The sequence below is a fragment of the Phoca vitulina genome, unplaced genomic scaffold, assembly GCF_004348235.1.
Source record: "Phoca vitulina isolate PV1807 unplaced genomic scaffold, GSC_HSeal_1.0 scaffold4, whole genome shotgun sequence".
NCBI lineage: Eukaryota > Metazoa > Chordata > Mammalia > Carnivora > Phocidae > Phoca > Phoca vitulina.
In genome coordinates, this window is record NW_022589707.1 from 82098264 (window position 1) to 82170352 (window position 72089).

General features: G+C 42.0%; 1 protein-coding gene across 5 annotated transcripts; it reads left to right on the top strand.

Moving 5' to 3' along the window:
* The first annotated feature begins 3474 nt into the window (after window positions 1-3474).
* Window positions 3475-52286, top strand: SLC26A4 (solute carrier family 26 member 4). 5 transcript variants are annotated; one of them, XM_032402384.1, is made up of 21 exons: window positions 3475-5663; window positions 5778-5944; window positions 7411-7550; window positions 14433-14543; window positions 16175-16359; window positions 16926-17090; window positions 23628-23780; window positions 24352-24434; window positions 27837-27984; window positions 28617-28730; window positions 32558-32635; window positions 32777-32872; window positions 34065-34171; window positions 36202-36271; window positions 37818-37910; window positions 38844-38939; window positions 39549-39779; window positions 43167-43221; window positions 44281-44426; window positions 46849-46932; window positions 49855-52286. In XM_032402384.1, exons 2-21 carry the CDS (start codon window positions 5781-5783, stop codon window positions 49876-49878), a joined length of 2343 nt encoding a protein of 780 aa, XP_032258275.1. In that variant the 5' UTR covers window positions 3475-5663; window positions 5778-5780; the 3' UTR covers window positions 49879-52286. The 5 variants fall into 5 exon arrangements, with proteins under 5 accessions (XP_032258275.1, XP_032258274.1, XP_032258276.1 ...); XM_032402383.1 differs by having other exon boundaries at window positions 3475-4987; XM_032402385.1 differs by lacking the exons at window positions 46849-46932; window positions 49855-52286 and having other exon boundaries at window positions 3475-4987; window positions 44256-44369.
* Window positions 52287-72089: the final 19803 nt, after the last annotated feature.

The window sequence follows — 72089 nt, forward strand, 5'->3', positions numbered from 1 at the left end:
TAATCTTACAGATAGGAAAAAAAAAAAAAAAAGACAAGCAGGAAATAATCAAAAAGCTTAACAGTGGTTATCTGGGTAATGAGATAGGAAGTGAATACTGTTTTATATTTTAATATATTTTTTAACTCATCTGCTTATAGGCATGTCTTATTTTTAAATACCATAAAAGACATATACAATATTATGTTATTTCTGTCTTCAAGCAGCATATCTTGTATCTAAGAGGGAAAAAAGTAACATACAGGAAGCAGAGAACTATTGAATACGAAATTGTATGGTTACTGAAAAGAAGCCCAATCAGTTGTTCAGATGAGATGGGAAAAGGTGAGAGAAAGTTAAGGTTCTTTTTGTGTATACTTATGGCAGAAATTTAGCATCTATTGTCTTGAGAAAGTCAACAAGCAAAATGAAAATAAATGCTCAGGATTAGAGTTGATTTTCCCAGTGAAAATGACCACTTCCCCAGGCAGCTGATTTTTCAGAATTTCTACTGATCACCCACACCAGCTTGAGATGTGAACAGTGTTTCTGTTTGAAATGTGGACAATAGTGAGTTCCAAACACTGCCTCCAAACAGAAGCGACTCAATTCAGTTCTAGAGAAAAAAATAATAAATGAGCTACACACATGACAATTCAAATGTAGAAGATGATAAACATCAAAGTCTAGGTTGCTTTTGAAAACAGATTTTGGGGCATTACTTGCACATTTCCATTAGTTTGTAGTTCTTCTGATTGGAGAACTTTTAAGTTGTTTGAAAAGAAGAAAGTAAAAATTTACACCATAAATTTGCCCCCTAGACCAAAAAAGAATAAAAAACTGCAAAAAAAAAAAAAAAGGTTAAAAAATGCCTCTAATTAAACTCTAGGATACCATCAATTGTAGGATGAGTCCTGATAAAAGGTGAAAAATACGCATTTTAGAATCAGTGAAATAGTGTATGTATTTTGCGACCACTTGATGAATGTCTGCTGCCCCCACAGATAAGAAACCAGTGTCCATGCCGATTTTGTTCATCATTATACCATAGCCGGCACTAATCAATTCTTAATAAATCCTTGAATGAACGAATGAGTGTGTAGATCGAATAGTGGAGTTTGTCTTACACTCCAAATACGTAAATGATAAATACAAAATGCATTTTAAATCAGCATTAATGGCTAAAGCAGTGCTGGAAAGTAACAACAACATTGTCTGACATTTATTTTGAAGTGACACATTATCTCTTTGGAAAGAAGTCCTTTTAGAAAGGATTAAATTCTGATAAATAAGAACCACCCATCTCTACGTGAACCAGGTGAAGCTTGATTTGTAAAGCCTAAGTGAGTAATTTGAGGTGTTTAATATAATAAGTAAATTGGACAGGGAGAGCAACCTGTTATCACATCCTACTCTTCTCTGTTTTTAAAAGACAGCCAGATTCAGACCTATGAGAAAAGCAAGTCTCTACTTTTATAGAAACCTGTAAGGGAGATGTCATTCTGTCCGTGCACCATTTCTTTCTTTCTTAGAAAAGGCTTTTAAAGGGTGCCTGGGTGGCTCAGTTGGTTGGGCCACAGGCTCTTGATTTCGGCTCAGGTCAAGATCTTGAGGTCCTGGGATCAAGCCTCCCCTCCCCCTACCTCCACACTCAGTGGGGAGTCTCCTTGAGAATTCTCCCTCTGCCTCTTCCCTCCCCCCTCAAATAAATAAATACATCCCTTTGTAGACAACCTGCTTCTGTTTCAGGGTCAAAAGCCCTCAACACAAGGGTTTGTTAAAAAAAAAAAAGGCAAAGAGAAGGAAAGAAAGAAAAGAAAAAGGTAAGAAAGAAAATGAAAAAAAAATCGTAAAGAAAGAAAAGGCATTTAACAGAAGAAAACAGTATCTTTAACCGGGTACATACAGCACTGTAATATTACAGTGTGATAATTATTAAACCAAATTCTTCTATAGAAATATGCAGTTCAAAGAATAATTCTATTCTCCAAAGGAAGTTACCCCCTTGCCTTCTAGTGTAAGTTGATAGTCTATTCTCCTCTGTCCTTCTGACACCTCTAACCCACTCCTTATTCTATTGATCTCTACCACCACCACCAAACCACCATTAAGTTCTGACACAAGTGGTCCACAGAGCTGACTGGCCCAGGTTACAAGTGTTCAAAATCGCAAGTAACAGGGAGCAGAAGTTCTAGAATGGGATGTGGGTTATATATGTATTTGCGTAGAGCCTCCACATTAACTCAACTAAGAATTGTGAATCATCTAGTTCTCATAAGTACAGTACAATACTGTAAATGTGTTTTCTCTTCCTTATGATTTTCTTAATAACATTTTCTTTTCTCTACCTTACTGTATTGTAAGAATACGGTGTATAATACATAAGTCATACAAAATATGTGTCAATTGACTGATCATGTTACAGGTAAGGTTTCGAATCAAGAATTCAACCAGTTGAATGACTATGGAACCAATTATATGAATTGACATGAAATCTTAGGCAGCCATTGGCAAAAGTTAGGAAAAATCCATGTGTACTCACCTGGAAGATATCAGTGACATAGACTTAATTAAAAAAAAAAAAGTTGTAGACCAATATGTAATTTAAGTTTTAGTTTTTAAAAGAAATATGTTGGGCTCTAAGTATATCTGTTTAGAAAACATGATAGAAGGTAAAGGTGGTTGAGGGAGGCATAGTACTGTCCTTCAAAAAGTTCTGGTCTAGTGAGAGAGAGAAGATTTGTATGAAAACAGAATTAGGATATTAAGGTAGATAGTGAAAGGCATCTTGAGAGAATCAGATAAGGGGCCAAGAGAATTCAGAAAAGGAACTGGATTAATTCTGACTGAGAGCATCAAGGAATGTTCCTGGAGAAGATAGTGTTTTAACTGGAGCTTGAAGTTATGTGTGAGGGTGTATAGAATGGAAACATTCAGAATCTACTTTAAGACAAATATTTGCCTCTATTTCAGTGTAGTTGAGTTACACATCCAATAATGTGTTACTTACAGAAAATGCCTATACACTATATACACACATATGTATGTATATATATGGAGAGAGATTCGTATGTTTAGTACATGTAGCAATTTAGAAATAGATGTACACTTTAAGTAACATACAGAACCTTAGAGGACTTTGAACCCCATCATAGGATGTTTAATAGCATCCCTGGCCTCCATCCACTAGATCTCAATAGCATACCTTCAGGCGTGACAACAAAAATGTCTCTAGACATTGCCAAATGCCCCCCCCCCCCAAGGGGCAAAATAGGCCTTAGTTAAGAACCACTGGTTTATACAGTTGACCCTTGAACAATGTGAGTGTTAGGGGTTCCAAACCCTGTGGAGTTGAAAGTCCTCCAATAACTTTTAACTTCCCACAAACTTAACTACTAATAGCCTACTCTTGATTGGAAACCTTACCTGTAACATGATCAGTCAATTGACACATATTTTGTATGACTTATGTATTATACACCGTATTCTTACAATACAGTAAGGTAGAGAAAAGAAAATCTTATTAAGAAAATCATAAGGAAGAGAAAACACATTTACAGTATTGTACTGTACTTATGAGAAAAATTCCACCTACAGGACGTCCTGTGCAGTTCCAAGCTGTGTTGTTCAAGGGTCAATTGTACAAGCTAAACCTCCCCTGTGAGTGGATAAGAATTCTCAGGTTCATGACCTGGATTTTTATTTTTGGGTCCCTTCTTCAATGGTTCTTAACTTTATTTAAAGTTTATTTATTTTATTTAAGTTATCTCTACACCCAACATGGGGCTTGAACTCAGCACCCCAAGATTAAGTAAGAGTTGCATGCTCTTTCCACTGAGTCAGCCAGGCACTCCTTAACCTTAAGAATCAAGTAAGTTTTTGAACATCTGTTGAGAGCTGTTGACTCATTCATTTATCGGGAAAATGCACATGCTCACACCATGTGGAATACAATTACAGGGAATTTACACTAGGGTTCTCCGCAGAGGAGTTTTGTTTCCTGGAGCTTAGAGAATTTTCATGGTCTGTATTTTCCAGCTAAACAACTGAAGGCTGGTGTCCAGAAGGTCCATAGTCTCTTTTGGAGTCTCTTCTGTATTTACTTCAGAACACTGATAATCGGGCGAGAATCTTCCTGTTTACCAAACTCTCCCCTCCTTCATCTTCACCTACATTAGTCAGTGAGATTCATCCCAGCAGGAGACGAACCCTGCTGAGGTAGGATAGATCCGACTGCCCCTCACTTCTTTCTAGTCTCCCTTCCTGTGGAGTCCAGCTGATTCCTTCCTTAATTGCCCAGCTGACCGAGAAGAAAGATAGAAAGAACCAAAGAGTCAGCAGGGTAAGAAAGCCAGCCCCCTGGACACTTGGTTTTGATTGTGAAATATAACACACACAGGCACACACAGAGAGAAAAGTGAATTCACAATGTATCTAAAATTTATGAATAAATTATGAACTCTCTATAACCACCACCCACTGAGTACTTCCGAAGAAACACTTTCTAGAAATACAGAGCGTTATTAAATACAAAACTGGCCACTGCTCCCTTCCTCCTCCCCCACCCGGAGCAGTATGAGAGCTGTGTCCTGACTGTGGAGCTTCTTCATTCACACAACCTGGGAGCCAAGGTCAGCGCTCCAAGCAGTCGTGTTTTTCACGCAGGGCGGGGCTCTGCTCTCCTGTAACAAGTTTCCCTCTCCCAGCCCCTGACCTCGCAGCCTGCGTTAGCAATCGCGAGGTGAGCGACGATCCCACTGGCCCTTACGTGACAACCAGTAAGAATCTCGGCCTTCCGGGTTCGGGAAAGGGAAAGAATGCGGGAGGAGTAGCATTTCTTTCCCAGTAGGATAGGTGGAGAAAGACCGCTGCCTCTGTATCCCTCTTTTCAACTAAGGTGTCTCTGTTGTTCCATAAATAAAACGTCTCACTGCCTTCTGCGAGCGCTATAAAGGCAGCGGAACGGCTGTCCCCGGGGGCATTCCGGGCGGGCCACCAGCCGAAACAGGTGAGCTGGCCGCTGAGGATGCAGCTTACTCCCCCCAGCTCGGGCTGAACTCCCGGGAGGCATCGCTAGCCGCAGATGGGACTAGTGTGGGGACACGGAGCGGGTGGGCAGGGGGCAGTACAGCCTTCTTTTTGAGAAGCTGAGAGCGAGAAGGAGGCTAGCAAAACAGGCCCGGGCAAGAGGTCTGCTCCACCTGCCCAAAGTTCTGCCCCCGGGAGAACTGGGACCCGCTGCTGGAATTTGCCTGCAGTGCACGTAGCCTCGGGCCCCGGGTAACGTGGCCTGAGGTTTCCACGCCCGGCCCGGGGGCCAGTGCTTCTCTCCTGGTGCGCGCCTGGGGCTGTGCCCTGGGTCGGGTGCGAAGCGAGAGGAGCGCTCCCAGGGTCCCCTTCCGTCCCCGCACGCGCTCGGGCTCCAGCCGGGATTTGGGGAGATTTCAGGACGCGGACAGCGCCCTGGCTGCCCGCGGGTGGGGACTGGGTCGAGCTGCGGAAGACCCCAAGGCGGGCCTCACCCTCTTCAGAGTCCGGGAGCCCCGGGCAGCAGGTGCAGGCTACGGGACCCGAAGGTCCTCACGTGCCCCGGTGCAGCCGGGTGGTGCGCGCCCGGGGGCGGCGGCCTGGAGCGCCCGGGACGGCGGCGCGCGGACCAGGCGCTCCGGGATCGGCTGCAACAGGTGGGGCCAGGCGACAGCTAACGGGCGGTCGCCTCTTCCTGTCCCTTCCTCTTCGCCTCCTCTCCCTCCTTCCCCGCTCCATCTCCTCCCTCCTCGTCGTCCTCCGCCTCGCAGGTCATGGAAGCGCCCGGCGGCAGGTTGGAGCCGCCACCGCTCCCGGAGTACAGCTGCAGCTACGTGGTGTCGCGGCCGGTCTACAGCGAGCTCGCCTTCCAGCAGCAGTACGAGCTGCGCCTGCAGGAGCGCAAGACGCTGCGGGACAGCCTGGCCAAGGGCTGCAGGTAGCGGCCGCGGCGGGCTGGGCGCGGGCAGCAGTGGGGCCGGGCGTGTGGGCGCGCGGACCCGGCGTGGGATGGCGCGCCCCCCTGCCGGGTCGCCTGGGCTTCAACCATCCGCATTGCTGTCCTTCCTGGTCGCAGGGTGGCTCCATCATTCTCGGCCCGAATTGAGTTTAGCCCCGGAAACTCATCTTTGGGCAGAGTGTGTCCCGGGTGCCCCATCTCTCTTTTCTTCCTCTCTTCGGGACATCTGGAGTGCGCTTTGGGGTACAGCACATCCCTAGGGTCTCCTCGTGAAGGTCAGGCTGAGGAGAGTGGAGAAGAAAGGGGCTCGATTAAAAAGACAGGATGGGTAAACCCATCACCTGGCCAGTCCTTGAAAGCCCCAAGTTCATCTAGGCAGGATGCCACTCGGAGACACGGAATGAAGACTAGAACCCAGGAGAGTGTACTCCAAGGTCTTCCCTCTCTGGCAGTGGGACCCCCAGGGAGACCTGCATCACTCTCTAAACCCAAACGGGCCGCCTGTAATTAGATACCACAAAAAAGAACTAGAGAATTGTCAAGTGCTGCCAGATTTTCTTTCTTAAGAATCTTTTATTACAGAACGTAAGTATATACAAAAGTAAACGTAGTAGAATAATGAAGCCCCCTCCATGTTTTTACCCACCACCCAGCTTCAACAACCAAGCTCTATCTATCTCCACCCACTTGCCCCCATTCCACTATGGAAGCAAATCCTACATAGTGTATCTTTTTGTCTGTATATATTTCAGTATATTTCTCTAGGGACTCTTAAAAAAATAACCACAGTCCCCTTATCACACCTAAAAAAATAATTCCTTAATATGAAAAACATCAAAATTTCCAAGTGTCTCATAAATATAATTTAAATAGTTCAGTTGAATGAGAAGTCAGATAATGTCCATCCACTCTTAACATTTTTTTCTTTTATCTATAGGATGCTGAATTAAAAAAATACTAAGTAGCAACGTACAACAAAGTGTACATTTATCATATTAAGATTTTTGCATAAACTGGCTCCAAGCTTGTTGTGCCAAAATAAAGAGAGTGTGTTTATTTTTCTTTAAAGAAAAAGAAGTAGTAAAAGAAGGCGCCTGGGTTAGAAGTGTGAAAATTAATCTCCTTTTGGAGACTCCACATTGATCGTTCTGTGGCTGGTCTAGAAAATGGGTCCTTGTGTAGGGATATTTTCTCAGAGGATTACAAAGGTGGAAGAGGGGAGGGAACACTTAATCCTGTGTTTTCTAGTACAGCGCATTTAAAAGGGTAGATAGAGTTCTTGGCAAAAGCATGGTAAGCACTTGAGCATTAGTATTTGCCAGGCAATTCTTACTCTTTTTCTAAATGGTTATAAAGATCAGCAGAGCCCAGCTCAAAACTTTGTGCTTTGCAACTGGTTGTGACCGAGATGGTATTGGAAACCCAGTTTTCTTGCCTTTTGACAGTTGTTCAAGAAAGAGAGGCCTTGGTGTGCTGAAGACTCTCCTGCCCATCTTGGACTGGCTCCCCAAGTACCGAATCAAGGAATGGCTGCTTAGTGACATCATTTCGGGAGTTAGTACTGGGCTAGTGGGCACGCTGCAAGGTAAGGTGTTGGTGGATTGGCTTCCAAGTGATTGAGAGTCACCATCTCCAGCAGCAGTTCATAACTTCCTCCTGAGTCCCAGGAGTCTGTACCAAATGTTTGCTTACCCTTCAAGAGCTTCATCTTCCTCTAGAGCCCCTTAGTGGACAGATTTGCCTCTTTTTTCCTCTTCCTTAGAGTTCTTTGCTGGGAAACCCTGCTGCTTCTTGAGCTGCATGGCTTCAACTAGAGCTCTAGCATCTGAGCAGTGGCTCCCCAGCTTCTATTGACCACAACTCACAGTAAGAAATAGATGTTACATCATGATCTGCACATGCATATCTCAAGTTTTGTGAAATAATATTAACCCCCACTACAAGTGATATACTCAGATAGTTTCTATTCCATCCTCTTCTATTCTGCTTATATTTTTTAAATGATGATTGCAGTCCATTACATTATTTTGCATCCCACACATGGGTCTTGACCTGCAATTTGAAGGTGGCTTAAGGGAAAGTGAAGGAAGTGTTTTAGCCTGGAGTGTTGTCCATAAGCTTTTTTGTCTGTCCTCCTTCCTTTTTTTAATCCATCCCCTTATTTTAATCTCTGGCAAAATGTCTTAACAGCAGTGTTTTGTTTTGTTTTCCTTTGTTTTGTTTTAAACAGGCTTTATATTATATTTCCATTAGCATCTTAGAAATCTGTCGCATAGTTGGTGAATCGCAGTATGGGCATTCTCCTCTGTCCCCCATCCCCATTGTCTTGCTTCTGCTATCCCCCCAACTCTACAAACCCCTGGACCATGAAAACAGAAGTCTCACTTATTTATTATAACTTGATGGGGCATCTAATTATAGTGCCCCAGGCACTAGGGATGCTGACGTGAATGAGCGGTACCACCTGCCGTCAAGGATCTCATGGTCCCTGGGAAAGTGCATGATAACAATTCCACAAGGGCTGTGACAGGGGGAACAAGGCCTCGGAGGTGAGCTCGCACAGATGCTCACAATCCAGCCTTAGGGGACTGGGACTGGCTTCCTGGAGGCTGAGTTGTCAGATGGAGTTTCCGTGAAGGTTAAGTCTGAGACTGCCCAATGATGAGAAGTAGAGTCGGGTGGGGATGTGGGTAGAAAGATGGCTTGAAAATGAACTACTTCAGAAGTTAGTAACAGTTGTTGAGCAATGTCCAACCTTTGCCCATAGAGCTCTCAAGATTACTCAGAGCAAGCCAGGTAGATTTCCACAGAGGAGGGTATTCTGCGGCCTCAGTGTGGAGCGCCTGCCTGACCAACCACGGTTTCCACCACAAGGTGGATGGGAGAGGAGGTAGGGCTGGGCAGTACATTAGTTTGATGATGCCACGTGCCCATTGGGGACTGTAAAAACTATAACGTAGCAACACTGTGTGACTCCTAGAGGACAGGAACCATCGAATTAATGGTGTTTAGCTAGTGCCTGGCATGGAGACTGGCACAAAATAGATGGCTTCATAAACACTGAGTGAAGAGGACTGAATTGCTTTTCTGCTGATGAATCATCTTTATAGGTAAAAAAATGGTATTTCAAGCTCTAGCTCCCAAATTTTCATAGACAAGTATCTTATAAGAATTAATCCTACTTTTAATTTTGTTTATTAAGTATCAGACACTATGCTTAAGGGCTTTGGCCAATTATCTTGTTTAATCCTCACAAAAATAATTATTAACTCCTTTTCAGTAGATGAGAAATCCATTAAATCTTTTTCTATCTCTATAAAGTTATCTTTGTAAAGTAAATTTCTGGGAGGTCAACCTGGTTCATTCATGCATTCATTCATCTTTCATTCACTTAATACTATTTATAAACCAATTCTGTATGCCAGGTGCTCAGCCATGAAGATTCAGTGGTTTATTGACAAGCACAGGTACTGACTTCACGGCGTTCCTTTCAAATGGTGGACGTTAATTTAATTAAATTATTAATTAAATAAATAAAGAGATAAAGCAAAAAAATAATTACAGATTGTAATAGATTTAATCCATTGTGTTGGATTAAATACTCTGTACTAAGGATTACTTTGAGGAGGGAGTATTTATTTTAGATAGAATGGTCAAGGAAGGCCTTGCTGAAGGGATGAAATTTAGTCAGAGATCCAGAGGATGAGGAGACGCCATGGAAAGAGCAGAAGGGAGAGTGTTACTAGGCAAAGGCCCAAGGCCAAAAGGAGTTCAGTGTGTTTCCAAGGGAGTTGCAAGAAGAATTCTAGTGTGGTGGGTGCAGTGTGTTTGGGGGGAGGGTGAACAGAACGAGATAAGATTGGGCAGGGCTGGGTTAGGATGAGGCAGTGAGGCACTTGCTCTCAGGAGGCTTCCTTAAATATTGTGCCTCAGGCACCTGACTTGCCTCACCCTCCTCCCAGCCCCGGAGGACAGTTGTGTCAGCTTAAACCAGCTCGAGCAGGAGACAGATCTGCACAGATCTGAAATGTATTTTGGAGCAACCATCACTGGTGTCTACTGATGGATTTAGCATGTCGATGAAAAATCCCAGATGGCTCCAAAGTTGTTGGCTTGAGCAACCGGGTAGATGGTTATGTTACTTATTAAAATGGCAAAGACGGGCTAAGGAGCAGGTTTGGGATGGAAAGTGAAGAGTTTCCTTTTGGACACGCTAAGTTTGAGATGTCTGTGAGACCTCTAAGTGGAAAGGCCAAATATGGAGTTGGAGCTATTACAAGTGTGCAGAACAGAGGAGAGGTCTGGGCTAGGCAGACATAGCAGGGAAGCATCCCTGTAGAGGCGATCTTTACAGGAGTGGGAATGCCTGAGACTACCCACGGAGAAAGGTCAGATGGAAGAGAAGATGGCTGGACCATTCAGAGGTCAGGAAGAGAAGAGGAGGGCCACAGAGAACTGTGAGAAGGCTCAGGAGGTTGGAGAGAAAGAGCAATTGGAGGGATGTGGGGTCAGAAGCCAAGAGAGGAGGTTGTTTTTAAAAGGATTGAGGGGCAGGGCACCTGGGTGGCTCAGGTCATGATCCCAGGGTCCTGGGATCGAGCCCCGCATCGGGCTCCCTGCTCAGTGGGGAGCCTGCTTGTGTTCCCTCTCTCGCTGTGTCTCTGACAAATAAATAAATAAAATCTTTAAAAAAAAAAAAAAAAGGATTGAGGGGCGATAGTGTCATACTCTTCAGGGGAGAGTTTGAAGATGGAACACAGACAATGCTTTTAAGAACATTTGCTGTGTGGGGCGCCTGGGTGGCTCAGTCGGTTAATGTCTGACTCTTGGTTTCGGCTCGGGTCATGATCTCAGGGTGGTGGGATTGAGCCCCACATCAGGCTCTGTGCTCAGTGCAGAGTCTGCTTGAGATTCTCTCTCTTTCTGCCCCTCCCCCTGATTCCACGCATGCTCTCTCTCTCTGTCTTTCTCTAAAATAAATAAATAAATCTTTAAAAAAAAAAAAGGTTTTCTGTGAAGCAGAATAGAAAAATGGCTGTAACCAGAGAGAGGTAAGGGATAGAGGTAGAATGAGGGGGGATTTAGGTTTCTTTCAATAGAAGAGATACTAGAATATATCTGGGAACTGGTGGGAATGTCCTTGTAGAGAGAAAGGCGTCTATGGCCCCCGAGGTGGAGGAGAAACTGAAAGTGGCGAGAAGCGGGGGAACTGCAGCTGGGGCTCAAGGACAGAAGTAGGCGGGTTGCTTCTTAAAGACAGGAGGGATATCTCCTCCATTTTTAAAGGAAGAAAGAACAAATGGTACAAATACAGAGGGGTTTGAAATTATGGTGAAAAGCAAATTAGGAACATTTCTTATGGATTCTTTGTTTTAGGCGGAGTCTAAGATTCATCTCTGAACCGTGTCTGTGTGCAAAAGGGGGAGGGGCAGTTTGAGGAAAGTACGGGAGATCTGAGTCTTTTTCAGAGCAACTGCATGGAGTTGAACCACCAGGCAGTCCTGGGGACATCAAGGATAGGGATAAAGTGAATAAGTTAATCCTTTAGAAGCCCCACAAGAACAAAGAAATGTTGCAACAAGGATTCTGGAGTAGGTAAGCTGAAAGGCTGGGAGGCTATAGTTTGAGAGAGGGAGCTCAAAATTGACATTTCAGGGGCGGTCCATAGTCTCTAGTGGTGGCAAGATCCATGACCCATCTCTGGCTGGCGGGGCAGCTGAGGAGTGCGGGAAGAACTCACCAGAGAGTGCAGGCTCAAGTTACTGAGAAACCACTGGTTGCTAATGATAATGGGATCTTTTTGACTTTTGTTATTAAAAAAAAAAATGTTACCACCAGGCAGCAAAAGATCAATGCAGGCCTTTTAAGCTATCTTCATTCCCAACTGCAGGGAGACTGCTCTCCAGTGTCTACTTTTGCCTTCTAGAGGCTTTCAAATGTCTGTTAGCACCACCTTTATCAGCATATGCCACCGTCCTACACATGAAGGGTATCAGCACAGAAGTTCCGTGGCTTAAATCAGTGGCTTAGATTTCCTTACAAATTGTGTAATTTCAAAATTGTTGCACCAAAATCCTTTATAAATAGAGATGATTACAGTCTATTTGAGTAGCAGTTGTCCCTAAGTAGGACACTGTATGGAAACAGACAAAGTCCCCATTTTCTCAGGCCGGTAAAAACTGCACAGTTTAGGGAGGTGAAGTTTGAGAAGAACTTGGGAAAAGAACATAGAAAATAGGTTGTTTTTATTTTCTGCTCCTTCTTTGCTTGTCTTCCCTTTGGGGAGTCACCTTTCCACTCCAAGTTCTTGGGACGAGTGATTATTGCCATTTCTTGTTGTAAGTTATAGATTAAAACGATTGCATCAGTAATACAGATCATTCTAGAATGCAAATTCTGTAAGGGCAGACACTTTCTTTTGGCCACTTCCATATCCTCCAAAACCTAGAACAGTGCGGGCACATGGTAGGTACATAATCAACAGTTGTCAAATGAATGCCTGAATGCTTATTGTAGGAAACCAGAAAATACATATAAGGAACATGAAAAATACCTCCTCCACAAACTAGAAGTCTCCTTTGATCCTACCACCTAGACAACCCATTAATATTTTAGTAAATATCCTACTAGACACATAAATGCATATCTTTTTTTTTTTTAGATTTTATTTATTTATTTGTCAGAGAGAGCACAAGCAGGGGTAGTAACAGGTAGAGGGAGAAGTAGGTTCCCTGCTGAGCAAGGAGCCCGATGCAGGACTCGATCCCAGGACCGTGGGATCATGACCTGAGCCGAAAGTCAATGCTTAATGGACTGAGCCACCCAGGCATGCCCACATAAATGCATATCTATGTAAAAGAATAAAACGTCAGAATGATAAGCACTAAATTCAGGATAGTGGTTGCCTTCTGGGAGTGGAGGGTGGAAGGAAGACGTGATTGAGGAAAAATACACAGAGTTGCAACTTTACTGGCAATTTATTTCTTAAGCTGGACGGTGAATACATGGGTCTGTTAGCACCACTAATTATATAGTCTTTGTATATGGAAATGACTTTGTATAATATTGAAAATCTTTACAGATTTTTTTGTACATGCAACATCTTTGTTTACTTTTATAAAAGTGAGAGTGTGCATACTACCACGATTTTTTATAAAAGATTTATTTATTTGAAAGAGAGAGAGCATGAGTGGAGGGGGGAGGGGCAAAGGAAGGGGGAGTAGACTCCCCGCTGAGCAGGGTGCCCCGCATGGGGCTCCATCCCAGGACCCTGTGATCATGACCTGAGTTGAAGGCAGATGCTTAATGACTGAGCCACCCAGGCACCCCCTTACCATGATTTTTTTTTATTATTATGTTATGTTAATCACCATACATTACATCATTAGTTTCTGATGTAGTGTTCCATGATTCATTGTTTGTGTATAACACCCAGTGCTCCATGCAGAACGTGCCCTCTTTAATACCCATCACCACCTTACCATGATTTTGAATCCTGCTTTTCCTTACTTTTTCCTTTGTTCTTTACATATCTCCATGTTAGCAAATGTATTCCTATACATCACGTCCATTTCATTTTACAGAATTACAGTATGTAAAATATAATTCAGTTAACCACTTTTCTGTTTTGAGACATTCATTCAATAAATAATTCGGGGCACTTGTGAGCCAGCATATTTAGGTTGTTTTCTGCCCTTTTTAAAACTGCTATAAAATGTAATCCTTTGTTAAGAACCCAGTGATCAAAGGGCTTGATTTTTCTCTCACTGTGGGTGAAGTGTGAGGAGGCAATATGTAGTAAGATGTGCTGACTACCTAAGAAGTATTTAACCAGGGAAAAGAAGGCATCGTTACGGTCTTCCAACTCCCATGTACATGGAGAAGTTGAGATTTCTCCACACTGCGCCGTGTGGCCCCAGAGGCTGCTTGGGACAGACAGCCCCAGTGGACGAGCTGCGCTCCTTGAGGGAAGCCTAGTAGAGCTGTCTCACCTGCTGCCGTGGACAGTTGTCATAGTTTCCTTTGTTTGGATCTAACTTCTGTTCCCCAACAAGGAAGGGGGAATCACAGTGCAACAATGACTGTGTCCCTCCGGACACAGAGAAACACAGCATTCACACGAAACGTCTGTGTACACAACTGCTCTGAGCCTTTGGACTGAATTGATGAAGTTTTTAACCAACTGACTTGACTTTCTTTTTCCACTCGTCTAATCAGTGGATAATTGGATTACTGATCAATTCAATCAATTTATTTAAGCAGGTGGTGCGTGAGGATGAATCATTATCTCAGCTGATCCAGATCACGTTCTGCATCCTAGCATAACCCCGGACTATACGCAAAATAAGGAAGACCATGCAGGGCAAGCTGCAAACTGGGGATATCTATGAAAAGGCCTTTCTTTGCACAGTAGAAAGAATACCCTAACTTTTGTTTGTGAATTTAATCATTTTGGATGTACTTTCAGGCATGGCATACGCTCTGCTAGCTGCAGTCCCTGTTGGATATGGTCTCTACTCTGCTTTTTTCCCTATCCTGACATATTTTATCTTTGGAACATCAAGGCACATCTCAGTTGGTAATTATAAGCATATATTGCAATTGTATTTATTCACGTTTAATGTGTTTTAGCTATATATATATATATAAGATGTTTCCATATCTTTCTTAATGTTTTCTGGGAAAATAGGCCTTCAGTGTTTTGCGAGATTATCCAATTCAATGATACAATGGTTCTTCTTAGCTTTCAAAATACCATCTCTTTGGTATTAGGTTTATACTTCTCTCTCTTTTTTTTTTTTAATAAAAGAGGATAAAATTGAAAGATTGTCAAAATTACAGCCTACCTTCAAATTCTAGCATGTTTTCATTTTAAGAAATGTAATAAATTTGACTCCATATTTAGAAAGTGTTGTCTTCCAAAATACAAAATGACAAGGGAAAAAAATCTTCAAGAGGTCCTCAAACCTACTGTTTTACTAGACTAACTTATCTTAAAATTACTTAAATTTACTAAATTATGTTCATCAAATATATATTCATCATTTCATTAAAAACTGTACTCATTTTAAGTCACTAATATTGGAAGACTGGCAAAATTGTGCCAAAACTATTTAGAAACTAAGCTTGGCTTTCTTTCTTGGTATGACTCAAAATAGGCTTATTTTCTGCTGTTCCTAAAATTTGAATTCTCTTTTGCTGGAATGTTCTAGTAAATGAATGTTTTAATGCTATTTTGTGACTTTGACATTTATACTTGAGATAATTTTGCGCCTACATCCATCTGCTGGCTAGACATGTCTACCTGGACAATCCTCTTGAGACAAACAAAATCATCTCCAGCCCATATCCTCATCCTTAGCCGTATTATCCCCAGTATCTAGCATATTGCCTTGGCTATGGAAGGAGATCAGGAAGAAGCTATTGACTGAAAGCATTTTCTCACCTGGGAGAATCAATCAGTATCAAATGCTTGACAACGTGAAGAACATAGGAGCTGATTTTTTTCTCTTTGGTATTCTATACATTTAAACACTCCAGGTTACTGGATTTGGGTACTGAGCCCTCCCAACTGTTAAGGCCTTCCATGAACAAAAGATAGGCTCACCATCATGGATAAAAATATCAGGAGTGATTGGGAGAAAAGGAATACTTTTAAAACACAGAATCTTATAGACTGGCATATGATATGAAAAAATAATTTGTCTTGAAAAGAGAAAAAGAGAAACTACATACTCTCTTTGCTGTTTCTTTATCCTAATCTGGACCTTGTGATATTGATCAAGGTACTCAGCTCCACAGAGATCAGGGCATTGGATGCTCTAGGAAATGAACTTATATGGAAATAAGATAGAACAGGTAAGGATTCAGCTTGTTTGCCACCTCTGTCAGGAAACCCTTCCTAGCAACTCCCCACACCCCTGCCCCAATACGCGTGAAGACCTCGCAAAGACAAGCTAGACAACCTTCCTGTGAATTCACAAAGCATCCGGAGTGCTGTATTATAATTGCTACCTACATGTCTCTCTTGCTCATTTCTGGGTCACGAATGCCTTGAAATGTCTGCTTTGTAGCTTCCTTTGTGAACAAACAAGATTTTCCCAATCACAGCTAATAATTTCACACATCTTTCTAATCCTACATAGACATGTTGGACCTAAACATTTGTGATGAATAATTATTAATCGGTAGAGGCTTTTTTTCCCCCAGGGCCGTTCCCAGTGGTCAGTTTAATGGTGGGATCTGTTGTGCTGAGCATGGCCCCGGATGAACACTTTCACATATCCAGCGGTAATGGCACCGCCTTCAATGCCACCGTGATAGACTATGTGGCCAGAGATACGGCAAGAGTATTGATTGCGAGCACCCTTACTCTTTTGGTTGGAATCATACAGGTAATGGGATTACAAGTACAATATGGATCGGCATGATTTTTATTTGAAATAACTGCATGTAAAGCATGTGGACTTCAAGATTCATTTAAACGCAAAACCGAGCAATTTATTGGACCCCCAAAGTTATTTTCTAAATTATATTGTTTTAGGTCAGATGCTGAAATAGTCAGCAAGACCCCACTTATGAAGGCTCGAGTATCATCAAAGTCAGAGACAGAAAAAAAAATCAGAATAACATGTGTGATTCAAATGAGGATGAGGGAGGGAAGTGTGCAGAACCAACAAAGGAGAAAACAGTGTCCTGGTGAGCAGAGCCATGGGATCTGAAAGGCACAGAAATAAGCCACATGATTTTTGTTTTTCTTATTACATATCTAGAAATACTTCAAGGTTCAGATTACCACAGTTTCCAAATTTCAGAGTGGTGGAGGGGCATTCCTACAAGTATTTTTGTGTTATTAGCAGGCTAACCAGAGTTTTAACTGGTATTAAGTTTAACTCGTTAATAGTTCAAGAGAGTTGGTCCTTCTCTCAGGCAAACGTTAACTTTTTCTTTCTTATACTAGTTGATATTTGGAGGTTTGCAGATTGGATTCATCGTGAGGTACTTGGCAGATCCTTTGGTTGGCGGATTCACAACAGCTGCGGCCTTCCAAGTGCTGGTCTCACAGCTGAAGATCGTTCTCAATGTTTCCACCAAAAACTATAATGGCGTTCTCTCCATTATCTACGTAAGTGTGGCTTCTTACCCCGGGCATGGCTCACTGAGAGAACTCTCCTCTTTTCCTCTTTAACCTGTGTCTGGAGAGTGTAAGTTCCTTCTCCATCCCCTACTTTGGGATGCCATGGAAAACATTCTTCTTTGAAAGCAAGCAATAGAATCAGGAGTAACGCCAAAGATGGCACATTTTACAAATCATTGTTCTCAGCTGGTCAAAAATGGTTTCAGAAGTGTCACTGCACTTAAAAATATTAATGATAACAAAGGGGTATAGTGAAGTGAAGTCTCGTCTGGGAGGCCACGGACCTGAGTTCTTATCTCAACTTGGCCTCTGATAAGTTGAGTGACCATAGACACACCATGGGGGATAGTGACTGAAAGCTTAGGTTTGGAGCTGAATGACCTGGAGTCATGTCCTCACTCTACTGCTTACTAGTTATATGAGCAAATCACCATGCCTCAGTTTCCTTCTCTGCCAAATAGAGTTGGTAATAGTATCTGTATTCATAGTTAGGTTAAATAAGGGTGTAAGAAAAGCACTTGGCCCAGAGGCTGGCACATAAGTACACAGAAAAAGTAGTTAGGCTGGAATTATTATCTCACATCTCAAGGCTTCTTTCTTTTTTTATTTGTAACATAAAATGACTGGAGATGTAGCTCTAAAGCCCTTTCTAACTGGGAGAGTTCGTAAAATGCATAATGTAAATGTCTCAGCAATTATAGATGAAAAGGAACATTAGATTCGGAGATGATTCAACATGCAAAAGAGATGCAAAAGAAGGATGTAGATCACACTAATTAGATTTGAAAAAGTTCTTGGATCTAAATATATGTTCTATATAAAGCATGCTATTGATGCTTGAGAATGATAATGATAGTAACGTGATGTCATCTTAGCTTGGGGAGAATGAAACTATGCAAAAATAATGTGCTAGCCTTAGGAATGGAGTTTAAGTCCTTTAGTGACCCACAGATTAGCTTTTAAGACAACATAAGGCCATGCATCCATATGTAAAAGTTAGCGAGGTGGTCAGGAATTTGCTCGGTTTCACGACAGTGCCGTAATCCCACATTGCCCTATCCATTCAGCAAATACTGCCCAGTGCCTGTGGCCACCTACCGTGCTGAGCAGTGGGAACAGGTAGAGGAGGCAGTCTAACAGTGATCAGTCAGGGGCTTTGAATTTCAATAGAGCTGACTTGGAATCTGGGTCCCACTACCCACTACCTACGTGATTTGGGGCATGTCCTATTTAACGTCTCTACACCTCAGTGTCCTTCATTGTCAAATGGGAATAATAACAGTAGCTGCCTCTTAGAATTGTGAGGATTAAAAAGAAAAATCCGTATAAAGCACCTAGTACACTATCTGGCTCAGAGTTAAGAGCTTAGTTAATTTATTATTGTTATTGTTATTTTCATTACTAAGGTGAATAGACCTCATGGAGCTTACTGTTCACTTCCCAAGGAGCCAGCCAATTAATGCAGGCTGTTTTTTGATTCAGAAATATTTTTGTCATTGTTGCTTTTTTTCGTACCGAGTGCTTGGTTCATTTTGAAACCTTCTGACTGCCTTTCTTGGACAGGGCCTCTCACCTTTGCTGTCCTTGGCACGTTTGGCTTTTTCTTGCTTTCCTACTTTTCCTGTCAACCGTTCATTCATTTATTCCTTCATTGTCATTCATACAATTCATCTATTCAACAGGTATTTATTGACTGCCTCCAATGGGCTAGGAACTATTTACTCCCCATACAAATCCACTGACCCCTGAATCCACCAAGAGACCCCTTACTGAATGTATTCACCTCTTCGTGAACATTGCTTGACTTGCATCCACACAGATCACAAGAGGCTTAGGCCAATGGTTAACCTGGTTCCCTGGCCATTGGGGGACCTCTACAGATGATAATAGTTCTTCTGCTCTCCTAGGACTATGTTGGGTTTTTTTTAAGCTTTTATTTTAACTCCAGTATAGTTAAGATACGGTGTTATATTAGTTTCAGGTGGACAGTACCGTGATTCGGTACTTCTGTGTATCACCCAGTGCTCATCACAAGCGCATTCCTTTGTCTCCTCACCTATTTCCCCCAACCCCCACCATTCGCCTCCCTTCTGGTAACCATCAGTTTGTTCTCTATAGTTAAGAGTCTGTTTCTTGTTTGCCTCTTTCTTTTTTCTTTTGCTCTTTTTTTTGTTTGTTTCTTAAATTGCACATATTTGTGAAATCATATGGTTTTTGTCTTTTTCTGACTGACTTATTTCACTTAGCATAATACCCTCTAGCTCCATCTACGTTGTTGCAGATGGCAAGATTTCATTCTTTTTTTAAAAGATTTTATTTATTTATTTGACAGAGAGAGAGAGAGACAGCTAGAGAGGGAACTCAAGCAGGGGGAGTGGGAGAGGGAGAAGCAGGCTTCCCGCAGAGCAGGGAGCCTGATGTGGGGCTCAATCCCAGGACCCTGGGATCATGACCTGAGCCGAAGGCAGACACTTAACAACTGAGCCACCCAGGTGCCCCAAGATTTCATTCTTTTTGATGGATGCATAATATTCCATTGTATATATATACCACATCTTCTTTATCCATTCATCTGTCAATGGACATTTGGGCTCTTTCCGTATTTTGGCTATTGTGGAATTGCTGTAATGAACATTGGGGTGCATGTGTCCCTTCGAATCACTATGTTTGTATCCTTTGGATAAATACCTAGTAGTGCCATTGCTGGGTTGTAGGGTGACTCTATTTTTAACTTTTTGAGGAAACTCCCACACTGTTTTCCAGAGTGACTGTACCAGTTGAAATCTGGAACTGTGGTACCTCCAGTTTTGTTTTCTTTTTTCAAGTTTGCTTTGGCTATTCAGGGTCTTTTGTGGTTCCATACAAATTTTAGGATTGTTTGTTCCAGTTCTGTTCTGGAACAAAATGCTATTGATATTTTGATAGGGATTGCATTAAATGTGTGGACTGCTTTGCGTAGTACAGACATTTTAACAATATTTGTTCTTCTAATCCATGAGCATAGAATGTCTTTCCATTTCTTCGTGTCTTTCCTAGGACTATGTTTAAGACAAAACTTGCTGCAAATGATCCCACTTTCAAACAGGGACAAAAGTAACCAAGAAATACTAGAGCAAGGTCAAAAAAAGTTTTGAAACCAAACACAATTGTTATGTGACTGTTGAACATTATTCTTGAAATCTTAGGTTAAAATGTGTCATAGAATTTTATGAGAAATTCCTCCAGAGCAGTCAGGTTAGATGAAGATATCTCAGTCTTCCCTGTGTCATCATGACTCTAAGCTTGCTCTTCAGAAAATTAAGGATCAGCAGGTTTGGAAAGGATTGCATAAGGGTTGAATGAATCCCTCAGTACTTGAACAGAGAATTTTGTTTATGACATAACAGATGCAATCATTCGTGAAAGAATCCTTCAACAAATGCAGAGTAGTAGTGGATTCCTCCAGGAAAAATTGGAAGATTGTTGTAAGATACTTTCCCTGGCATGTAGCAGTTTAACATCTCTTTTGTTGTAAGGTTGTACTTTGGATTGTTTCCCTCCCCCAACTCCTCCCAAAAAAGAAAACAATACAAAGAATTGGAGGAGGAAATATGAGGACAGTAAGAAAAACTAAAACTTTAACTAACAAATGCCAGAGCCACTGAGGATAGGTTGCAGAAGGGGGAATGACAGGGTGTTGTTGGCAGAATTCAGAATTCAGAATAATACTCCTCATGCCACCATGTAGCTGCTCAATTACGTAAGTAAATCACATAGCGCATTTAAGGGTGATTATGTTTTCCTATCATTCACTTTGAATGGCTTGTCTCAATAGGCAAAGCAAGACTTTCTGCTTGCTTACCGAAATTATGCCACCTCCTCATTTCTTCCTCTAACGAGGAGGAAGACCACACTGAAAAGTTCTGCCCGGATGATGAGAGTTTTGAAAGCCACTGTTAGACTTGATCAGACACTCTTTTGAATCTGTTTCAGTATGTAAAAATTAAACTATACTAATAAGGAAAGTAACACTTTTAGGGTTGATCTACGTATGGGCAAAAATTGTTTCTGGTAAGAGGAAATGCCTGACTGCAAGGGGTGATTATAAAGGGTTTTCTCTATTTATAAAGATGGATTAAAATAAATTTGGCGCCAGAAGTTAGCTGATAAGTTTCCTCAAATGTAACAGCAGGTATATATTTGTTTCTTATGGCTTCGTACCCCCAGGTAATGCTAGGCAAAGAAGGAAGAAATTATCTTAATGAAATGGTCCTAAACTTCTCCAAGCATGGTAGGAAATAGAGTAAAATATTTCCCATCACTGAAATGGTCATTATTATGATTTAGGTTGAAATATGGATTCATATGTGTATCCACATTTTAAACATATTTTAGTAAGTATTTTAATAGTAAACTAAATTAGAATTAGTTTTCAGTGCTTTCTTAGAGCCTTGTTTCTATTATCTTTGAGTACAATCTGACTACTTCAGTTTTATTTCTACATAGACTAAATTTTTTATTGTAGAACTTTTCACAGGAGATACCTCAGTATATAAGCAACTAATATATTTATATGCTTGTTTAATGCAATTGTGTAATATAAACTGATTTTGTTTTTTGCAACCCATATTACATTTTTAATATACCAGAGATGCTTTTTATTCAAAGATTTAAGTGACTCTCATAGATTAACCAACTGAGCCACCCAGGCGCCCAAGTGACTCTCATAGATTAAATGGGAATCCTGGAGTGATCATTTTTGTAAGGTGAAAATGTTTTTATGATTGGGATAGTTATCTGATTGTTTATTTTCAAGTTTGGATTTTTCCCTCTTGAGTTGAAAGTAACCTTTTACTGTATAGACAATTAAGTGAAATATTGTATCCAGCCTGTGAATTAATGAGGCTCGTCATCAGAAAATTGATGATGGGAAGGACCGGACAGCAATACCATCATGACTCTGAGGCATGTAGGACTGTTTGCGCCTATGGCAGATGCCCTAAATTCTTGAGTTATTGTGCCCACTTGTGGTCCTCCTCCATTTTCTCTCTCTCTCTCTTTTTTAGAAGATTGTTTATTTTAGAGAGAGAGAGAAAGGGAGGGGGAGAGAGAGAGAGAGAGCACGTGAGTGTGTGAGCAGGGGAGGGGCAGAGGGAGAATCCCAAGCAGACTCCCCAGAGTGGGGAGCCCCATGCGGGGCTCAATCCCATGACCCTGAAATCATGACCTGGGCTGAAATCAAGAGCCAGATGTGTAACTGACTGAGCCACCCAGGCGTCCCCATTTTCTCTTTTTCAACCTGCTATCATTTGCTTCATCTCTTGTTATCAGTGTAACTGCTTCTAGCAATTTTGACTGACTCCTGGAAGGCAAAGTAAATTTGTTGGTATTGGGTTTAAAGCAAGAGCAAAAATACTCTAGAGTCCAAGAGGCTTCCTGTAAGTCAAATGCTTGAACTCTAGTTCAAGCATTTGGTGGATGTCTTCTGCTAGCATGAAAACTTCTCCTGTCGTTCCCTTACTCTTGAACATTTCCAGAAAGTTGGAGTTGCTGGCAAAATGACTGCTAGACCACCTCAGGTTCTTTATACACAACTGTTATTGGATTGTCATTGTAATTACTTTAAATATAGCTTGTCTATAAAATTAAGATACATGTTTTAAACAATAAGATGCTCCATCCCTTTATTTTCATATAAAAATATATCTATAAAAGGACTCATTAAAAAAAAGGTAATCTTCACTGAGAGATTATTACCTTCTTAAATCATGCCTTCTACAGGACCGAAGCTGCTGGAACAAAGGTATTAGTGTTCTTCGCTGGGATTCTCCCTTGCTAATTAATCTCCCTTGATTCCCAGAAACCTCCTATTTACAAAACAAGATGAGTTTATTCTTGAGTTGGCTTGTCTGCCCACTTGGAAAGAGTGGCTTTTATTTAAGCCATCTCAGTTCAAGTTTGAACTAAGTACCAAATTAATTTCCAAAAATTTATATTTGAACTATGTTATCAGTTCAGTAGTTTTTCTTTGGCATGAAGAATGGATCAGTCCCTATGTATCTACATGTGAAGTTTTTAGGTATTTTTATTACCACCCGTATCATTCAGGTTGGGGATGAGTTTTACCTAAAATACTGGCTAACTGAGACTTTTTGGTTTATCAGTTTTTAATCTCAATAATACCACATCAACATTGTGAAATTGGGTCACTTAATAGTCCCTGTAAAACCACTTTAAGATATAAACTTTTAAAGCTTTTCTGCAAGTAAAATTCAGTATGTAATGATATTTTTTCTTTTAAAACATCTCATTTTTATTGTAAAAAATGGAGATAAACAAAAAAAGTAGAAATCACCCATGGTTTTACCACTCCAATTAGCCATCATTAATAACTTGGTATGTATATTGCCAAGACTGGATGTTTTTAATGGTCTCTGTATTAGCCAACAGTTTTTTATGATTTTACATGAAATTTTTAAGTGCTGTTTGATGATGCTGTCATGATTTTTCACATGGGGAGAATATACAATTATTTTCTTTTTACAGACTCTGATTGAGATTTTTCAGAATATTGGCAACACCAATCTTGCTGATTTCATTGCTGGATTACTCACCATCATCATCTGTATGGCAGTTAAGGAAGTGAATGATCGATTTAAGCACAAAATTCCAGTCCCTATTCCTATAGAAGTAATTGTGGTAAGTAAAACGTGTAATTAGAAAATTTAGCATTAATGAGTTTGACAAGAAAGAAGTTGCAATATATGTGGAATATTACTCAGCCATAAAAAAGAATGAAATCTTGCCATTTACAACAATGTGGATAGAGCTACAGAGTATCATGCTTAGCGAAATAAGTCAGTCAGAGAAAGAGAGATACCAAATGATTTCACTCATATATGGAATTTAAGAAACCAAACAAATGAACAAAGAAAAAAAGAGACAAACAAAAAACCCCAGATTCTTAACTACAGAGAACAAACTGGTGGTTGCCAGAGGGGAGGTGGGTGGGGGGATGGGGGAAAGAGATAAAGGGGAATAAGAGCACTCTTATCTTGATAAGCACTGAATAATGTATAGAAAAGTCGAATCATTTTACCATACACCTGAAACTAATACAACACTGTGTGTTAATTGTACTTGGATTAAAAAAAGAGAAAGAAACCAACAGGGTGACCTTCCTAAGGAGGAGATAAAAAAAGGGGGGGAGGCAGGGAGTTGTTAAAACATGGAGTTTTTTATTTTTTAAACCTCTTTTGTTTTATTTCAGACAATTATTGCTACTGCCATTTCATATGGAGCCAACCTGGAAAAAAATTACAATGCTGGCATTGTGAAATCCATCCCAAGGGGGTGAGTGTGGAGTTCTTCTTAGGCAATACGAATATATTAAGTCAGTATTTTCTATTTAAAGGAACCTTCTATTACAAGCTTCATTTCATTTGTGTTCCTTGAATAGTCGTCTCTGTGTATGATCTTAAAGAAGCACCCATTTGTGCAAACTATCAGATAAACTGTGTGTATAGATAAAGTTCAAGCCATTTGTTGAAAAGCAGCTCCTATATGCTCTGTTTTTTTCTTCATTTCCTTAAAATGTGGCAGGACATGTACAGTTAACCACCAGACTCCTGACTTAAACTCATATGTATAATTACAATATAATACAAATAGAATCATGGTTAGTAACATTTATCACACTGAGAACAATCTGCTTAAGGAATAAGGGACATCTGGCCTAAATTCTCCACCAATGAGTTTAATCAATCTTAGATAATAATTATGTCATTGATTCTTATGAATAAAATACATCATCTTAAGGGAGATTTTGTATATGTTTGGTAGTTTGGTGAATTAGAAGAGTGGAGAGCTGAGTTCCTTCGTCCACTTCTGTCACCACCTAGATGGGGTGATGGTGGAGTGGGGGTGGGGGTCTCCTATAAAACAAAGTAAATTCTTAATTTGGGCTTGTTCTGAAATGCCAATGAGATCTCTCATAAAATGCACCGAATGGACCAAGCGCACTACGCTGTAATTTTATCACACAGCATTAAAAAGGAAACCCAGATGTTTACTAGATTGGTAACATTAACTTCCAGCAGTTATGACCAGATTTACCGTTAGATAGCCAACAGGTACTAGTGCCAGAGGATGTCACTGTCATCATGTTTGTTACCACTGCTTTTGAAGTGACGTGCTTTGCACTTGAGAGTGTGGCACAGGGGGAACGGGAAGGGGAGGTCAGCAGAATCACAGAGGTTTTCTCCCAGTTGCCTTCTGAAGGCCACTTTTCCCTTATGGTCGGAGTGGTGGTGCATTTGCCAAATGTTCAGGGCCAACCTGAAGTGAAGAGACGCACTTGGCATCATGTTTATCACGCCTGACTGTCTGTTATGGGTCCTCTGGCCCTTCAGGGACCCACCGCTCCCCACCCTTATCTTTTCAGAAATGTGTCCTTCACCCTCACTCCCCTTCATAGTGTTATCTCATGATAAGGCCAGACGTGGGAGGGTTGGCTGTAGCCAAACGGGGCCACTGAAGAAGGGCAGGAGGTCAACTCAGAGGTTGTTAGAAGGTGTCCAACCTGGGCCCCAAGTGAGTGACTTGGGGCAAAAAATCAGCACTGCTAGGTTCCAGCAAGGTAATTCAAATGGATGGCAGGTGTGCAGCAGACTTAGGGTCTCCCTACATTTACTGAGTACCTACTATGTGTGTAGGTACTAATTACTACTCTTATCATACTTCCTTGACTCCTTCCAATAACCCTATGAGAAGAGTATATAGTCCCCATTTGACAGCCAAAGAAACTGGGACTTGGTAAGTTTAAATAATATGCCCAAAGTCAGTAAGTCAGTTACTTACCAAGCAATGGAGCCAGCATTCAGGTCCTTTGACTTCAAGTCTCTGTGCTTTACACTTTGTGATCCTGGGGAATCAATGACCTGGTAGAAGGACCTGGAATTGGAGAAGTAGGCAAGCAGGCAGGCAGGCACTGGGCATCAGGTCGCAATCAAAGCTGAACTCTTTGCAGGACTGGAAAGGTATCTGGACAGACCGAACTACCTAAAGTAGGGCTGAATGGGTCTCGGGAGTGAGTCACAAGACTGTTATATATATATATATATATATTTTTAAAGGTTTTATTTATTTGTCAGAGAGAGAGAGAGCACAAGCAGGGGGAGCGGCAGGCAGAGGGAGAAGCAGGCTCTCTACTGAGCAGGGAGCCCGATGCGGGACTCGATCCCAGGACCCCGGGATCATGACCTGAGCTGAAGGACAGACACTTAACTGACTGAGCCACCCAGGTGTCCCCACAAACCCAGTTTTAAGAAGTGGGGTCTAAGCTCACGTCCGTACAAGCAGAGATGTGATACTAATCTTGTGAGTCAGGATGGGATGTGAGAGAAAAGGAGTCTGGAAAATAACCTCACCTGTGGGGCGAAAAAGGCCCCTGGGGCAGAGAGCCAGACAGATCTTGTTATGCAGGAAATCAACATTCATGCCTGGGCCCTACTAAATGACCTTGAGCAAGTCACTTCACTTTTCTGGACCTCAGTTCCCTTATCAACAAAAGGAGAGAGGTAGATTCAACCATTTCTAGGATATTAGATTAGCATATTAATTTGGATGATATCAGGATACTAGCTAGCTCTAAATTTCTATGGTTTTCTGTAATAATCTCATTTCTGCTGTAGCACTTCCCTCTAATTAGAGGGGAAAAATGTAGTTTCCTATTAAAGGAAACTCAGACATAAGTGAGGTAGGTGAGAGATTCTTTCGGTGGGGTTTTTGTTTGTTTGTTTTGGAGGTTTTTTGGCTAGGGACCTCTGGATATACACTCTATGGATAGTCATCAAGATACAGGTACATGAAAGCCATTCCCCCAGTTTTCATATCTGGGGACAACTGAATGATTATAAACATGTAGGTTTCCTTCCTTCCTTCCTTCTTTCCTTCCTCCTTCCTTCCTTCTTTCCTTCCTCCTTCCTTCCTTCCTCTTTTTCTCTCTTTCTTTCCTTTTTAAGTGGGCTTTTCCGCCCAACATGGGGCTTAAACTCACAACCCTGAGATCAAGCATCATATGCTCTACTGACTGAACCAGCCAGGTGCCCCTAGGCTTATTTCTTTACATGGTTTGTAGAATAGCTCTGGTATCTCAAACAGTAGTCGTTTGACCCCACAGTCACTGGGAAGTCTTAGTCATTGTGATTCTGGAACATTCTGATAATTACATAAATGTAATCTTTTCCGGACTCAAGATTTTAAATATCATGGCTCTTAAGATATGGATTTTCTACTTAGCTCTTTTAGCATCTTCTATCGCTTGTCTCTTTCATAGACCTGACCTCTCTTCATACAAGGCAAATCTCATTTTATGGCCAGACTATCTTTTAAATTCAGAGACCTTTAAGATAAAATTGTGTGAGGAGAAACACTAACGTGTGAAATGGCATGGCATGGGATTATATATTACAGAATCCATAATGACAGGCTTATTCATGTCAGGGGTCTAGATAAGGCAGCGTTCGTAGGCTCTTGAAGAGCAGACAAAGAGGTCAGCCCATGAGATAGCACCAACTTTGAATTAAAAACTGTAAAAGCAGTGCTACCACTTACTTGTCTCGATGTGCTTTTCCCCTCGGGATCAAGCACTTTCATGCCTGGCTTGGGGTTGGGTGGGTATAGCCTTTGGCGGGGTAGGAACAGAGAATTGTGGCCAAATCCTCACTGCCCTTTTCTCATTCAAAAACTCACTAGGTTTTTGCCCCCCATACTCCCACCTGTGAGCCTGTTTTCTGAGATGCTGGCTGCCTCATTTTCCATCGCCGTGGTGGCTTACGCTATTGCAGTGTCTGTGGGAAAGGTTTACGCCATCAAGTATGATTACACCATCGATGGGAACCAGGTATAGTCACCCTTGCGCTGACCTGCTTTTGTAGGGCTGCAAAGAAGAAAAAGGCATGAGCAGGATAGATTTTGTTGTCTGCTCAAGAAGGGATTGGTCACTTCCACAGCCCTCGTTGAGCTGGTTTCCCTCTTATGCGTGCTGATTTGAAATTACTTTGAAATATGCAGGCTGCATCTCTTTTCTTTCTGAAGTAAGCCGAATTTTAAGAGTTAATTCAGTCAGGTCATAAATAACATTCAATGCTCACGTATTAGGTCAGCATGAGAATTCTTCATGCAGTCCAGTGTCTCCTGATATATTTTATGTAATGGGAGCTATGATTTGGCAAAACCACGCACCAAACACCATCGATGATGGTTGTGACTGCTTTAAATTGAGGCGGTTCACTGCAGTAAATACATGCAGGGCCGTTTTTTGTTTTTGGGTTTTTTGGTGTTTTTTTTTTGCGGGCATATGCTACATTGCCAGGTTGCTTCTTTTAAATTGCTCACAAATGTGCAAGTGTCTGGGGCTACCAGACAGGGTGGGCTTGGGAGTTTGCTTTCTTCCTCTGCTTCCTTAAACACTGGGCGAGGGTCTTGCCAAGTGATTCTATTTGTAGCATCCCTGTCCCCCGGTCTCTGCCTTAGGAATTCATTGCCTTTGGGATCAGCAACATCTTCTCGGGATTCTTCTCTTGTTTTGTTGCCACCACTGCCCTGTCCCGCACGGCTGTCCAGGAAAGCACTGGGGGAAAGACCCAGGTAAGGCACAGCAGTGTGTGTGGGGGGTCTGTCTCCTGCGGGGGATGGGCCAGGGGAGCGGCGCTCAGAAAGGCTTGCACAAGAACCGAACAAGGCAATTAGCCTTTGAGCACCTAGGCTTGTGCCTCCTGAGAGGATCCGACCCAGGGCTCCTCCATCTCCTCGATCCATCTCCTCACCAGAAACCTCTTAACCGACATTCACGGTTGCCCAGTGCCCAGATTCTCAAAGGTATCTCTTTGTGTCAGGGCTCAGTTGGCAGGTGGCTACACTCGACCTGCGTTTCCAGGGACAATAAGAACTGACAAGGAATCAGTGGTGAAGAATGCTGATTTTTATCAATTTGTTATCTGAGGATAGAGAAGGCCGAGCGCGAGCACTTCAGGGCATTAGTGAGGTATTGTATTTTCAGGAGAATCAAAAGTGTCTGTGTACGTTCCCTTCCCAAGGATCAGGAACTTCCTCCGGAGGCCTTCATCCCATAGAACAAGTTTGCCAGCCAAGGATAGTTTGGTCATAACATTTGGCCTTCTTCTTGAGGACGATTTTTGTTCCTGAAGTTCCGAACGTGGGTTTAATCTTGCCTTTTCAATGTGGTTCTAAGTTGTTGCGTTCACAAAGTGACCCAGAATCCGGCATCCCAGTTCGTCTCTGAATCACCCCACCTTCGACTGGCCAGAAAGCTCAGACGCCGTTCTCAAAGGCTACCTTTCTAGCCACAACAGGTGGGATCAGATTTGCCAAAACAGGTGGATGGGGGCAAGGCACAGGCTCAGGAACTGTGTTTCTGTCGTGCCTGGGGACAGGCGGCTCCCTCCCCACACAGAGCTATTGTTTCAGAGTAGAAAGGGCATTGAGGCTATAAAGGAGGTCGTCCTTGAATCCAAAGTAAGCACTACAACACACACACAGTCGGCAGATAGGGCTTTAGTAAGGCAGAGACTTAAGTGTACGAGAGATTAATTGAGAAAACTAGTGACTCCCTGCAGTGGCTTGTCCAGGGGGAGCTTTAATTGTCCCCAGGGCGCACGTGATGCTCCTCTCCCATTTATAATGGATCTCTGCGTGGGGGGATTGGAAGAATGGGCCTCTTCCAATTTCTTGGCTCCTGTTGAACAACATTTAATTTTAATTTTCAGAATTTTCCTTTTTAAAATTGAACTTCCTTTTTGGGGGTGGGGGGGCAGGCCTTTCTAGCTCTGAGGGAGCAGGGAAGACAATACAGCCTGTCCCAGGAGGCTGAGCCAGGGGTCTGTGGTCCAGGGGGAGAGGTCAGAGGTGATTTCCAGAGCTGCCCCCGTGTTCTGATGGTGGCTGCAGCATGAGAGTTTCCGCTGCGTTCATCGGAGATGGGGCATTGACAGACTCTCCAGGGCACGGGGCTGGATGCGGGTGCAGGTGGGTCCCCGACTGGTGATGTCCACTCTCCTGCTGTGGCCTCCAGGCTCAAAGGAGGCACGGGCCAGCCGCCCCAGGAAGAATGCCCGTGTAAAGCGATTCCTTTGAGGGGATAATGGTGTTCTGGTAAGCTAATACCCACCGCCACACACAGGCATGTATTATATTTAGGAATGAAGGGTGCCAGGATTTCAGTAGTGAAGAATGAAGCAAGTACAGAAGTGGCTTGATATTTAATTACTGAAATGTATACTAAGTTCTGGGGTTAAAAGTCTAAGTGCCTGGACTGAAATCCAGGGACTCATGACCACAGAAACCGGCAGGTCTTCCCTTGTTGTGTGGCTTCTCGTGTTTTCTCTTCTGTTGGGGCCTCAGTCTCAGCATCTGTAAAACGGGAATGTTAATTGTATCCACCTCAAAGGGATGTTGTGAGGATTGAATAAAAACGTCTGTAAAGCCCTGGCTCATACTCGTAAATGCTGATTGTTCCTGAGGAGCCGTGTAGTCCCGKGGTACAGATGTCGTAAATGCTGATTGTTCCTGAGGAGCCGTGTAGTCCCGGGGTACAGATGTCGTAAATGCTGATTGTTCCTGAGGAGCCTCGTAGTCCCAGGGTACAGATGTTGTGCCTGAGACATCAGAAAGCAATGGTTCCTGAATGAATGAACGCAGTAATGGGGATCAGTGCTCATTAACGGTTTGCAGCACATCCTCAGATTGTAGCAGAGCTTAACGTTACAACCTGTTCTTTCTCTCGCCCCACCTGCCTGACTCCTACCAACTCACCAAAAACTAATTCTGATTACAAACTATTCTCAGCTCTGATTACCTTCTCACTTATAGAAGAATCATTAATTACCTAGTGATTGAATGTGCTCATAGACATAAAATCTACAGCAATTCCCACAATCCAGCCTTATAAAGTAAGTACAAGTAATGGATCCCTTACAGATTTTAACAGAGTGACCAAAATTCATCTCGGTCCACATCATTGGCAGCTTACGGTTACATGTACTTGGCGAGTAGGTGGCCATTCTCCTGGCATGAGCTGGGCAGCTGGCTGTGGTCTCTGTCCCCAGATCTCTATTTCTTTCAGCAACTTGCAGAGCCCCGCATCCACAGCAAGATGCAAATGGCTCGTGATAGGCAACCAACGTTGGTTAAGCAATTGTGAGGAAGGAAGGAAGAAAGGAAGAAAGGAAGGAAGGCAGGCAGGCAGGCAGGAGGGAGGATATTAGTTTTTCTGCCCAGATAGGGGAGGGAAAGGCACCAAGGCACAGGCGTCCTGAAGGTGTGGTGCTAATGGGCGCAAAGAGCCTAAAAAAGAGCTCTGGAAGTACAAAGCAAAGTGTTTAGTCCATCAGATATGTAATGTTGCCTCGGGCTGGTCTAACCATAATTGGAACGTTGAATGATCCATTTGCCAGGTGGAAAGACTGTGACTTTGAAATTTCCTGAAGCTTCCGGAATTTCTATTGATGTTGGCTTTATCTGTCTCTCTTCCAACTCTTGGGGCAGGCGGCCCTTGTGCCCAGGCCCGTCTTCCCTGTTGCTTCTCCCATCGCTTTGCTTCTGGTGCTCTGTCTCCTTGGCTCCTCTGTTTCAGAGCGTCCGGTCTTCACCTCGGCCATGCTCCAGCTGTCTCAGCCGAGTTCACTGGTGAGCTAATGGCGCCAGAGAACAGCCCCACCCCCTCAGCCTCTCTCCTAACTATTTACGATCTTAGGAGAGCTTTTTGGCCCGCGAAGGTACAGTTTCTGAAGGTCCTTTAACCCCTGCACTGGCCCCATCATCCCTGGGGCCACGCTCTGAGCCTGCGTCTGTGGACGCTCAGAGGAGCCGGGGACGCGGTCCCGCGTGTCATCATGCTCATGTAGCATTTTGAATCTGCAGCAGGACTGGTGCACTTATTTCCCCTGAGACTTTTGTGGGAGTCCTGTGCCGTAAGTACGAAGTGTTGTCCGAATTGCCATTATGGCTGCTGGTTCCCTAACGTGGGAGAGTCCGACGTGTGCCGTGAGAATGTATTTCCCAAGAACATTCGGTGATCTGCTGTTGGGGGAAAGGGGTGGCCCAGGTTCCCCGCTATGGCAAAGGATTGCGAGTCTGGCCTCCCCAGCGGACACCAAAGCTCTGGGTCTGTAATACATCCCGATGAAATCCAGGTCCCGCTGGCTTTCCCTTAGCAGGCTTGGTCTCCTGTTTTCTTTAATTCCTCTGCCGTAGCTCCCCTAGGTATGTTTCCCATTTTTCCTTCTGTTGTGTAGTTTTAGGAAATAATTCTCATTTCTCTCGACAGTATTGAGCAGAGGGGGGGGAGTAGGGAAGTATCAGGTGCCCCCACGAACAGACTCTCCTGCCTGCATCCAGCAAGCTGGAAGACACGAGAGGAGGATGAGCCCTGCTCATGGGAGGTGTGTGTCTTTCAGATTGCTGGCATCATCTCGGCTGGGATTGTGATGATCGCCATTGTTGCCCTGGGGAAGCTGCTGGAACCCTTGCAGAAGGTATAGCCCTGCTTCTGGGCACGCTGATTGCATAATCTCGCTTCACTGCTCTGCCACCAGAGAAATAACAGGAGATTTAAAACTCGTCACATGGAAAGCCATTCCCCCGAATAACACAGCCTTCCCTGTCTCTCCTGGCAGTCGGTCTTGGCCGCCGTTGTCATTGCCAACCTGAAAGGGATGTTCTTGCAGGTGTGTGACATTCCTCGTCTGTGGAGACAGAATAAGATCGATGCTGTAAGTCACTTACCACCCGTTTTTGTCTGAAATAAGATTTGGTTCTTTTTTTTTTTTTTAAGATGTTATTTATTTATTTGACAGAGAGAGAGCGCACAAGCAGGGGGTGCGGCAGGCAGTGGGAGAGGGAGAAGCAGGCTCCCCGCTGAGCAGGGACCCCACGATCATGACCTGAGCCGAAGGCAGACGCTTAACTGACTGAGCCACCCAGGCACCCCAAGATTTGGTTCTTATATGCTTCCGGCCACATCATTATATCCTAAATCTCACTTGCATTTTGGGATTCCCAGAGCAGAAATTAGAATTCTGTGGATAAGCCAAGGCTCTGAAGCCTGCCACGTGGACCAAGTTTTGTGAAGGTCCTGTATCTCTGGGGAGATCTATTTCCATCTAGGAAGAATCCCATACAAACAAATTAAGCACCAAACAAACCAACCAACCAAATTAAAAAAACAATTAAAAAAAAAAAAAAAAACCTCTGTAGTATAGAAGGACAAACAAAACACAAAACAAAGTAAAACCAAAATACAAAACCCTTGGTGAGTATAACTGACCAAAGTAAACTTTGCAACGGGTCTGAGGAACTGTAACAACCAGAAGCTAAGTCCTTCAGAGTCCCGCTCTCATTTAAATCAGGACAAACAAAAAGAAGGAGAAAACTATTGATTGATATGGAAAAGTTCTCCAAGACACATTGTGAAGTGAAAAAGAGACCAGTGCAGCATGGCATAGTGTGTACAATACATTAAAAGATGGGAAAATAAAATACTGCTGTTCAGTCATATTTGCAAAAAGCAATGCTGGTGAAAAGCGCGCACATGCGTGTGCACACAGACACACATAGAAATAGAAGAGAACACAAGTAGGGAGGGGGGGTTGGATGGATGGAGAGGGGAAAGGGTTGGAAGCAAGACTTCCCACTGTAGACCTTTTTTATATTAATTCCACTTTGAACTATGTTCATATTTTCCCTATTTAAAAATTCTATGAAAACACATTGAAATGGGACAATTGGTCTTTATCAGAAAGGTCAATTTCCACTTCCACTTAAACATGAAATGAAGTCAGAATATTAAAAAAAAAAAAGGCTGAAATTTGTTCATGGACAATTGATCTTGTTTCCACAGGTAGTCTCTCACTTGATGGCACCTGGCAGATTAATGCAATTCTTCCCATTTCCATTTTGTCCTAGGTTATCTGGGTGTTTACGTGCATAGCATCCATCATTCTGGGGCTGGACCTCGGTTTACTGGCTGGCCTCATGTTTGGACTGCTCACTGTGGTCCTGAGAGTTCAATTGTGAGTAATTTAAGACCCAGATTTCCCACAAACAGGACCACACACTCTGTGATTTCTTATACCATTTTGATAAAATATAGGGAAGCCACTCCCTTTCATAATAGTTACTGTGTATTGAGGGCTTCTGTGAATTAAGCCCCTACTGCTTGACACATGTTATCATATTTAGTCTTCAAAAAAAATCCCATGAATAGGTTTTATTATTCTCATTCTACAGGGAAGCAAATCGAAGCTCAGAAAGGTTAAGAACCTTCCCCAAGATCACACAGCTAGTAAGTCACGGAGTCAGGATTTGAACCCCGGTGTATCTCATCCCCAAATCTGTGCACTTAGTCATGGGCTCTTTTGCTACGCTCTCCTTTTGATGGTTATAAGACTCAGAAATTCGTGACGCAGCAAAGGACCAAGGTAGCCATGCGGTTCCTTCTGCAAATGAGATGCAGTGTGTGGGGCACTGGGCCCGAGGCTTAGGACAAGGTAGCTGATAAATAGACTACAGGCCATTTTCTCCTGAAGCTAGTAACGCCGAACAGGAGACTTTGAAAGCGTTGATTGTAGCTAGCTATCCTTCAGATTGGCCAAATGAAGCATGCACCCATAGGCCACATGATTATATGAGGTAGGTGTCATTAGGTCACAGCAAAGACATGGCTTGACGTCACCGAGAACAATCTGTGAGGGAGCCTGAGTGTCTGGTGTTTTGTTGCTTCTGTTTTGACTCTTGAGAGGCTTTCGGTATGTGCCCTCCTGGGTCTATGAGTTGTCCCAACAGAGAGGCGAACAGAGCCTGTCTCTCCCTCAAAACCTCTGTTAGCTTCCCAGACTTCTGGCCTCTTCTCTGCCTGTGCTTGGGCCGCACAGGAATAAGAAACCGGGAAAAAGATCAGCCGAGACCCCTCCCGCTTTGCATAAGCCCACGCTTCTCATTCAACCGGCCAGTTCCCCTTCTCCTCCTCCTTCCCTACCCCGGCACACTGGAGTCTTCCCAAAAGCTTGTGTTCACTGCCTCTGCATCCTTCCGTGGTTGCCCACGGGCTGAGAGAGTTCCCAAGCTCCCAACGTGCCCTATTTGCTTCTGGGAAGTAACTCCGAACCTGGCCTTGGAAGATGCTGCTTCTCGTGCTCTCTTGGTCTTGTGGGGGTGTGGTTGGGTGAGAAAGTTTTGAGGAGAGAGACGACATAGCTTATGAGCATTACATGAAAATCCAGCACAGCCCAATAAGCCGAGGATAAAGCAGTGGCACGTTTTAGCTGCTGATTTGGTAACTAGGCTTTCAGCCAAGCGATAGCAGTATCCTCCACAGTGTTTCATTGCCAGTAATTATATGGTTGGTCCGGGGAACACATTGCTGAGAGTACCCCAAACAGATACTCTTTCTTCAGGAATTGTATTTAGCATCTGTCCCTGGTCACACTTGAAGAATCACGGGATTTATTTGATTACATCAGGAGCAGGAAACCAACAGTCTGGTAGATGGAAGAACTTCCTCCTGGTCCCCCCAGGCTCCCATTTCTATCAACTGAGACTAATTTGATCCCTGAAGACTCGCCATTCTTCCCCAGAAAGTTGCTATACCTCACCAGTAAGTTCCAGGCACTGTGCCAGGCGGTGAGGACCCCTGGGTCAAACGTAAAGGCTGCCCTGCTCCTTACCTCTGGGGCCTTTTTGACCTTACCTGACCCTCAGCTTAGCCATAAAAATGAAGATAGGACTGCTGACCTTCCAGAAGGATGGTGGCACTTAGATAAAATTCACCATGTATGAAAGCTCTTTGCTTGTCCTCTAAAGTGTTACACACATGGAAGTGGGATGCTCATGACTTCTGTCAGGGAAGTCCTCCTTCTCCCAGGGCCCACACAAACACCAGCTGTTCATTTCAGAGTTAGCTGCAGGAAGATGTCATCTGTAATGAAGACACGGGCCAAAAACACCAGAACGACGGGCTCTTTCCTATCTGTTATTTCTTCTAATGTTTTATTCCAAAGGAGGCCTGTTCCAAAAAATCCTGACCTAATTTTTCTTCTTCTAGTCCCTCATGGAATGGCCTTGGAAGCATTCCTAGCACAGACATTTACAAAAGTACCAAGAGTTACAAAAACGTAAGTGCCTTTGTGAGACGTTTGCTGAATGTGGGTTTTCTGGCCTGGATTTTCAGGGGCAGTGTATTTCTTTTTTAGTGTATCAGGTAGAAGGTAGCTAAGGGGAAGGCTTCTGCCAGGAACGTCTAGAAGTCCACTGGGGTGTCATGAAAACTTTGACCCAATGTGCCTTCTGATACGTGTGGTTTGGATGAATTGTGTCCATGCTAGTTTGAATGTTCTTTTCATGTAAAACCATTGTAAGAGGAATTTTTTTTTAAATAGGCAATTTGATGATTTCCAGAAGTTGCCTCAAAATTCTATTTATCTACTATCTAATCCTTATCCTCTTTGAAATTACCTGAAATCATCATAAGGTGATTTTCATTTAATTCTAACATGAGACTTTTAAGTTCTCTGTCACAAGGAACCTTCTTTGACATGTTGCTCTAATCTTGGAAGAAATAATATATAATACCGGAAATGAAAAAACAAAGGAAAGACACAGCCCACTGATGGGCTTTTGTTCCGTGCAAATAAAGTAGCTTAGTGGTCACCAGGGGAAAAAGCAGAGAAAGAAAATGAAGAAAAAAACAATTGAGTATAAAGAATGTTGGACACTGACCGTGGAATTCCATTAGCTGCTACTTAATTTATTTCCACAATCTTTCTCAGTTATGTTGAGCCAAGTGCTGACCAGAGCTAACCATGACGGTTGAGAACCTTTTGGCTCAGGGAACCATGGGCTGAGTTTGGGAGTTTACAGTTCTAGGCTCCACCCTGGGGAGACTCTGCCTGTGTCGCTCAGCCTCCCAGCACCTGCTTGCTCATCTCAGGGGCTGGACTGAAATTGCTAGGATTCCTAAAGACTAGAAAAGTCTAGGATTCTGTAAGCTTTATTTTTGGTCTGGCCACTCTGTCACGGTAAGAACAAGCAGATGACATCCTAGGCCTCAGTTCTTGCAGATCCCCTCAGTTTGCTACCTTTTTTTTTCTTTCTATTTTTAAAGAATTGTAGTCAAAGAACAAAGGGGGGCGGGCAGTGGTATGAACTTGAGGCAAAATCATGTCACTGTTCTCAGCCTCAGTTTCTCCATCTGGAAATCAGAGGGTTGAGTAATTGCTTATGAAGGCCCTTCCTAACTTGACCCTCTCTGGGATGGTAAAGTTCCAGCAGTTTGAGTAACCTGTGGCCTCTAAGTGGGGGAAGCCCCTATTCAGGGAGAGGTGGGTGCTACTGCCCAGCTCCTTTGAACAACCTCTCCTCCTAGCAGAAAAAGCCAGAATTTCTTTTTAAAGATTTTATTTATTTATTTGGGAGAGAGAGAGAGCAAGGCGGGGAGCAGAGGGGGAGGGAGAGGGACAATCAGACTCTGCACTGAGCACGGAGCCCAAGGGGTGGGGGGTGGAGCTCCATCCCAGGACCCCGTGATCATGGCCTGAGCTGAAACCAAGAGTCAGATGCTTCACCGAGTGAGCTACCCAGGTGCCCCCCAAAGCCAGAAATTGAATCAAAATGTTTGAAGCCCAAGATTATTTAACCTCACACTTTTTTTTTTAATGCTAGATTGAAGAACTCGAAGGAGTGAAGATTCTTAGATTTTCTAGTCCTATTTTTTATGGCAACGTTGATGGTTTTAAAAAATGTATCAAGTCCACAGTGAGTATTTTATCCCTAGAAATTTGGTTTCTAACCTCCTTTGCGACTTCATTCATTCTACAGGTATTTATTGGCTCAAACGGGGCTAAGGCCCTACGCCCTATTCCATTTGTATGGGGCGTTAAGAATTATAACATCCCAGTAACTTACAATCTATTGGGGGATAGGAAAACACCAACAATACCATATGTGTTAAAATCCAGGTAGCAATAACTATGGAAGACAAAAACAGTAGATGATGTCTCCCGGCAGAATTTGAGTTCCAAATAAGTAGTATACACAGTACATGTGAAGAGTTTCCAGAAGGGAGCAATCCCAGGGAGTTGGACAGATCAGGCTGGGCGTGACAGTTGGGCAGAAGAAGGGTTATGCCAGGTGTTTGGGAACTCTGTGAGCTGAGAGTCAAAGGTAGGTACACATCTTTGGGCTGGGGGAGGGGGGATATTTGCCCAGTTGGAGTAAAGGGTAAAAAGTCTAAGTGGAATATGTCAGCAGGAAATTGTGGTCTTGAATGCCGTGCCAAGCTCTGATGCTAAGTCTCTACATCAGTGTTTTCTGAGTGAGGTCCAGAGCAAACTCGTTCACAGGAATGGTCCTATGTGATTTTGCAATAACAAAAGGGCTCTGTGATGCCAAGGAAATTTGTTAACACAGACTTAAAGCTAAAGAGGTTATTCTTTGCTGTTTTTTGTTTGTTTTTTGTTTTTGTTTTTTACCGGCTTAGAGCCTTTAATATGAGAATATCTTTCCTGAGTCTCTGGGTAGGTGGGGTAGAGCTGATAGGGGAGACTTCCACCAGACCTTAGAATTTCTTTTTCCACAGGATGTCTCAAGGAATGATACCACTTGAGAGATAACCTTTCCAGATAACAATTGCCATTAATGAGCATTAGGAACCAGGCGTTTTAAGTAATTTGACATTTCTTTCCAAAGGTTGGATTTGATGCCATTAGAGTATATAATAAGAGGCTGAAAGCACTGAGGAAAATACAGAAACTCATCAAAAAAGGACAATTAAGAGCAACAAAGGTGAGGTGACATCTTTCTTTTCCTTGTTAAATTCTTTCCCTGTTCAGATGGAAATGAAAGCAGATAGTCAAAATTAGATTTATTCCCTTTGGTACCCAGACATGTATAAGGAGACAGTGGAGTTGTTCTTGTAGGCAAGAGGGAACGGGAGAGAATTTAAAAATCAGCAGAACTCTCTGGAAACGCAGGGTGTGATTTTTCAGGGTGTGATTTTTTTTTTCCCATCGAGAAATAAACCTTATTTTTACTGAAGGGAACAAAATTAGTGCTAATTTGATACCAGAAAATTACTCACAATAGAAGACAGTTAAGTTCATAAACTTTTAGATCTATTACCTTTGATTCAGACTCTCCTGCCAATGTATCTCTTGGCCAAGTTCCACAATCTTCCAGAAATCAAGAGTTTCCTGGCTCCTCTGCTCTTCCATTTTTCTTCCTAGGGAACATCACAGTTTGGACTGAGGTAAATCTCATTCCTTTAGAGTTCACCCCTTTGATGTTTTGCTTGCCAAGGAACAGTGTATAGGACTTTTAAGTAATTTGAGATGAATCATTAAAAGATGTCCCCCAGTCATTGGCACTTAAGTTGGCAGTGTTTTCTTTGTTTAGAATGGCATTATAAGGGATGCTGGTTCATCAAATAATGCTTTTGAGCCTGACGAAGATATTGAAGATCCAGAAGACCTTGATATCCCAACTAAGGAAATAGAGATTCAAGTGGATTGGAACTCTGAGCTTCCAGTCAAAGTGAATGTTCCCAAAGTGCCAATCCATAGCCTCGTGCTTGACTGTGGAGCTGTGTCTTTCTTGGATGTTGTTGGAGTGAGATCACTGCGAATGGTAAGGTTTTGGTGCTTTGGATTATAGATTTGGAGCTTTGGCAGTAGTAACATGATAGGGGTTACCTGGTCTTGCAAAGGGACGATTGTTGGATCTGTAATTTTTCTAGAGGAATGCTTTTGCAATAGAATGCAATATTTTAAAGCATGGACTGTGAGGCCACAGGGGGTGAATCCCGGCTCCACTACTTACTAGCAGTGTGACCATGGACAAGTCGCTTAATCTGTCTGTACCTCAATTTCTTCATCTGCAATATGGGGGTAATGATGGTACCTACTTTACAGGGTTTGTTATGAGGGGACTAAACAGTCTAGAGGGGAAGCAAACATTAAGTAACCTTTTAAAACCAACTGTATGAAGTGCTCCCAAATAGACTAACCAGTGTGTTAACTTGACTAGAGGGGTCAAATTTAGGTGAAGCTTCAGGTAGGTATTAAGAGGGCCAGGGAGAAAAACAGGTTCAAGGCACCGACAATCAGATGTAATAAGTGGAAATGACCCCAATAGGTGAAGGGGATTAAGAGTACACTTATCAGGATGAGCATTGGGTAATATATTGAACAGTTGAATCACTACAGTGTACACCTGAAACTAATATAACACTGTATGTTAACTACACTGGAATTAAAATTTAAAAAAAATTAAGTCTATTAAAAAAGTATGGCAATGACCCCTAACTGGGGGTTAGCTTAATTGCGGCTTCCTGGCTACCTAGGCAAGGGCAGGCAATGATTCTGCGGTGTGGGTACAAGGCTGGTAAGGTAGAAAAGTGGTTATACTTGACAGAAGAGCTCAAGAATATGCTGGCAGTTTCTACTCCAGTTCTTTTAGAAAGCCTGGCTATTACAGTACTCATTTGAGAACAGAAATGAAGACATAAATCTTGTTCTTCATTGTGCATTTCACTCTCATCTGTGGCTCAGCTCCATTGTAGATTGTATTGGTCCAAGGGTTTAATGAATTACTTTTGGGGAGAGTTGTAACTTATTTAATGCCAGAATATTTTCCACACCTAACAAATAGTTCTTTCAAATCCTGTAAGGGCAATTATATCTCCAAACATTATACTTGTATAGAGGTCTTGATTTCTTTTCCCCCAGAAATGTCAAGTTCTGTTTTATTATTGCCCATAGTTCTTGTGTCTTGGTTTTTTGTTTTAAATTTTTACTAATTTGTATATTTTTATTGAAGTATAATTAACATACAGTGCTATATTGGTCTCAGATAAACAATATAATGATTCAACAATTCTATACATTACCCAGTGCTCATCACAGTAAGTGTGCTCTTCATCCCCATCACCTATTTCACCCATCCCCTACCATCAGTTTGTTCTCTGGATTTGAGACTCTGGGGTAAAAAAAAAAAAAAGACTCTCAGGTTTTTTGTTTTTGTTTGTTTGTTCATTTGTTTTGTTTCTTAAATTCCACATATGAATGAAATCATATGGTATTTGTCTTTCTCTGAGTAACTTATTTCACTTAGCCTTATGAGTGATGTTGAGCATTTTTTATGTGTCTGTTGGTCCATCATGTTGTTGCAAATGGCAAGATCTCATTCTTTTTTATGGCTCAGTAATATTTGTGTGTGTGTGTGTGTGTGTGTGTGTGTCCACACTACTTCCTTACTCATACATCTATTGATGGACACTTGGGTTGCTTCCATATCTTGGCTATTGTAAGTAATGCTACAATACTAACAGAGGGGTGCATATATCTTTTTGAATTAGTGTTTTCATTTTCTTTGGGTGAATAAATACCCAGTAGTGGAATTACTGGATCATATGTTATTTCTATTTTTAATTTTTTTAGGAACCTCCATACTGTTTTCCACAGTGGCTGCACCAATTTGCATTCCCATCAACAGCACACAAGGGTTCCTTTTTCTCCATGTTCTTGCCAACTCTTGTTATTTCTTGTCTTTTTGATACTAGCCATTCTGACAAGGTGATACTTCATTGTGGTTTTGATTTGCATTTACCAGGATGAGTGATGTTGAGCATCTTTTCAGGTGTCTGTTGGCCATTTATAGGTCTTCTTTGGAAAAATATCTATTCAAGTCCTTTGTCCATTTTTAATGAGATTATTGGGGGTGTGGGGGTGTGAGTTCTATAAACTCTTTATATATTTTGGATATTAACCCCTTATTGGATATATCATTTGTGAATATCTGCTCCCATTCAGTAGGTTGCTAGGTTTGGGTTTTTTGTTCTGTTTTGTTTTTGTTTTTTTGATGGTTTTTGTTTTGTTGATAGTTCCCTTTGCTGTGCAAAAGCTTTTTATTTTAAGGAAGTCCTAATAGTTACATTTTGCTTTTGTTTCCCTTGCCTGAGGAGTCATATTTAGAAAAATATTTCAATGGCCGATGTCAAAGAAGTTACTGCCTATATTTTCTTCTAGGATTTTTATGGTTTCAGGTCTCACAGTTAGACCTTTAATCCATTTTGAGTTTGTTTTTGTGTATGGTGTAAAAAAGTGGCCCACTTGCATTCTTTTGCATGTAGCTGTCCAGTTTTCACAACACCATTTTTGAAGAGACTGTCTTTTCCCCATTGTGTATTCTTGCCTCTTTTGTCATAAGTTAGTTGACCATATAAGTGTGGGTTTATTTCTGGAGTTTCTATCCTGTTCCATTGATCTATATGTCTGTTTTTTCGCCTGTACTATACTGTTTTGATTACTAGAGCTTTGTAGTATATCTTGAAATCTGGGATTGTGATACATCCAGCTTTGTTCTTATTTCTCAAGATTGCTTTGGCTGTATCTAGATCTTTTTCATTAAATTTTTTATTTTGAGATAATTGTAGATTCACATGGAGTTGTAAGAAATAATACAGAGAGAGCCTATGTACCCCTTCCCCAATTTCTCCTCATGGTAACATCTTGCAATACTAAAGTACAGAAATCACAATCAGGACATTCACAATGATAGAGTCAAAATACAGAGGACTTTTTAGGTCAGTTTTTTACATTTGGCATCCAGTGGCCACATATCCATACTTACATGTCTTCCATTCAAAGATACAAATGTATACTCTTGTCTCCAATCAGCAGGGGCTGTGTTAGGAAGCCTCCTGTATTTTCTTCCCTTTCTTGTGCGAATATTGTTGAAGCGCCTCTGTGCTGTCCAGCACTGTGCTATTATTGTGTGCTAGATGCTGCCACCTCTGGAGACATGGCCTTTTCATCCCTAGTCCTACCATCATTGTAGGTCAGAGAAAACCTCTCTGGTTTTCCAAGAATGAACTTTTCTCCAATAATCAACTTTCCTCGAAGTCCTGGTTAACCATGAAAGTGTTCACGTTTCTCCTGAGCAAGTAATGGAATGCTACTGAATTATGGGCAGATAAAGTCCCTCACTGTTACAAATTCTTTTTTACATTTTTAGATTGTCAAAGAATTTCACAGAATTGATGTAAATGTGTACTTTGCATCCCTTCAAGGTAAGTGCATGTACAAATATATCTACCTCTAAGACTTTCTCCTAAGCCCTTTCTTCTACCTTGGAATGTGGGTGCACAATGTCCAAAGAGACCTTTTTTTTAAAAACTATGTTTTATTGGGGTAAAAGATGTATAACATGAAAGTGGCCATTTTAGTCACGCTGATGTATACAGTTAAGTCAGTGGCATTAAGTAGAGTCACAGTGTTTTTCAACCATTACAATGACTGGTTCCCAAAATTTTTCAGTGCCACAAACAGAAACTCTACCCATTGTGCAATTCCTCTGAGGGCCTTTTGGAACCTGGAAAGATATTACTTCCAATTTGTTTAGTAGAGCTGGTGAGCCACGTCCTGACAGCAGTGCAGGGTCAATGGGAAAAATTTACCATGGGGATGATTTGGATCCCTTAGAAGTAGAGAATCCTCTAGGGTCTGAGTCTGTGTCTGTCTATGCACAAGTGTATGTATGTAGGAAAATGCTAGCGCTTAGGCTGAGTTGTCTAGAAGCAGGCCCTGAGATAAGGATTCTTGCACAAGTGATTTATTGAGAGTATGCCTGAGAAATTCGGGAGGGGCTAATGGAAGAGGCTGGACAAAGCCATGGTTTTAGAAGTCTACCTGAGCCTGATGTCATAGGGGGCACACAGCAGGAAGAGCATCACGGGGTTATCCTTCCTGAGGCAAGCAGGCCAGTCTTTGTACCCCCATATCAGTCAGTTAAGGGCTGTAGGCCACCCAAGGTTGGGGTATAAACTGGTGGCCAAGGAAAATTCTTCAGAGAAGGCCCAGCTGTGAGCCATTAGCATCCAGGCTCCTAGCAGCCTGAGGACGGGTTCACTGGCAACAACAAGATGGTCGGGAACCAAGGCTGTCTAAAGCAACCAGTTATGGTACAACCATTCCAGGTTCTTTTGGAATAGAAACTCAGCCAGTTTAGAGCAGGGTCACGTTTTGAAAATGGGGGGAAAACAATTAAAAGGAGGAGCTGACAAAATGTAGTATTGGCTGATGTTACAAAAACGTGCTTTCCTAGAGACTGAACATTCTTTCTTTTGAAGATCATGTGATAGAAAAACTGGAGAAGTGCGGTTTCTTTAATGATAACATTAGAAAGGACATATTCTTCTTGACCGTCCATGATGCTGTCCTCCATCTACAGAACCAGGTTAAATCTCGAGAGGGTCAAGATTCCATTTTAGAAACGGTAAACATTTAACCTTTCTACATAGGTATCTTCCCTAAACTACCACGATTTCTATAAAGAGCAAAAACTGCACAAATCTAGTTTTGAATCCCAGCCTCCTAGGATTTAGAGCCACCTGCTTAACTTCTCGGAGCCTCACTTTTCTCATCATTAAAATGGGAGTAAAAACATTTACCTTACTAGGTTGATATGATGACTAAATATGATAGTTTATAGGAAAGCACCTGGTAGTACCTGATACATATCAATTTTATAATGTGTGGGTTTACCAATAAAAATAGGCATTAGCTGTAATAATGCCTTTTTAGAATATAGGTGGTGAGTCTTGGATTTTCTGTCATTTGTGTATACGACGCACAATACAGTTTAAATCTTCAGCCATCTGGAAAATCTCGATGATAAATGTCTTTAAATAGGATCCATTAGGTCATAAGTTATCTTTGAAAAAGGAAAAAAGAAAAGTCATGAATCAGCCCAGAGTTAATTCTTTCCAACAAAATAGAATAGACCCTTGTTTCCCATGAGCCTCCCTATTTTGTCAACTCTCCAGACGTATCCCCCAGAGAGCCAAGCATTTCAGACTGGGTCATTGGACAGGTCATTGGGCTGGGTCACTGGGCCTGGTCCAAGAACCTCTTCTTTCATGGACCTTCTGACAGTGAATCTGGGCAACTAAAACAAATACTTATAAAATAACAACAATAGTAATTACTCCAGTGACACAGTGTACTATATTTTCAATTGGTTCCTTCTTTTTAAACATTAGGATGAGTAGATTTTTATTGTAGATTGGAAGTTGATGTTTGAAGTAAAATTAATTTAGAAAACAATGGTGCATTATTCTCTTCAGCTCTTGTTAGTGGAGAGACTGCTTAATGCTGCTGGGGAAAATATTAGTACTAAATACCAAGGTGTGGATCTGAAATACATAAAAGAAAAAAAGTAGTAAAACCACAAATGTCAAAAAAAAAAAGAAGAAGAAGAAGAAGAAAGCAAGCAAGCTACATGCAAGATGCTGATCTTTGAAAACTCATAAACCTTTTTCTATTTTCTAACTTAAAATTCTCTAACCCATAGGTAACAACAACAACAACAAAGCAGGATCATACAAAGCATCTAAAAAAAAAATCCCTCACATTGGAAATATTTAAAGTGAGGTGTCAAATTCTTTCTCAACATGAAAATGGTTGTTTCGTTATTTGTTTTTACTCTATTTCTGATTCAAGGTCTCAGGCCAGGAATGCCGCAGAAACCACTGACCAAGAGTGCCCCTTCCAGGGTTAGACTCAATCTTGTCTGCCAACAGGGAGGCCTTGTGAGTGGCTGGGATGGATTTTTTTGGCCCTGAACAAGTGTTAGACTGAGTATCACTGAACGCTTGTATCATACACTTACTGGTTCACTGGGCAGAGGGTTGAGCAGTCCGGATGACCTGTCACACCAGGAACTTTTACTTCTATATGCCCTCACTGTCTAGCCCAAAGCCCCATACCCGGTAGATGGATAGCAAATGATGATAAATCTTGCCTGTGGTACTTTCCTTCTCTTCAAGAAACATAACTTGCGTGTTTGGATATTGTGGATGCAGTGGTGTGACCCTCTCCCTGTCCTTTTATTTGACCATCACAAGGATTATCCCAGGATAGCCTCAACTGGTGGTTCTACCTGTCCCCTAACTTTTATGTCATGACCACCTGCACAGGGACTTAAGTCTCTAATGCATTTCCCCCTGAGCAAAGAGAATTGGGTTATTTATTTCTGAGATGCAAAGTCACTCAAAAGCACTTTGAAACACTACCCTTGCCTTGATACACATCTGGAGTTGCTTTAGAAATATCCTTCTTCATACATAAGCCAAGGCCCAAATTGTTATTGGTCTCCTCTGTGTGGAAGATTAAATTGCATACTACTGCTAAAAAGCAGAACTTCCCCGAACAACCAACCTGTGTGGTCCGTACACTCTGGCTTCCATTTCCAATAAAATTAATTTTCATCCAATTCAGCCAGGGACGGCTTATTGCCATCAGTCACAAGCCCTTCACTGGGCACTCACTGCGTGCTCGATGGGGTACTAAGTGCTCTCAGCTCCACCACTGAAGGAGAAACACGATTGGCTGCTGAGTCATTTAGGCAGACAGGGTGACTCGGGAAGCAGTACACACTTCAGAGGTTGGGGAAGAGAGCTGAGAAGGAGCTGAGACAGTGGAGAGCCATGCCAGTTCACACTTGAATGTGAAAAATTAGTACGAGGAAAAATCCTGAGGTGGGAAATATAAAAGAACAAGAAAGCTGAAAAGGATTATGCGGTATGGAGATTATAGATGACAAGCACCAGCAAAGCTTCAAATGATTTCCAGAGGAGTGTCAGGGTGGGCTGATGTCATTGTCTTTCCAATAAATATTCTCTGTTCTCTTGGTCAAGATTACTCTCATCCAAGACTGTAAAGATCCTCTTGAATTAATGGAAGCAGAGCTGATTGAAGAAGAGCTTGATGTCCAGGATGAGGTATGATCATTATTTCCCTTCAGTGAAAATACTTTGGATTGAACCTTGACTGAAGAGCATAATACAGAGTGACTATGTCTGACTAAAGCCATTCAGGGAAAATGATTTTTAAAAATATACCAAAAGGATGGCTTCATAGAAAGGGGAAAATGGAAAACAAGAATTGTCCCTTGAAGACATTAAGTACTTAGGGACCTTTTGCCCCAGACATATAGGCACAATCAGTGACTGGGAGCAGCCAACACACTGGGCCTGATTTTATACCTAAGCCTCTGCATATGTCTTCTTCCTTCCCCACCTAAGGACTGTGGGATGGGGAGAGGTAGACGGAGGGAATTTCTAACCCAGGAGTTTTATAAGCTTCAGGAGAAGTATGTGAGGGACAGGAACCTCACGGAACTTTCTTCATCTGGCTGATAATGGTAAACAAGACACTTCCTCCACTTGAGACTGAGCCCATGTATTTCTGATGCTATTGGGACATCAGATTCTTCCTAGGAACCTTGACCTAAACGTAGTATCTGACTGAATCTTTGTGGCTCCACCACCAAGTAAAAGATTTTATTTATTTATTTGCCAGAGAGAGAGAGAGCGAGAGCACAAGCAGGGGGAGGGGCAGGCAACAAAGGAAGATCATAGGAATTTTAAAGTTGAAAGATGTCTTGGAATATCAAGACATCCACATCCTAGCCCCTGCAGAAATCTCTCCTACTTCATCCCTAAGGATGTTCACTCAGCTTGTGTGTGAACATTTCCAGATATTGGCAACTGAAGCTTTTCAAGGGAGTTTGTCACATGATTGGATGTCTCCAAGTGTTAGTTTTGCTTCCAAAACTAGAGGCAGCCTTTCTTTAATAACTACCCAGTGGACTGAGGTCTGCCTTCTTTAGCAACACAAGCCCTCCCACTGAACAGCCTTTACCTATTTGAGAGTAGCTCTCAGGGGTCCAACAGACTCTACCCCAGGCTAGATTCCTCTAGCTCCCTTTATTCCTCATGGGCGCAAAATTTGTCAAGAGTGGGACACAAAATCCCAGGTGGAGTTAGGTCAGCATGGAGATTACACAACCACAATCAACCTTGATCTTGTCAAAATATGTCTATTACTGCGACTTTAAAATGTGTTTATTTTCATTGCAGCCACATCAAAATCTTGGCTTCTTTTTTTCTTTTTTAAAGATTTATTTATTTATTTGAGAGAAAGAGAGAGTGAGCACGGGGGAGGGGCAAAGGGAGAAGGAGAGACTCTCAAGCAGACTCTTGCTGACCGTGGAGCCCAACGCAGGGAGCTTGATCTCACGACCTTGAGATCATGAACTGAGCTGATATCAAGAGTCAGATGCTTAACTGGCTGAGTCACCCAGGCACTCCTCAAAATCTTGGCTTCTATTGAGCAGGGGCCAACAAAAAACTTGGTCATTTTACACAAACTATGGCCCAGCTAGGCTCCCCATTTATAGTTATGTAATTGGTTTTTTACCCTAATGCAGGGTTACACATATTTTTGCTAGATTACATCTTGTTGGTTCTAGTTTATGGATATAGTTTCAAATTCTGAACTCATCACCCAGCATATTAACTATCCATCCTACTGGTGTCATAGGCAAATCTGATTAGCATGCCTTCTCTGCCTTATTCCAGATCTTGATAAAAGATGTCGAGAAGAATAATATTTGAACCCCTATGGTATAATCAGGCAGTGAGGCTGACAGGCAGAGATTTTTGTGGAGAAAATACATTGCTAGGGTGAAAATCAGAGGTCCTGCATCCTTAGTCCACCAGCTTAGTGAGTCTGGAAATGTCCTTCTTTTTTTTTTAATAAGATTTTATTTATTTATTTGCCAGAGAGAGACAGCGAGAGAGGGAACACAAGCAGGGGGAGTGGGAGAGGGAGAAGCAGGCTTCCCGCTGAGCAGGGAGCCTGACACGGGGCTCGGTCCCAGGACCCTGGGATCATGACCTGAGCCGAAGGCAGATGCTTAACGACTGAGTCACCCAGGCTCCCCTGGGATGTCATTCTTGAGCGTAGAAGTACTTCCAGCTTTATTAGTTTATGAGTGTGGTTATAAGGCTTAGTTGAGTAAAAACTCATCAAATTCAAACTTAAAGGGATGCCTGGGTGGCTCAGTCGTTAAGCGTCTGCCTTCGGCTCAGGTCGTGATCCCAGGGTCCTGGGATTGAGTCCCACATTGGGCTCCCTGCTCAGCGGTGAGCCAGCTTCTCCCTCTGCCTGCTGCTCCCCCTGCTTGTGCTCTCGCTCTCTCTCTCTAGCAAATAAATAAATAAAATCTTTTAAAACAATTGGAACTTAAGAACTTGCCACATTACAGAAGTATTTTCAGATTGCCACATAAATTAATGGCATCATTATTCAGGTAACATAAAAGGATCATTTAGTTAGGGTTCCTGTAGGTAGCAAAGGAGTAGAGTGGAGTGGTTTTGAGGGTATGAGCTGTATTTTTTAAATTTTTTTATTATTTAAATTCAATTAACCAACATAGAGTCCATCATTAGTACCAGATGTAGAGGGTATGAGCCTTAGAACCAGACAGATATGTGTGCCATCCCCAAATCTAATAGTTACTGGCTGTGTAGCCTGGGGAAAATTACCGATCATGTCTTCATTTCAGTTTCTTCATGTGAAATGGAAATAGTAATACTTCACAGAGTTGTGAAAATTAAAGGATGCATGTAAAAGTACTATGTACTCTTGTACATAGTAAAGTGCTTGATAAATAGTACTTGTTGCTTTTAAATAAATCTAAGAATGATGAGGTACAAAATTAAGTTTTTACCCTATACACACCTAAGATGAGTAATGTGAGTAACCCAAACTATCAAATCATATTTGTAAAAAACAAAGAGCATTAGACTAAAGGAGAATTCATTTGTATGAACACTGTTTCCCCTTCGTTTGCACAGGCTATGCGTAGTCTTGCTTCCTGAACGCCGGCTCAGGAGATTGCTATAAGCAAGGACTGCAAGGCAGAATTCACCCACCAGTGTCATTCTATGCAAACATTTTCTGCATTGACTATTTCTTTGGACTTGAAACACTCATTCTCTTTCCATTTGATTTTCAAACCTCTTCAATTTTTTTTAACCTCTTAACCTATGAAAGAGAACCACTAAGAATTTTTTTTGAAGGCTTTATTCATAAAATAAATAGCCTACCTCTAAAATGTGCGAAATGGTGAGGAGAATTATCCAGGTGATTCAGCCATGTCCAGATCTGCTGATGTTATGCTGCTGTTCCCCTCGCCCCCCGCCCCACAACAGATTTGCTAACAGTGTTCTCGTGGATACTGGTGTACCTCTGTTTAGTCGGGTTAAGTGTGCCCCAACAGTCTCCGTGGGCAGGTATATCAGGAGGGATTATCCTAAAGAGAAATCCATTTCTGACTGACCTTGATACCCATGAGCTGCACTGGTCACAGTGTAGGGCTACACTGAATAAATGCAGAAATTTAATTATTAACTCGTTTATCAAGAAAAGTCTTCAAAAATCACTTTTAGTAAATACATCAATGAAGTTTTTAAAATGCAAACTTAGTACTTAATAATCAATGTGATTATATGTGACCAGATATGTAACCAGAGATCAAAATTTAAAAAAAAGAAAAAAAAGGTTCACTTAAAAGCTACAGAACCAGGCTGATCTAGTTTAGAAACACGGATTCAGAGAAGCGAAGCAATAAGATTATTGTGGTTTGTAGAAATCATTTTTTGATATGATAATAGTCATGGATCACAATTAAGATCAAATAAAATATATGACAGACTGTCTCTAGCTTAAAAATGCAGCTTTAATTTATCTTAGTTAATAGAAATGATCATCGTGTATAGGTCTATAGAGATATGGTCTATTTAAAATCTAATGCAAAAATTGTGTTATTTTGAACAAAAAAAATTTTGATATAAGACTGAGTTTATATTTTTCTCTAAAACTTTAGCAGCATGTAAAATATGTGATCTTTAACAGAATTCTGACTACCTTTCCAAAAAAAAATCTAAAAAGTTAACATCCTGTATATAAATCTATGTTTAAAATGAGTTTTTTAAGACAGAACATTCTAAATGAGCTTAATATCAAAAGAAAAACATTGGTTTGGAATATATACATTGAATATACTTAGGTTTTTAAAAATCCATATTTTAAACCAGAACATTTTATATCTTTTATTTTTACTTAATCTTTTCTGAGTGCCAATGATTTTCTAGGTATTATATAATATATAGTCTTTAGTCCTGAGGACTATTTCCATGTATTTCACACTGAAGTGAATGAAGTTGTACTTAATTTCTAGGGAGAAAGAAATACTCAGGTCGCCAACTAAGATACTGTTTTGCCTGGTTGAGATTTATATTGTACCTTTGGCACAAATGTGTGAAATTTCCAAATGTGTTTGGCTATCCAAAGGCAGCATGTCTTATCTTTCTGTTTCTTAAATACAATCAGAAACAAGTTATCTACTTCTGACGGATTATTATCAGTGGTCATATCAAACTGGTTAACTAAAAGCATCCCTGTCATTTCCCCTTACCCAAATCATTCTGCATACCGGAATTTGAGTGACTTGCAGTGGATTGCAATGTTACAATATTCTTTCATTTATGGGTTATACTGTCCTTCACTGATTTAGAACAGATGTCTCCCCTGTTGGGAACAGCCTAACCAGGATTATATTATCCAATTTCCACACCAATACCTGCCTATAACAGGACAAATCTTCTAAGAGTGAATATAACAGTCTTGCAGAAAATGGATGAATACCTCTGTTTAATAGAGGAAATATGCACTGCCCCCCCCTTTTTTTTAATTAGTTGAAGGAAATTCCAAAGTTCCATTTTATAATAAGGCTAGAGTCTTGTAAAGTCTTGGGTCCACTTGTGACTATTACAAGACCACAGTCTGACTTGCTTCCCAAGCACACTCTAGGTATACTGTCTTTTCTGTGCATTTTGTGAATAGTAACCAAACTTTTAAATCTGTATTGTCAATGGAGATTTTACTTGAAATTGAAGTTGTCTTTTGTTATGTTTTTAACCTATAGGATAAGATTCCAATGTTTGTATATGAATTTCAATAACAAATGAAAAAAATCAAACATGTACATTTGGAAATATTTGCACATATTTTTTATTAAATGTAAAGTAGCCTTTCAAACTACTCTGATGCATCCTTTTTGAACAAAACTATTAAATATAATAAAAATGCTACATTTTAAGTTTGCCATTACTCTCATCAGCCATCAGTTTGCTGTATTCTTTATAGCTCCACTTCTATTTGTTTGTGCGCAATGTCTTTTTGTAAAGACTTTTCAATGCAATAAACAATGTTACAAATAATCTCAGTTAATTCTTTTTTTTAAGATTTTATTTATTTGAGAGAGAGAGAGAGAATGAAAAGGGGGGAGGGGCAGAGAGAGAGGGAGAAGCAGACTCCCCACAGATCAGGGAGCCCGAAGCTGGACTCGATCCCAGGACCCTGGGATCATGACCTGAACCAAAGGCAGACGCTTAACCAACTGAGCCACCCAGGCGCCCTAATCTCAGTTAATTCTTGTAATTCTTACCCAGGTATGTCCAGTTTATTCTGTGCAATGATTTTCATTATTTTAAGCAAACTTTTTTTTAAGATTTTATTTATTTGAGAGAGAGAAATCACAAGTGGGTGTGAGGGAGGGGCAGAGGGAGAGGGAGAAGCAGGCTCCTCGCTAAGCAGGCTCCTCGCTGAGCAGGGAGACCTACATGGGGCTCGATCCCAGGACCCTGAGATCATGACCTGAGCTGAAGGCAGATGCTTAGTGGACTGAGCCACCCAAGTGCCCCTTAAGCAAACTTTCACACTGGTACAACATTCGTACATATCAAAAGGATACAAAGTGTAGTGTGCTGCTTAAGGAATTTTCACAAAACAAGGACGCCAGTATAGGCAGCACCCAGGTCAATAAGCAGAACATAACCAGCAGCCCAGAAACCCTCTCCAGCTCCCGCCCAAGGGCTAACTCCTAACACCTGTGTGATGTCTCAATGTGTCTGTCTGATCGGATGTGGGCCCCCAAATTGGGGCAAGGATCGGTGGAAGCGATGGCATGGAAGGTTGAAAGAATTCACTTGAGGAAGAACAAAGGAGATAGGAGTTTATTGAAATACACACAAGGGAGTGGTGGGCAGGACAGCAGAAGAGAGGCTGTCTGCCATGAGGCAGTGTGTAGGGGCTGTTTTTAAAGGGGGAAGGGAAGGAGGTATGGTGACATATGGTATCTTCCCTTTTTTGGTAACTGCCTAGTTGTAAGTAGCCCATTGGTTAGTTAGGGCCTATTGATATTTTGAGGTGGGTCGCCTGACGGGCCTGCGAGGGGGTCACTGTGGGCCTTTTCTACCTTCCATCGCTCAAGCCTGTTTCCCTAAAAGCAGCTTCCACAACTTGTTTTTTTGAAGTTCAAATAAAAGGAATCAAACAAGATTATTTCTTTTTTTCTCCGTCTTTTTTGTGTCTCACTCCATTCAACATTACAATTGTGAGATCCATGTTATTGCACATAGCAATCCTTTGTTCTCACTGCTGTAAGGTATTTTGCTGAATTTATGACCACTTATTTATCCATCCTACTGTTTGTGAACATTTGTGTTTTCATCTTTTGGCTTTCATGAATAGTGCTCCTGCAAACATTCTCGTTTTTGTTCTGTTTTTTGGTGAAAATATGCACACAATTTGGTGAAGTATCCACCTGGGAATGGATTTGCTGGGTCGTGTACACATTTTGCTTCAGTAGATACTGCAGTAGATATCTAGTATCTATAGCAGACTGTTTTCCAAAGCATTGCACCAACTTATACTTCTTTCAGCTGTGACATTAAGAGTTCCAGTTGCTACACATTTTTGTCAACACTTGGTTTGTGTGTCTTCTCCATCTGAGATATTTTTTTTTAAAGATTTATTTATTTTTTGAGAGAGAGAGCACAAGTGGGGGTAGAGGCAGAGGGAGAGGGAGAGAGAGAATCCTCAAGCAGACTCCCTGCTGAGTACAGAGCCCGACATGGGGCTCAATCCCAGGATCCTGAGATCATGACCTGAGCTGAAAATCAAGAGGACACTTAACCAACTGAGCCACCCGGGTGCCCCTCCATTTGAGCCATTCTTATGGGTGTGTAGTAGTATCATACTGTGGTTTTAATTTGCCTAAAGAAGTTGAGTGTCTTTCTCAGATGTTTATCATTATTTAAATATCCCCTTTTGTGAATTGTCTGCCCAAGCCTTTTGCCAATTTTTCTTTTTGGTCATCTGCCTTTTTCTAATGGCCTTGTAAGAGTTTATATGGTAAGGATACAAATCCTTTGTTGTGTAGGGGCCAAGGGCAGGCTGCCCCAAAATGGGCCACTTTGGCATGAAGATTATTTTTGAATTAAAAGCAATCAAAACCCAGCAGATTCAGGAAAAGCTCTTTACCTCCCCTACAGCTGCCTAAAAGAATTTAGATAGATGACCTACTCAGGAAGAGAGCTGTCACCATAGATAATTATATTATGATATGAACTAGGTAGGGTAGACAGGGAGAGACCTAGCAAGGCCTATTTAATCAAAGTCCTCTGTGTCCCATTGTTTCTGAGTGGCCCCGCAAACATTTAACACTCATTTACTCACTCATCTTCCTTATTGCATTCCATCCCTTTGAGGCGCCAGACCCCTACCCCTTTCTCCTCAGTTCAGAATGACATATGTACCTCTTTTCACCTGTCTTTGGAATCTCCACGTCTGTGTGGATTCCCTGTATGTACAAAATTAAATTTAATTTTCTCCTGTTAAACTGTCTTAAATCAAGTTGATTATTACTCCAGCTAGAAGGATCTTGAAGGGCAGAGGAAATTCGTTCTCCCCAGCAGGTAGAAATATGTATTACAAATATCTTATTCTATTTGATGGGAGAAAAAGGAGCAAAGGTTGGACTTTGCTGCAGATCACAGTCTCCAGCCAGGATTCCTGAAGCATACAGATTGTAACACTCCTACAGTTCCCTCAAGGGAACCTTTAATGTTTTATCACTATAGCTTTGCTCTGGTGTTACGTCCCCCTGATAATCGTAAACATCCCCCACTGGATGTGATTAGCAATCATCCTTGAAACATATGACCCACTGATACACATCTGAAGGGTCTCATGACTACTGTCTTACTAGACAGTAGTAAATAACCTTATCTTAACAGCAACTAGCCCCTCAAGGTCCTGGAAGCCTTGCTTCCAAATTCCTTGAGAGACTTATGCTATCCCTAACCCCCAATAACCAAAAGTATATAATCAGTCATTCCTCACAATCTCAGGGCAGTTCTTTCTACCCACCGGCCCTGTCCCTGTGCTATAATAAAAGCCCCTTTTTGCACTGAAAATGTCTCAAGATTTCTTTCTTGACCACTCAAGGCGGCCCCACATCATATCCTGTGGATTAGCTTTTCAGACTTAATCGTGCCTTTTTAACTTTAATGTAGTTCAGTTTATCATTTTTCTCCTTAATGGTTAGCTTTTTTGGGGGGGGGTATATAGTTTAAGAAATCTTTGCTTAAGATAATGAAGATATTTTCCCATGTTTTCTGACAAAACTTTTTTTTACTTCTCACATTTAGACATATATCTGGAGTTAATTTTTGTATATGGTGTGAGGCAAGGAGTGAAGAATGCAGGGTGCACAGTAGGTGCTTAATAAATATTGCTGGAAGACTGAATTAAGCTGCAGTGATGCTAACCAAGGCCAATATGGGTTGGGAACAGCAATCAGATTAGTATACAGTGGTTCAGAGTTTCCTGGGCTTGCAGGCCTGTTCCTGGTGCTTACCACAGCTCACCTGCCTTATCTACCTGCTTGCCCTACAGGTTTCCAGAAAAGGGGCTGGGGATCCACTTGGATGCACACAGAGCTTCACAGAGCTGGAGGCTCTCCTAGGCTCTATACTCATTTTCAATCTGCTGACAAAGGTAGCCCACTTCATCCTTTTCTTCAGGGACATCTTTGGGCCTGGACATGGAAGAACTGTTTTTGCATGAGATCTAGCCTGAAGGTCATCCCCCGTGCACTGTTTTAGATCAAGTGCTCCAGTACTGAGTACCCCCTGCCCAACTTAAACAAACAACTTTTTGAGATAATTATGGATTCGCAGGAATTTGCAAAGAAATGTGCAGCCAGATTCCACTGTACCCTTCACCTAGCCTCCCCCAGGGTTAACATCTGCTGTAACGACAATAAGTACAATATACAACTCATGACATTGACACTAGTACAAACCACAGAGTTTATTCACATTTTGCCAGTTACACATACACTCATTTGTGTATGTGTGTGTTTGTGCGTGTAGCTCTATGCAGTTTTATCCCATGTACAGCGTAAACCCCACCACAATCAAGATGCTTAACTGTATCTTCAGCACAAGATTCCTTCGGAGGGCCCATTTTAAAAAACACTCCAGGGGCGCCTGGGTAGCTCAATTGGTTAAGCGTCTGCCTTGGGCTCAGGTCATGATCCCACGGTCCTTGGATTGAGCCCCACTTCAGGTTCTGTGCTCAGCAGGGAGCCTGCTTCTCCTTCTGCCCACCTCCTCCCCCCCCGCCCCCCTGCCCAGGCTCCTGCTGTCTCTAATAAATAAAATCTTCAAAAAAATAAAATAAAATAAAAAGCACTCCAAGCACAGACACGCCTCTCCACATTGCACTACTCCCAGATATCCTGAGTTCTTGTTTAGAGGAGCACCTCTGATAATACACTTCCTACAGCCTAGATAAGTTGACCACTTAATATTCTATTTAAAATTTGTTTGCAATTCTTTTTCATTCTTACTCATTACCATCCCGGTCACGGAGGAGCTCTACACCTCACAGCAGGAGCATCTGAAGGTCACTGTTTAGATGAAAGAGAATGGTACAAATTCTTGACCGACCAGTGCTACAAATTGGCAGAGATTCTTCAGAAGGGAAACCAGGTATGGCTCTTACCTTAGTTCAGGCTGCTGTAACAAATTACCATACGCTGGGTGGCTTCCACAACAGACATTTATTTCTCACAGTTCTGGAACCTAGAAGTCTGAGAGCAGTGTGCCAGCATGGTCAAGTTCGTGGCCAGGGCCCTCTTCCTTATTTACAGAGGGTTGTCTTCCTGTTTCGTCCTCACCTAGCTGGCTCTCTGGCCTCTTCTTGTAAGGGTACTAATCCCATCCTGAGGGCTCCACTCTCCTGACCTCATCACCTCTCAAAGTTCCCACTCCCAAATACCATCATTTGGGATTTATGGTATTTTATGGACATAAATTTGAGGGAGACACATTCAGGTCATTGCAGCTCTCTTCAAAGCAGCTGTGAACAAGGTGGCATTGCCACAGAGCTGAGGAAAGGCTCTGATCTTTGCATGTTGATCCAAGCAGTCAACCCTACCCCTTCCGGGTGAATTGACTTCCTTGCTCTTCCATTTGTGGTGAATCTAGCAGAGCAGGATCCTTGAACCCATTCCTCCAAGTCTATACCATATACAAAAGGAGGCTTGAGCATCCTTCTCTACCTGGCACAGAAGTATTCAGGTGAACAGGAGAGATCTGTACCATTAGAACACATGATCTTTCTCCACTTAAGTGAGTAAGGGAAAAAGTGGTGAGCAGTGAGGCTGGGGTGGGGGTGGGGAACAGAGCCAGGTTATGAGGGGCCTTGTGGAGCACATTAAGGAGCTTGGATTTTATCCTCTACTCTGGTAAGAGATAAAGGCCAAATGGCTGGGTCCCATTACCTAGTTAATCCAATCAGCTGACCCGGACACCTAGAGATAAATTCTGAAGGTGAAATTAAAGTAGAGATGAATGAACCTTTGTTGTTTAGTTTTCCAAGGAGAGAGTGACAGATGAAAACAGATGTTATTAATTAGCTTTTGTGACTTAAAAAGCTTGTTCAAGGGATGTGATTTTTATTTCTCCAGTTTATCCTTAAGACAATTTTAGTATTCTATTATCTATAATGATAAATGTAATCATAAACGTAATGAGGAAAACATGTGCTATATTAAAACATTTAAGGCAGAAGTAGATCTGGATTTGCTGCTGTAGAGTTAACATTCCTTACAAATATGTTGTTGTTTCAATGTGGGAGTCACTGTCTTTTCTGGTGTTACTTGCTTATAAAAAACAAAACCAAACAAAAACAAACAAACAAAAAGAACTTTTGGTCCCTAAAACAAAGGAAGACACGACTGCTTAATATTTCTGTTTAAACCAGTTATTAAATGTCTGTGACAAAATACAAGGTCTGAAAAACCTTGGAAACCACCTCCTCCCAAAGAACTCAAGGCCTTGAACCTTTGGGAGCGATGTTTCGCTCTTCTCTTCCTTACCTTCCCTTTTCTGTATTGGGTGGCTGGCCTCACCAGAGACACAGTGAGGAAGCTCAGGATAAAAATCTAAAATCTATACTCGGGGGAGAAACAGTATGGAGGCCAAATTTGCCTGCTTACATAGGTGAAGCTAGTTTCTTTTTTTAGTTTCATCTGCCTTTTTCCCCCCTTTTTTCAGACACTAGTTTTTCCATCAGTTCCTTATTCATTCATTCATTCACTGAGCATCTATGTTGTGATAGGCACAGAACTAGAAGCTGGATATATAGTGAGAGGTAAACCAAGAACACACACAACCTCTATTCTCATGGAACTTATAGTCTAATGTGGGAGATGATCAATAAACAAGTGAACATCCCAGTAAACATACAACTACTACTTGTAGAGGCTGGAAGGCGACAAGAAGAGGGCTGTCTGTGATAGAGAAAAACAGGGGTGGGAAGGCTGTGCACTCTCCCTGAGGAGGTAATATTTAAGGAAAGAATTAGCATGCACAGATCTGTAGGAAAGCTGTCCAAGCAGAGGGAACAGCATAGGGAAGAGCCCGGAGGTGGGAAGGATTTCAACAGAGAAGGGAGTTATCCGGAATTGAGAGATCAGCAGGCTGAGGAGACTGCCAATGTAGGGTCCTAAACACTCAAGAATCTGTACTGGAAAGGCACGGAAAGGCTTTAAACTGGGGGGTGGTTTTGTGTTTCTGGAAGATGACTCTGACAGACACACAGACTTGTTGGTTTCTACGTGCAGCTAGCTCTGAAGGGATGTACTTAAGGATCTGGTCATTTTGGAACTAGGTGGCCAGGGGACAGAGGTGGGAGGCAGAAGTTTTACTATGGACCCTTTATTAACTTCTGACCTTGGAGGTATCATATATATCCCAAGACTGGAAGCAGGAACAGAAAGAAGGCTACTGCAGATGTCCAGGACAAATCTGAAACATACTTGAGGAAACTCGGTGATCAGACTGTGGGAGTGAGGAAGGGAGAGGCATTAAGATAATCCCTGTTTTTGGATTCAGGATTGAGCAACTAAGTGGATGGTGATGATAACTGAAATTGGGGAGAGGTGAAGAGGGACAGTTTGAGGGCACGGACAGTTCCAGAATTTCTATTTAGGAGAGGCTTAGGGGTGGTGAGCTAGTTGGAAGTAGAGGCTGGAAGAGATGTGTCTTAAATATGCATTTGTATTGCATTTCTATCATCAGAATAGGCTCAGTTATAGGGCAGTAACCTCAAGTATACACACAACACACACACACCTCAGAACTAAAAAACAGTAAAAACCTCAGTGACTTATACAACAGAGTTTTTCATGTTTTTTTCCTTGCTCACAGTTAGTTACAGGTCTAAATGACTGGGCAGTTTTCCTGCACGTGATGGCTCAGCATTCCAGGCTGCTTTGATCTTAGGCATCTGCATCTCAACACATGATAACTTTGGGACAAAAGGGGAAAAAAAAAAGACAGCAAAGAGAATTGTGCACCTGTTCCTAAATATTTCCACGCAGATGCAATATGTGTAATTTCCCTCTCACATTTCAGTGGCCGCAGTAACTGCCATCACCAAGTCTAACTGCAAGGAGACAGATAAATAGAATTCTCCCAAATGTCTAGGAAAGGAAGGAGAGCTGGAAGTATTGGTAAAGCTCTAGTGATGTCACTATGATACTTACATAAGAATGAAAAAACCTCCAAAGTTTGTATAAGAATGGGGTACATTAAAAAAAAGGGGGGACCTGGCTGGCTCAGTAGGTGGAACGTGTGACTTTTGATCTCAGGGTGGTGATTTTGAGCCCCACGCTGGGTGTAGGGACTACTTAAAGAATGGGGTATAGGTTATGAAGAGAGTTGAAATGTGGGCTATCAATGAGCACCCCCCTCCCCACCATTAGTGTTGTGTTTTGTGTGTGTGTGTGTGCGCGCGTGTGTGTGTGTGTGTGTGTGTGTGTAGGGGAGACCCAAGAATCCCAATTTCGGACACATTAAATTCAAGAAGCCTCTATTTAAATGGAGGTGTCAAATAAGCAGCTAAATCAGGAGGTCAGAGGATAGGTCAGAAGATAGGTCCAGGCTAGAGATAGAATTGGGGAGATTAAAAATATCTATCTACATTTGGGCAAAAGAGTGTGAAGTCCAGTGGTCTAGGCCAGTATGGTTAGGGATAAGATGGTCTAAGGAACATGTAGAGGATCATTCAAAGACAGTTGTTGGACAGAACCCTGCTAACAACCACAATTATCAAGGGGTCTGAAAAGGAGACTGGGAAGGAATGATAGCAGGAGAAGGGGAGAGTCAAGAGTGACTTTGTTACAACTAAGGGGAAGAGCTTTAAAGGGTGTATTTCTGCTCTTGTCAAAGCAAACTCCCCCACCTGTATGACAGATCCCTGCCCCTTCTGCATCTCAATTCCCCTCTCTGCACTGAGTCAGATCTAGCAGCACTTTACATGCTCGAGTGACTTCACTGTGTCTTTTACGGGGTGGAAGGGGGCAGGGGGTCTCTTTGGGGTCTCTTTTACAAGAGCGCTAATCTTATTATTTGCGAGGGCTCTGTCCTCAGACCTGATCACCTCGCAAGGCCCCATCTCCTAATACCATTACCTTGGGGGTTAGGTTTTCAACATAGGAATTTTGGGGGAGAACATGAACATTCAGATCATAGTAGTGCTTTCTATCATATTGCCCTGCTTTGTTTCCTTCACATCATTTACAATTCTACACTTGATCTTAGGCAAAAGGCCAAGAAGCGATACTGCATTTACAATTCTAATTATTGTTTACTTGTATACTGTGAGTCTGACCTCATCACCCCAATACAAAGCAAGCTACAAGAAGATATAAGGAAAGCTCAGTTGGTGAAGGGGATGAGGATTGGGGAGAATAAGCGGTGGTTATTTCCTCTGAAAGTATCACATTTTCAGCAACTTTAAGATAGTATGTTGGTAAGAGTTTTTAATAATATGATGACAATAACATTGGAGCAGGCATTCTGAAATTCCGATTGTGAAGCAAGTAGAGAAGTTAGTCAAAGGTTGGCACCTTTATGAGGGCTTGCTGTCCCATCAACCAAGGTCGTGGGGCTCACCATGCCCCCTGACATGGCCCTGGGACAGAGAATTCGGATGTTATGACCTGGCTACAGCCCTGAGACAGGATCTCATCTACTTCTGCATCACAGGGCCTAGAACAGTGCCAGCCAAATAGTAGGTGCTCAATAATTACTGAATAATTTTACATAACCTTACATAAATTATTTTGTCTACATAATCATATAACATACATTATTTCATTACTTATACAATAAATAAAGTTGCAAATGTTGCCGACAGCTTAGTTAGTTTTGGGCTGGATACTACCCAATGATTTGGACATGAACTTCACCGGTAACCTCAGTGGGAGTGTTTGCAGTCGGGGGTGGGCAAAATGGCCAGATTGCAGGGAGGGAACAGCAAGGGAAGAGAGGAGTGGGGCCAGGGAGACTGCTCTTTCCAGAAGCTGGCAGCAAAGGGAAGTAAGAACAAGACAGTGAACCATAAGATGCAAAATGAAGTTTTGTTTTGTTTTAAAAGGCAGAGACTTCAACATTTTTTGTGTGTGAGGAGAAAAGAGCCAGTAGAGAAAGAACTGAAGATGCATGAGAAAGGAAAGCTGGTGGTGTGTGGACAAGAGGAGATCTGGCATCTACAGAACCAGGAGTTCCCTTTCCCACAGGATACAAAGGAAGTAAGGACAGGTTGGGGGTAGAGGTCAGGATGCCGAATGGGTGGGCCTGCCAATGGCCTTTATTTTCCTTCTAAGCATGAAGTACAGAAACATCACTTCCCAAACTACTTTTTAATTTCTCCTTTTTTTTAAAAAAAGATTTTATTTATTTATTTGACAGAGACAGCAAGAGCGGGAACACAAGCAGGGGGAGTGGGAGAGGGAGAAGCAGGCTTCCCACTGAGCAGGGAGCCCAATGCGGGGCTCCATCCCAGGACCCCAGGATCATGACCTGAGCCGAAGGCAGACGCTTAACAACTGAGCCACCCAGGCGCCCCTCAATTTCTCCTCTTAACCAATTCTGTTCCCCATTTACAGATCCTCTTCACTTCTGCCCTGTTAGACTATCACCTCCTCCCTGCTCTGGAGTGGCCCTGCAGCCCCTAGGCCTTCAGCTGGCTTAGCGTGTGACCATGGCCAGTTGTCTGGGACTGTCCTGCTCTTTGATACCCAGATGACAAAATCTTCCATCTTATGAAACTGTAGGCATTCCAGACTTTTATCTGATTTCTCTAAGTATTAGTGAGGATTCCCATGGAGTGTCTGCACATTTCACAAACCCTATCACCCTACTTCTGAAACTCCGTTCCAATTGGTATAATTATTCAGCCCAAAGATGGTCACAAACCTCTCCCTTAATTCCCCAAAATATAACTAAGTTATCTGAAACAAGCTTGTATTTGAAGGCTTAGAGGTAACAGAAGGGAATGACAAGAAAGAAAAGTTAAAAAGTGCTGTAATTCAAATGCCCAGCCCATTTTGTTCTTTGCTCTACCTTGAGATCATTTTCTCAGATGTCAGAAAAGCTTATCTAATTGCAAAAGCACTGTTGATATTCCTAATCACACAGAAAAACTTGCTAAAAACCCTATTTGAACTCTTCTGCACTTCCAAGTTTCTGTTCCTACATCAGCTGTCCGTTCCCTCATCTGTCCTTCCAGAAGTTTCCTCCCACAGTGCATGGAGATCTCTGGCCTTCAGCAGAACCCTTCTCCAATCATACCAGCTCAGCAGAACAAAAGCTGGAGGAGCAGATGTCTGCAAAACAAAAGCCCCCGTTGTTACTCACACCTGACCAAGCCTCACACCACCACACCTGTAAACAGAATAGGAGGTTTTTCCCAAAGTTTCTCTGTGAATCCCCAGCATCAGAATCTCCCAGGGTCTGGGAATCAAACCAGAACATGTTTGACTTGTAATTGTTTTAGTTGATGGCTTTAGGAAATTATTATGAATCAAATGCTTAGTTTGGGAGCCAAACTGTATTTATATCTATGTATGCACATTGCCTTATTACCATTACCAATGCAGTATTATTGCTGTCTCTTGATGTAACTTCCGAACTGAAGAAATAGTGTTATGGGGGAGATTTTATTTACCCATGTCTGGTGCCACCTAGTGGACATCATCTCCTCAACAGCTTGGAGGCGGGATTTTTATCCACCTGGCAAAGGTAGTGATGAAGATGAAGATGGCTAACGCTCAGGAAGTTACTGTTAGGCATTGTGTTGGAGGTAATGCTAATCTATTTAAATTCATTGGCGAATTTAATCTCCAAAACAATACTAAGCAATGGGAATCACTATCCCCATTGTGTAAAATATGGAAACTGAGACAAGGAAAGCTTAAGAGAGTTGCCTCTCAGGAAGTAAACGGCAGAGCGACAAGTCCAGAGTCCAAGCCCTTAACTACTGAGCTGAAACACTGAGGAAATTCTATTAATGAAAGAATTCAATAGTGTGTGTTTATATATTGGAAGGTGATGTTGCTGGTGTGGTTTAGCACCTGGTTGGGGGGCGGGGGGCGACTTAGACGACTTAGGTACTAACAGGTTCCAAGGAAGTAGCTCAGTTGTCCCCTGAGGCGTTAAGAAGGGGCCAAAGAAATGTCCTGCACTGGACACTGGGCAGACAAGATTCATTCCTCTGCGTCCTAAATTCCTAAACTCCTAAAGTCTGGAGTCCACAATGCAGGCGGACCAGGCCTGCATTTTTTATTGTCTTTCATTGCGAGAGATAAGCAAATATTCACAGTAAATGGGATAGCCGAAGGCTGATAGTCTCCCTCCCCACACATCAAATTAGAAGCCTCAGACTCTAGTCTGACAATCCTGAGTCTTTATTCCTGACAAAGAAGAGTGTATCACTCTCCAGCATCTCAGTGAGAAGTTCAATGCAGAGGAGGGTCTTTTTTCTGTGGAGTAGACCTTAGGTGCCGTCAGGATTTTTCTATGTAACTCGGGAAAATTAAGTCATTCCCAGATGTCTTAGTCAGCTGGAGCTGCATTACAAAATACCACAGACCGAGTGGCTGATACTGCAGAAATGTATTTCCTCATAGTTCTGGAAGCTAAAAGTCCCAGGTCTGGGTGCCGGGGTGGTCGGGTTCTGGTGGGAGCTCTCTTTCCGGCTCATGGAGCCTTTCCTGGGTACGTGTACAAGAAGGGAGAGCAAGTTCTCTGCCGTCTCTTCTAAGGGAACTAATCCTATCACAAGGGCCCTACCCTCATGATGTCAATCTAATCCTAATTGCCTTTTAGGGGCCCCCACCTCCAAACATCATCACATTGGAGGATAGGACTTTCAATATATGAATTTGGGGAGGGCACAGATATTCAGTCCATAACATTCTGCCATTGGACGACCAAAATTCACTTCCTTATCGCATGCAAAGCACATTCATTCCATCCCAACAACTCTGAGTCTTACCTCATTTCATCAACTCTGAAGTCTAAAGCCCAAGTCTCATCTAAGTATCACCTAGATCAGGTATGGGTGAGGCTCTAGATAGGATCCATCCTGAGGTAAAATTCCTCTCCGGCTGTGAACCTGTGAAACCAGACAAGTTATGTGCTTCCAAAATACAGTGGTGGGACAGGCATAGGGCAGACATGCCCATTTCCAAAGGGAGAAACAGGAAAGAAGGAAGGGGTGATGGGTTCCAAGCCAGTCCAAAACTTAGCAAGGCAAATTCCATTAGCTCTTAATGCTGGAGAAGAAACCACTTCGGTTCGATGCTCTGCCCTCCAGGCCCGCTGAGGCGGCAAGGTCACGCCCTCAGTGTGGCTGAGCAGCCCTGCCCATGTGGCTCTCTGTGCGGTCACTGTCCATGCAGAATCACCCTTACTGTCCATATGCCTTGTGTGCACCTCAAGGTTCTCCCAAAGCTACTTCCACATATTTAGGTATTTGATATAGCAGCACCCACTTCCTGATACCAAAATCTGTTAGAAGTCAGCTCGGGCTGCCATAACAGAATACTGTAGACTGGGTGCTTACACAGCAGAACTGTATTTCCTCACTGTTCTGGAAGCTAGAAGTCTGAGAACAGGGTGTCAGGCTCCGCTCAGAGCTCTCTCCTGGCTTCCTTCTCACTGTGCGCTCACATGGCCTTTGGTGAAGAGAGAAGGAACATGTTCTCTGATGACTCATCTTATAAAGATACTAATCCCATCATGAGGGGCCCACCCTCATGACCTCATCTAATCTTAATTACCTCCCAAAGGCTCTACCTCCAAACACCACCACCCTGGGGTGTCAGGGCTTCATCATTTGAACTTGGGGGCGGGGGGACACAAACATTCAGTCCATAACACCATATATTATTTTAATGTCTTTGGCTTACATTTATTTTTATTGCAAATGAGTCTGTCTAGAGTTTTTTTTCCAACTTTTTATTATTTTAAACACCTGAAAAGTTGAAAGAAGAAAACAACAGTACACCACTGCCTAGATTCATTAATTGCCATATTTGCCTTCTCTATATGTCTATATGCCTATCTAGCTATCCATTTGTTGTTCAAAGTATCTTGTGGACATCATGATACTCTATCTCTGTCAGCATGCATCTCCTAACCAAAATATCATTATTTTTTTTAAAGATTTTTATTTATTTATTCATGACAGAGAGAAAGAGAGAGGCAGAGGCAGAGGGAGAAGCAGGCTCCCTGTGGAGCAGGGAGCCCGATGCAGGGCTCGATCCCAGGACCCTGGGATCATGACCTGAGCCGAAGGCAGACACTTAACTGACTGAGCCACTCAGGCACCCCAAAATATCATTACTACTCTTAAGAAAATAATTCCCTTATATTATCTTTTAGCCAATTCATATTGAAATTTCCCCAATATATTTCATAGCTGTTTCCCTCTGAATTTGGATCAAATGAAGCTTTAAGCATTGCATTTATTTGGTATAGCTCTTTAGTCTTATTCATGTAGAAAAGTCCTCCTACACATTTTTCCCCCATGACATTGCCTTTTTGAAAAAACAATGTGATAATGATATTGTGACCATATTAACTCTTTGAGATACACAAAAATATTTACCAATGAAATGGGGGAAATGCTCTTATAAAAATACAATGCATAATTAACTGGCCTCAAGTTTAATTTAAACTTACCTGAGTGGATTCAGAAAGCTTATCAGTTGCAGAAATTAACATATTGTTACATGGTAATAATACTGGAAAACACTTTATGTTCATGATTCAAGAACTCTGCCTAAATTTACCATAGTTTTAAACTGATGTTCATCGATGGTTCAGCTCATCAAAATATGTGGATGAAAATTTTTTAAAAATCCAACTTAAAAAAAATCCTCTAACAGTACAGAAAAATATAAAGTTGCAAGAATCACTCAAAATCAGTCTATCCATAAATATTATTAATACGAGGTAAACAGCATATACAGCTATCTATACATCTATTTGGGGAGATAGGTAGCAATACTTTTATAAAAATAACATGTATTCTTGGGGCGCCTGGGTGGCTCAGTCGGTTGAGCGTCTGCCTTCGGCTCAGGTCATGATCCCAGGGTCCTGGGATCGAGCCCCACATCGGGCTCCCTGCTCCGCGGGAGCCTGCTTCTCCCTCTCCCTCTGCTGCTCCCCCCAACTTGTGCTCTCTCTCTTTTTCACTCTATCAAATAAATAAATATTAAAAAATAATAATATGGTACTCTATACTTGATGCAAGGCCTGTGTGCCCATTCGTTGCCCTACCTCTGCTCCATCAATATTGCTCAAGTTTTGATCCTAACAGGCTGCATATCCCAGCCTCCTGTGTTGGCTGGCATCTGGCTGGGGTCAATTAACGGAAGACTGTTGGGACACTAGAGGGTACAAGGAAGGGAGAGGCGAGGGATATGTTCTTGACAGCAGTTGTGCTTTTTTCTGCCCCCGCCCCCCCAACTGTGATTCAGGTAATGCTGCTTTTTCCCTTTGTCCCTTCAGCCTATGGGCTCAATGGCTTCTGGCCCTTACACTAATCACCGGGTTATCTCGTTGGTCACATTTGGCTTCTCAGCTTTTCCATTACCTGTATAATCAATTCCTTGCACTAAATTCCCCACACTGAAAATACTTGAAGCAGTTTCTGGTTAGACCCTGACTGCTCTATGGTAGATGCTAATTTTAATGAAAATATTCTAATTTTAATGACTTTTACTTGAATTTAATGCAACAAAAGAATATGAATTAGAAAACTTTTTCCTTTAACGCGAGGGGTGTTACGTTCTAAAAGCTCTTTCTAGGTTAAGAAAAGGAATTATGAAAACCTCTCAGACGTTGGAGTCGTTAAGCTTAATATTTTTAATGGTTTTTCAATTTTAGACAGTAAAAGTAGACAATTCATGAAAAACTAGTACTCACATGCTTTCTGGGACCTCTTCACAATTGTTTAGTTATATTTATTTTGTTCAGGCTTATAACATTCACATTCTAGAAGAGATAATTTCCACAGTTGCTTAGTAAAGTTACATATTTAAACCAGCTCTATTTCACTAAAAAGTAAGTCTCACACAGCCAATGTGGGTTACTTGCTTTGTTCACAGAGCTACTCAAGCAACAAGAAGAGTGTCTGACACAAACAAATACTGGTTGAATAAATCATTTACCAAATTATTCACTTTCTTAAGCTTTAAATGAAAATTTCCCTCCTAATTGGCTGGATTTCATTGTTGTGTATGTAGATATGTATAAACACACTTTTTTTTTTTTTTTAAGATTTTATTTATTTATTTGACAGAGAGAGACACAGCGAGAGAGGGAACACAAGCAGGGGGAGTGGGAGAGGGGGAAGCAGGCTTCCCGCAGAGCAGGGAGCCCGATGCGGGGCTCGATCCCAGGACCCTGGGATCACGACCTGAGCCGAAGGCAGATGCTTAACGACTGAGCCACCCAGGTGCCCCTAAACACACTCTTATACATAGTTTTTTTCTCACTCAAAGAGGAACTCGGCCATGTAGTGCTGTTTGAGTTTCTTTGTGTTTGAAGACCTGGGCCACTGTCTTCTGGTATCATATGTTCTCTGCTCATTTAATCCAATGAACTTGGAATACTGGTGTGATAAACTGTCACGAATTCTTTACAATCCTAGCGGTCAGTGCCCTCCTATCATAATTATTTTATATTGTAAGCTTTTGTCCAGTTGTTTGTCACATTTGTGGGCAGAAGTTTTAAATGTCTTTTTATTTTGACAGGGCCATGTTATTTTTGTTGACATTCTTCAATAAGTCAACAAATATTTTATGAGCACCTTCTGCTACATACTGTGTATTACACAAATACAGATGGCCAATGGACCCTATACTCAAGGAGCTGGTCCTGTGGGGTCGATAAAATACACCTGCTGATACAACATGAAGTAGAGAGTCAGGTCTTAGGAGAAACACAGCGCCTGGATGTTTGGAAGAGACAGTAATTACCAAGAGGAATGAAGGAAATGAACATTTACAGAAGGCCTGTTACCTGGCAAGTAATAAGGAGCCTTCAAAGATGTCATCTCCTTTCACCTTCAGAATAATTCTGCAAGAAAAATGATTATCCCCATTTCACTGAAACAGATACTGAGCTTAAGTAATTGTCCAAAATAATGCAGGAAGAGTTGAGATTGGAACCCAATTCTGCCTGATTCATACTCTTTTCTCTACTACATACATTACCTGTTGCAAGAATGAATCAGAGGAGGCTTGATGGAGAAAGTAGCACACGAGCAAGTGCCTTGATGGGTAGGGAGGTTTTAAGGTAGGAGTGAGAATTCCAAATCTATGCCCAGCATTTTCCTCAATTGAGGTATGGGTGGGTGTTCAATCAACTGCCAAGAAATTGTTTTTGTTCACTTGGAGACCCAGTTCTGAGGAGGTGGCTATTACTAATTACAGGAAAGAAACTCCAAGTAACCTTGCTCTTGAGTTTCCTGGCATTCTTTGGTCTTGGATATCTATCTTCTTCCTCATCACCCCTTTGCACAGCCACACAAGAATTAAGTCCTCCTGGTGGTAAGATTTATCCGTCCTCTCAGACATGTCTACTAGAATAGTATAAATTCTTCAAAACACCATGGGAGATATAAAGCAGTGGTTTTCAAACTTAAGTTCCAAGTCATTAGTCCACTTTGACATTTTTAGTGAGTCATAACCAGCAATTTGTTTTACAGGGACAGAGAGAATAGAAACAGCAGAGGGAATTGCATATAGTAAGGGTAAACATAGTTTCATGACACATGTGTGATCTGTATGTGGGTTTTTTTTTTAGGTACTGGGCTATGATGTAAAATATATTTCTGATAGTGATAGACATTTATTTAAACAGTAACAGGGCCTATTTACAAGCCATGTATACCAGCAAAGCCTGAAAGTCTTTTCTAACCAGCATGGAGTAGCAGCTGGGCTTAGGGTCAGGGAGCCCTTGGGTGAAAGCTTTCTCAGGTCCAGGAAACAGCATCACAGGCTGCTTGCTTACAAACATGGCATCGCTATCAAGCAGTGTAATATCCTAGGCATTCTTTCAAGAGCAAGCTTAGTAGAAATGTTGAGAGAAAAAACTAGGCAATTACCTCTTAGCAGAGGCTCTGGAGGGAGGAGTAGCCTATCCAGCTCAACGGTTACCCAGTGCAAAATCTGCCTTCTCAGAAGAGGAGAGAGGCTGCAGGACCACTCTAGATTAAACGCCTCCTATCCACTTGGGTTATGTATATTTCCAGGACTCAAAGGATGACAGTGGGGGAATGCCTTCAATCAGCAATATTCAGTCCTTGGAGTCTTTAACTTTCTTCTCTTTCCCTGAATTTGTCTCTTGCCCAGTTTTTGATGGTCTTTGGAAAGCGGGCTGCCATACTTGATAAGGCTTGGCTGTGGTAATGTGTTAGGGCTCAGGTTCAAAAGCTGGTAGGGAGAGGAGGAAGCTGGGGACTGCGTGGGGCTAGAGTTAAGGCTGGCTACTAACCCAGTTTGAGGGCAGATCACTCAACTGATTCCAATACAGAGAAGTCAGAATCTGAGCTAAACATCAGTTTTGTTTTGTGTATCAGTGTGCTAATTGGTTCAAATCAGCCCTACTGACCCTGTCTCAAAACCTATCTCCAATCCAATTTTATAGGTAATAATAAAATTGTAGCTAACATCTAATATTCATTTAGTGATGTGCCAGCTGCTATACTAACTACTATCTCATTTAATCTTAACCATCACCTTAAGACCAATGACTATATATATGTTAAAAAGAAAAAAAGAAGAAGATAGCAGGAGGGGAAGAATGAAGGGGGGGAAATCGGAGGGGGAGACGAACCATGAGAGACGATGGACTCTGAAAAACAAACTGAGGGTTCTAGAGGGGAGGGGGGTGGGAGGATGGGTTAGCCTGGTGATGGGTATTAAAGAGGGCACGTTCTACATGGAGCACTGGGTGTTATACGCAAACAATGAATCATGGAACACTACATCAAAAACTAATGATGTATGGTGATTAACATAACATAATAAAAAAAAGTATTATAAAAAAAAAAGAAGCAATGACTATAGTAATTACCCTGGTAATATGAATTACTATTTAACGAGGGCTTACTGTATGCCAGAGAGTACTAAGTGCTTCAGATTGATAAAAACATTTAATTCTCACAACCCCAAAGACAGGTACTATTGTTATCCCCATTCTACAAAGGAAGGAAGTCAGCCACAAAGATTAGGTCCTCTGCCTAAAGGCTTGCAGCTGGGAAATGACAGCACCGGGCTTGGAACCCCCAGTCTTTAACTCTCAAGTTCATCTACCTAATCGCTATATTCTACTGCCCTTCCCAGCTACTTCTACTTACCAAACTTTTTTTTTTTTAAGATTTATTTGAGAGAGCGTGTGCATGTGCACACCAGGGGAAGGGCAGAGGGAAAAGGAGAGAGAGAATCTTAAGAAGGCTCCGCACTAAGGACAGAGCCAGATGCAGGGCTTGATCTCACGACCTGAGCTGAAACCAAGAGTTGGACGCTTAACCGATGGAGCCACCCAGGTGTCCCTACTTATCAAACTCTTTAATGTATAGTGGACACTACTCTGATTAGTTCTTCTCCTATTAACAGTTCATTCATACTAACAAGCATTTTGGACCTCATAGCGGTCTCTGGTTTCCTGGCCAACTGTTCTTTCTCTCCTCTCTTTAAAGATTTTATTTGTAAGTAATCTCTACACCCAACATGGTGTAGATTATGACCCCGAGATTAAGAATTGCGCACTCCACCAACTGAGCCAGCCAGGTGCCCCGGTCAACCATTCTTCTCTTATAGGTAATAGTATTGATTCACTCCCCCCACCCCCCACCACAAACTGAAGTTCTGCTCATTTTTAAAAAATATACCTTGCTGAACTATGCTGTTTATATGAATAATATATATCATGCTAGGTTTTATGTACTTTTTTTGTAATTAGAAGTTTTTTTTAAGTAAATTCCACACCACATGTGGGACTTGAACTCATGACCCCGAGATCGAGTCACATGCTCCACCAACTGAGCCAGCCAGGATCCCCTATGTGCTCTTTCTTAACTGTTACTCTGGAATCTTACTTTTCAAGGTTCTGTACAATCATACCTTAATTTTATTTTTCAGTACTCCCAGACATGGACCAACAATACAAGTCAAGCTGATCGCTGTCCTCTATAGAAGTTACAACAATTCTCATTCTGCGCCCTTGCTCTTACCTTCTTGATATGCCTCTTTCATTGCTCTCCCACTCTCCAAATCCTATTTGTTCATCAAGGGTCAGCTTAAATCCCT

Bases quoted from the DNA above. Each gene is read 5' to 3' on its own strand.
- SLC26A4 (XM_032402384.1), top strand. From the start codon at position 5,781: ATGGAAGCGCCCGGCGGCAGGTTGGAGCCGCCACCGCTCCCGGAGTAC. The intron at 23,781-24,351 runs GTAAGTAAAACG...GTTTTATTTCAG, and splicing joins TTCCTATAGAAGTAATTGTG to ACAATTATTGCTACTGCCAT. The intron at 34,172-36,201 runs GTGAGTAATTTA...TTCTTCTTCTAG, and splicing joins GTGGTCCTGAGAGTTCAATT to TCCCTCATGGAATGGCCTTG.